The sequence below is a fragment of the Pituophis catenifer genome, unplaced genomic scaffold (assembly GCF_029215685.1).
Source record: "Pituophis catenifer annectens isolate HBS135680 unplaced genomic scaffold, rPitCat1.0.hap2 SCAF_2, whole genome shotgun sequence".
Classification (NCBI taxonomy): domain Eukaryota; kingdom Metazoa; phylum Chordata; class Lepidosauria; order Squamata; family Colubridae; genus Pituophis; species Pituophis catenifer.
The window spans coordinates 231,392,402-231,464,490 of NW_027256882.1; positions in this window are offsets into that span (position 1 = coordinate 231,392,402).

Consider the following 72,089-nt stretch of genomic DNA (forward strand, 5'->3'; position numbering starts at 1 on the left):
GGACAACACACTATTTCTTTTTCCACAGTCGCTCAACTTCAATTTGCAAGTCCTGGTACTTTGTGATTTTTTCTTTCTGCTTATCTTCAATCCGTGCATCATCAGGTATTGCAACGTCAATGAACCATACTTTTTTCTTTTCAACTATTGTTATGTCAGGTGTGTTGTGGACCAAGTGCCTGTCAGTCCTAAAGTCCCACAAGATCTTGAGTTTCTCATTCTCTAAAACTTTCTCAACCTGATGTTCCCAGTGGTTTGTTGTACTCAAATCCAAACCTCTGGCACAATTTCCAGTGAATGATCTTAGCAACCCGGTCATGGGGTTGTAGGTAGTCAGTTTGTGAAATTTTGCTGCACCCACTGATCAGGTGGTCGACTGTCTCATCTTTCTCATTACAGAAGCGGCATTTGCTGTTGGTGGTAACATGTTGAATTTTTGCCTTCATGCAGTTTGTGGCTAGGGCTTGTTCTTGAGCTGCCAAAATAAAACTTTCTGTTTCTTTTTTCAGTACTCCTGATCTTAACCAGTTCCAAATTAGTTTCTGGTCAGCTTTGCCTTCAATACTTTTCAAGTATTGGCCATGCAGAGCTTTGCTTTTCCAATTTTCCGCTCGCTGCTCAATTACTTCTTTCTTATACTCTGCTTTTGTTTTAGTTGTCTTTAAAAGGCCTCCTTTATTTACTTCCTTAATCATTGGTTCTTCACTTTTCTGGATGTAATCATTCAAGCTGCATTTTTCTTCTTTCACAGTCTGCTTTACTTGTAGGAGTCCTCGACCACCCTCTGCTCTTGGTAAATATAATCGGTCAATATCACTTTTAGGGTGGTTATTATTATTATTATTATTATTATTATTATTATTATTATTATTTAATCTTTAGTGAGATTCACAGCCTTTGAGGCTGGTTAATAGCTCAGCAGCTCGAGTCCTAACCAAGGACCTAGGAACTGTTAAGGTATTGTCGGAGGATGTAAGCTGTTCCGAGTAAGGTGGTTTTTTGTAGAGTCAAAATGTTCAAGTCTGGCAAATTTAGAATTCTTAAATAGCGGGGTAGCCCATTATTATTATTATTATTATTATTATTATTATTATTATTATTATTATTATTATTATTATTATTATTATACTGTGGGTTGGATAGCTCTATAGTAAGGTCCTGTATAACTGGTTATCTAACTGCCTTCAAAGAAACATTATTAATGTCTCTGTATTGAATTAAAGAGCAGTAGCCAGTGTGGTCCAACAGCAATCTCCCTTGGACCCAGTGTCCCATGACATATCTTGGGACCTGTATTTCTTCAATGAAGGAATGTAGATACAGCTTTGGAACGAATGGAAAGAATGAGTGGATCATTAAGGGAGTGTGGGAGGAAGGTGGACTTTCAGAAAAGATTACTCAATCATGAGAAATAGGAAAGTGTGAGCAAAAATCAAAATAATGACATCTTAATTTGGTTTGTTATAAGATCGGGAATATAGTTAAAAGCTTCACTCCAGTTCCAATTATTGTGATTCCTACAGCTGCAGCACGGAGAGGCATCAGCAGGTAGCTACTCAAGCCTCAATTACCAACTTTTTAAATTGTATGCTTTGATTCTGTAAGCTGCTCAAAGTCTTTTAGAGTTGGTAGCCATAATAAATTTTAAGAATAATAATAATTTCTCAAAACATCTCAAAGTCCTTTTTTTGATTCTGCTTTTAGTTCAGCTTGAATCCGGTCCACTATTTCAGCTCTGAATCTAATAACCAGCATTGCCCAGGTGTTAAATGCCTTGATAGCATTTCTGCCACTGAGTTTGGACTTTGAGATCTTCTTTGCTCTTGTGATGTATTCACTTCTAACCTTGTATTTGACTTCAGTGTGCTTGATGTTATCAGCTTTAAGGATGCCCAGGTATTTGTAGTGATCTTCTTCATCTGAATTCTTGATGTTATTTCAATAAGGTATCTTGATTCCTTCAGTTTTCAGGATTTTTCCCCATTTGATGTGTGTGTGTGTGTCCAAGATATTGCAATGGAGTTTGGACTGGATAAATGTGCCACACTCACCAAATGTGCCTCACCAAATGGGGAAAAATCATGAAAACTGAAAGAATCAAGATGCTGTTATTTCTGATTCTGGATGTTGTTCTTTCCAGAAATCCTCTTCTTATGCTATAGATTTGTGTGGTGGAGTGTAATTTGGATTCTCAGGAGGGAGGGACTGCATGCCAGAGGACCAAGCTTGTCCTTTGTTTAGATAGTTTGGTTGGGACAAAGAGTTAAGATGGCTTCTCCCTAGAAATTTTTAGAGTACATCTTTAATGGTTTAAAGCAAGTAGTTGCTTTAGTTTGACAATATTTCTGTTTATGGGTGAGGAACAGTAAAGGAAACTGCTTTGAAGTAATTCCAAGTGTCATTCTTGATTTCTAGGCTGGGGGCAATTTGTAATCGCAGATCATTGTTCTTTGGTTTTCACTTCAGTCTTCATATATCTGCAATGGATAAACACATTTTCTTCAATAGTCCTGCAGCTGCTTGCCCTGGTTGCTCAGCCAATAGTCCTGAGTTCTATAGCCCATTTTTTCCCCAGATGCAGAGGTGAAATGCTCCCGGTTCAGACCGGCTCGGGCGAGTAGATAGCAATGGCAGCGGGCAGTCTGGAGAACCGGTAGCAAAAACCCCTGCCCCCGCCCCCCATGCCCAGTTGAGCCGCGGAATCATCAGAGGCTTTTTTCTTTTAAATGGCTCTGACGAGCCAAGCTCTGACGATCCAAGCCAGCTCAGTTGCCTGCCAATCAGACAACTCAGCTTGAATCGTCAGAGCCATTTAAAAGAAAAGAAGTTTTTTTCTTTTAAATGGCTCTGACGATCAAGCTCTGATGATCCCAACTGAGTTGCCTGATCGGCAGAGGGTTAAAAACCCTCTGACGATCAGGCAACTCAGCTGGGGTTGTCAGAGTCTTTTGAAAGCATTTTTTTACATGGTTTTACATGCAAAAAATGGTTTTAAAAATAAAAAAAATAATTGGCCACGCCCACCCAGTCACATTACCCCCCACCAAGCCACGCCCACAGAACCAGTAGTAACAAATTTTAGATTTCACCACTGCCCAGATGTCCAGAAAGTTCAACACTAGCATGGTTGTTGTTGAGCTTGTTGAGCTGAGTAATGGCCAATCTGGTCTGGATTTTATTAAATTATATCTCATTATTTTATTTGTGGGAGAGGTATTTTTTAGCTGGTTCCTCTGATGAGACTTGTCCATTATGGTTGAACCTCTGGCATAGCTATCATCCCATTCAGAGCATGCAATCTGCCCAGCACTACAAGATAGTGCTTCACTGGGAAATTGCTATGATTTTTAAAAAATAAAACACTGAAACAGAAATAATAGATGTTAAGGTACATACATACATACATACATACATACATACATACATACATACATACACTATAGAATATACCATATATTATTATAGAATTTGGACTATTTATCAAACACATCTAAACATTGTCCAGCTCTTTCTCCCTTCCATTACCTCCTCCCCAACAATTTTGACAGCTCTCAGCCTAAACCGGTTATTCATGCAAAACAGAAAAACCTTTACAGCATCAATAATAGAGCTTGATTCGCACTATTTTTATCCCCTTTTCATCTCATGTCTTCCAACTTTGCCCAGCTGTTATCAATCACCTGACAAACCAGGCAGACATTTAAAGCATCAAGTGACACACACTTCACTTAGAACTGTGGCTGGGGAGCAGTCCCAATTGTGTCTCAAGGATGTCTGAAAATCTCTTCCATTATTCTCTAAGTTTTATAAACATCTCATCCATTTGAATCAAACATTATATCACACAATGGTGATATGCTGGGTTGGATATCTATAATTAAAATGGTATGAGTATTCCTGTTATGAAGTTTGGTTGTTGTTTTTTTTTACTTTTCTGGAGCTGTAAACTTTTTTTGAGTATGCTTTTTTTGATGTTGTTGCTTCGGCAGTAAATTCTGGGTTGTAGGGGTTTTTGTTTGTTTGTTTTTGTTTTAAAAAGTGGTTTTTCCAATTTTTGAAATAGTGCAAGTGGAACATAAAAGAGTTTGGTCTGCTCTAAGCTTGTTTATGTGCTGCCATAAAACTCAATAATCATTTGTTTATGAAAATGGAATGTAGAGGATAATTAGCCCCTAATGTGTGCATAAAGAACAATATGTTCAAGAATTTGAGATTACAACAGCTGCTGTGAATTTTTAGTAACCTTGGTTGTAGCTAGCTTGAAAGTTATTGTTCAACTGCCTCAGTATAGGGATGCAAATAGATGCTATGGCGCATTGGGTAAACACTACATCATCACCAAGTCACTGCACATAACTCTGAGTACATTCTCATATAAATGTAGTGTGTAATGTCTTACACTGTTTACTGAGTGTAGCTTACATAGAAATATTGTTACAGAGCCATCACTCATCTACACTGGGTCCAGTGAGTTGCCAGGAAGAGCCAAATATGTTGCAATTGTTGAACAGTCTCTAAACAAAATACCATCAGCTTCCGTGCATTTTGTTAATAAGGTGGACATTCAAAATTGAGGGGTTTGAACTCAGAGACATAATGTAGCACTACATTAGAGAGGATTTCCTCTACTTATTTAGTAAAAAAATAAAATAAAAACTAAACAAAAATACCTCCACCCAATTCTGATCTATAATAAAGAATATTTCCAAATCCAGAAAAAGTTCCTAATTCTGCCCAATAGCTGTATTTATGATCCAGAGATTTGTGTCTGCTAGCTGGCCACACAATCCTAAAATGCCTGATGACTAAGCCCTGTGGATTAAGTGTGCGATTTATGATGAAGTGACTCCGCAATGATACACAATTGTGCTTTTGCAGATGCTGGTACTATTAGCTGTAATATGACACAAAGGCAAGGACATCACCTTAGAAATGATGAGCGGCAGGAGGAAATCTCCCAAGACTATTCAACAAAGAGGTGCAATAGGAGTTAAATACCCAAATCAAGAAATTCAGAGGAATTGCTTGTTGTGGGATGCCAAGGTCATATTGGAGTGGAGAGTCAAAAAGGCAGGCATGACTATGCAGTTGAAGCTCTAGCTGTTTTAATCTGCACTACAAGTTGTAGCAGTATTACACTGTAACAGGGAGATTGGTGGTTAATGAGAATTAATGCATTTATCCAAGGACTGCTAATGACCACATGAAATTCTAGTGACTTGTTACTATATGAAGAAACTCTCCTCTGGTGGAGAAAAGGGACTCTATTCAGAAAGACCAACTCAATAAATCCACTTTCCACAGACAAACCCTTCCTGCTGATCCAGTTTCTTTATTTATATTTTCTGACATTGGCTCTTATGAGAAGAAAAGAGGGCTACCTGGAGAGAAAAACAAAGGATGGAATATCTCATGAACAAATAAATGTCTGGACCTATTTTCCACTAAACAATCCTAGCACCTGCTCTCAGAATCATCTTCTTATCCAATAATTCACATACATATATCTACATATGGAACTAGATAGCCTCAGAGAATTGGCTTCTATATGTCCTAGGATTGATATCCATGAGGATCTAAAAATCAGAGAAAACATTTTATGTGATAAAATCAGTGGTGGTATTCAGCCGGTTCTATCTGGTTCAGGCAAACCAGTAGCGGTGGCTGTGGGAGGCTCCGCCCACCCACCCGGATTTCATCATATCATGTTTTTGATGCTCTGCCCGTGCACGGAGGTGGGGTGTCCGAGTGAAGCAAGCGGGCAAGCACGCTCACATTTGCAAACCGGTAGTGAAGGTAAGTGAATACCACCCCTGGATAAAATGCTATAGATGGACTTATTTTATTGGACTAGCAGGCTACTATCAATTTCATTGATTGCTTGTCCAGCATATAACCTCTGGCTAAGTTCCACTGTTTTAATCCACTTGGTGTATTATGTCCAATATCATTTAATTTTTGAGTATATACTGTAAGGTAAGGCATAAATGTTTTATTTGTCTTACACCTCTATTATCCTGCTTTAGGAACTGATTCAGTATTCAAAAGAGATGACACAACACACCTCAGTGATTTTGTGTCTCCACATTCCTCCTTTCAGATTTGGTCCAATTGTTGTCACCCGAGTGGCACATAGCTGCACAATAATACAATTAAAATTTAAAAGTCTTCAAAACATCTGAGTTGATATATCTTACATTTTTCAAGCCCACGTTGGAAAAAAAAATAGTGTGGCAATACTATTAAAAACTAAGAAATCCCCAGAAACTATATATTTTATTAAAAATAACCTAGAGGATAATATGCTATGGTTCAATATGCTCAGAGTTGTAAAGAAGGGGGAAAGGCATGGGAATTTCTTGATGGGAAGAAGAGACTATTAATTTTATAGATTTGGTTTTGGAATTTATGGTGAATATTGTATTCTAAGAACAGTAGAGTCCTGTGGTTGTAGTCATGCAGCCTAAAAGGGATGGATAAGAAAACATTTAAATATACAATGTTAGTGCTCAAAACATTTGAGTCTGCCCATGAACAAACTAAATTTAGCCTGTAGATTATAAAATAATGTTTACTGTTATTCCTGTTCAGGACACATGTATCAGGTGACTCTCCTTCTCAAAGAAATACCAACTCCCATTCTCACATTTTTGAACCAAACACCATTGTTATTAAATCTGTTGAATAAACACTTGTAATGTGAAATTTGTATCTGTCAACAAGCATAATCGTAGGAATCATGTGGTCAATACCAATAAAACAATTGGTGATGGAAAGGTGAGTATCTGATAAGGTATGCTAACAAGTAGAATAGGGATTGTTTAATGCCAAGTGAAATTCAATCTTGTCCAGAGTACATGGACAAATAGCAAGAAAAATTAGCTCTAGAAATGAGGAGAAAATACAAAGAAAATAACTGAGGACCAGGTGACCTTCATGTGATGCAGCTGCAAGGAGAAGAAACACAATTATTGATGTGTAAATTTCAAAATGGCTAGGAGTAACATCATGGTACAAAACTTTGCCAAACCATCCTTTAGAATATCTTGTCCTATTTGTTTCATTCATTTGACATCACAGCCTGCCAGACCCCTGCCACAGCCTGCCAGGGGTCTGCAGACTACAGGTTGGGAACCACTGATGTAAACAATTACCCAGCCTCGTGAACCAGCTTGCATTTGGGAAGAGAAGGGGACATGGGCTTCAATATTCCCCCAATGTCTGCCTATGATGCCAGTGACAATTTTCACAAGCAATAGCACTTAGATTTATATACCAATTCATAGTGCTTTACAGCCCTCTCTAAGTGGTTTACAGAGTCAGCATATTGCCCCGAACAATCTGGGTCCTCATTTTACCACCCTCGGAAGAATGGAAGGCTGAGTCAACCTTGAGCTAATGAGAATCGAACTGTTGGCAGTTGGCAAAATTAGCCTGCAATACTGCATCCTAACTTCTGCACCACCATGGTTCCTTTGCCCTTTGTTTTTCAGGTTGCAATCCTTCGGGAGTAGGGTGGTATACAAATCTAATAAATAATAATAATAATAATAATAATAATAATAATAATAATAATAATAATAATAATAATAATATAGAAAGATTTCTTAATAGGTTTCCTGACCATCATTCTGCCCAAGGCCTGTTAGAGGAGACATCCAATGCCATGCCTGTGCCACTTAGACTGAACAAGTTGGACCCCAAGTACCCCACTTCCTAGGAGATATCGCTAGCTGGCAATAGCCAAAGGTTATCTTCTTACCAAATTCCAAATGAGGTTGTCTGACATTTCTGTTAACTCCTGGATATTGCGTAACAGCCGGAAGCCCATGCTCACACAGCTTATTTTTGAAGTTTGCTGTGATTTTTAAAAAATCTAATTAGATTTTCCTAGTCTCACACTGTTTTTTATCCCCTTCACTGGTCTGATTGATTTCTTCAACATTCTAATTCTCTGGGTCCTGCATCAGTCAACTATATTGTTTAGATGGAACAGTAGGACTCTTCCGCCTTCAGCTTTTTATTGTTGTGGAACTCTTCAATAATTAATTCAAGTACTCTTCTCATTTTATATTTCATTTGGGAGCCAACTGTGCTTTCTGTCTTTAGCACAACAGAAAGACCAAGGCTTTACCGAGGGGTAAGATTTTCACTGGGTATGTTAATTAGTTGTCTGCACAATACTAACAAAACCCCGGCCTATTAGGCTAGCGCCTCACGTATCATCTTTAGGGATTTGAGTTGGGTTTGGTTTAAAGTCTTCCCTGCGTGTTAGCAGAGTTTAATTTCTGCAATGTCACCTAATGCACAAGCCTATCATTGATATTGGGACTGGTAATCTGCAGCCTCCAGGGCCACATGGAGCCCTCTGACTCCTATTTTGCAGCTTCTAGAAACTTCTGAACGGATTGTGGTTGCTAAAACTTGGCAGCATCATTTCCTTTGCCATCGTGAGAAGGAACAATCTTTTTAAAATGTAGCATACACCTCAAATTGTGGGAGTTACGATGGAAGCTACAGTTCCATAGTGTTAGTTTTAGTTTTAGTTTTTATTATATTTGTATACCGCCCTTCTCCCAAAGGAGTGCTTTAAAGGTGGTAACCAACACCTAGGACAGAAAGGGTGGTGATAAAATATCAGCCACTGCATGTGAAAGGTCATTTGTCTGATGTTAGGACTTCTCTTTTCTTTCTTACCCTTCTTTATCCCGTTCCCTCTCTCTCCACTTTTCAGCATCCAACATTGTTTCTCTTTCACTACCCACTGCAGTCACCCACAGTTTTTCTTCCAACCCTTTTAATTTTTCTGTTTCTAAGGGAAGGAAGGAGGAGAAGGCATATGTGCTTAAAGCGTATTTTTCTATGTGAAAGTGGTTGGTAAGAAAAGCGATGGAGGTTTGAATGGTTTATCATGTAATTAAGTTTCCTCTGCAGTTACTCCATCACTATACATTATTTTATCTTTTGATCTTCCCTGGTTTTGAATTCTATAATGTAAATATGTATCCATACACCCATACACATGTATAAGTGTATCACATGCACACATTTAAGATAAATATTCTACTATGAAAGTTAGTTACTCTAATTTAAATCACTGTGGATGTTTGGTTTTATTAAATATCTTAATATCTCTAATTTTTCTATTTCCTTAAGTCAAAACATACATTGTAGCTATTACAGGAATAATTAGTTCCTTTTTAATTAATTGATATCGTAATGTATGGCAAAGCTTGATACCATTATTAAGCTTTACCCAGGGGTGAAATGCTCCTGAATTGGACCGGATCGCCCGATCTGATAGCGATCTTGGCCGGTGGTTTGGCGATCCAGTAATGATGGCGGAGCAAAGCTCCACCCACCCACTCGGGTGTCATTACTTCCTGCTTTTAACCAGGAAGTAATGTGTGTGTGGTGCATGCGCTTCCGAACCGGTAAGGAAGGTAAGTAGATTTCACCCCTGGCTTTGTGAAGTATACTTTCAAGAAAACAAACCCCTGGCATTCTGAGTATACTTCCAAGAAAACAAACAAGCATGCTTCACAAAACAATAGGCGAAGTACAAAGTACAATCGTCCCATATTTCCCAAGTATGGATATGTTCAGTTATGACTGAGGCTATGAATTGGTATTCAGCCATCATAATTTATTAAGGGCAAGGGTTACATGTAAGTTAAAGAACAGATTTCCATGGCAAAACTCCTTTTTCAGCAGCCTCCTTTACTGTCTGAAACATGTGCTCTGAATCAAGCTTAGTTCTATCAGGTCTTCTAAAAAAAAATCTGTAAATCGGCTGTCATTGCTTGGCTAGACAATCAACTAATGGGCTTCCTCTGAGAACTTTACATTTTATAGTGATACAGCTTTTTTTCTAGCCATAGAGGAGGGATCAACTGTAATTATGCAATTTGTTTAACCGAGCATCGTTGTTAGTAAGGCGATGTTCTTAGCTGTTTATGGTAGATATGTTTAAAATGCTGTCAGAGAAGAAAGGGAAGAGGGAGGGAAGGAAGGAAGGAAGGAAGGAAGGAAGGAAGGAAGGAAGGAAGGAAGGAAGGAAGGAAGGAAGGAAGGAAGGAAGGAAAATTAAATAATATTTTTAAAGGCCTCCGAATTTTAAACATCTCACCTAATAGATTATTTTCTTCCAAAATCATCGTCAACACCATCACTTCCCAAAGAGATTATTTTGGTTCTATTTGTTCTATTTTAATGTTTTTTAAAAATATATAAAAAGCAACCAAAAGTGAGTCATACTTCCAAATTTTATTTTATCAGGTTAAAAATCTTTCAGAGGGGAATTAGATGTTTCGTGGAAGAGCTCAAGAAGACATTCTTAAAAATATTGTTTTACATGACAAGCAAGGCAAACCAAATAAAATCCAGGGCTGTCTAAGGCTGGCTTTTTCGAGATAGTATTGTGTGCCTGTATGAATGGGCTATATTCCACTTCATGTCCCGTAAATGTTTTTGGACTCTGTCGCCAAAGTGTCTGCATGAGATTCTTTGTTTTAAAGCCTGAAGATTCACAAAGCCCTCCAGCTCACTGAAGATTTCATCCACTTACCAGCTGAATCACAAGTTCAGTTTTGCAGAAGAAAGGTCGAGGATCAAGACAATCCACATGGGTTTCATTTTGATTTTCCTCTTTTCCTGCTTATTGTGCACATATTGGGATATTTATTTAGGATGAATTTGTTGCTTCAATACACCAACCCAATTTCATTAGGAAATATACTGTATATCTTAGTAGTCAAAATGAAAGAAAATCCAGTTTTAGGGTTGAACCAAAAGTGTTATACAAACCCACTCCTCAATTCATATTTGGAGGCACTTCAGTCATTTCGGATGGGGAGAAAAGTTCAAAAAATAAAGATGTAATATTTTTACATCTGAACTCACCAACTGTTTCCACAAAAACTCTCATTTCTCTCTGTGGTCCTTCAAACATTCTGGAACATGCTGGATTTAAAAATCAAGAGCGTCTCCCAAAAAATAAGGGCTTCCATTCCAAAATGCAGTGTATATTTTTCCCCACTTGGCACTCAAAATCAACGCACTCACCAGGGGAAATGGAAAAAAACCTGAGTTCTGCTGTTGTCTCATGCCACAGCTGGAACATCAGCACTGCTGCTGCTGTGAGAGACTAACTTGTTTTGGGGAGAGGTTAGGAGTTTTATCCCAAGGTCCAGTGGCCAGGATACAACCCCAGAGGTTGCTATTATTGATGGACCAAATCCAGATAAACAATGTGGAAGCCAAGATTTAGAATACAACATTGGTTTATTCTTGCAAACCACCAACATCACATGCAATGTAATACGCACCCACCCACCCTTGTAAAAAGCAGATGCCACGCCAGGCAGATGCTGTTCATCAAAGAAAATAAAGTCTTCCACTTGCCCAATCATTTGCACATGTGTAAAGTCTCGCCAAACTGGGATCAACAAATTCCATCCAGCTGGAAAGCTGCCAGACCCCCAGCAGCCTTTGGTTTTGCATATGGAGAGATCTGGAAGCTTTGGGGAAAAAAAAGAAGAAGAAAATAAAGAAGGAAAGTGCAAATCAATCACTTTCTAGGCTGGGTTGGTTATGTTTATGTTGACTCAGAAAACCCATTCCATTCCTGATCCCCAGGAATCCAGGTTTAAAGAAAAAAAGAAATCCACATAAAACTGTATTACATGTTTTCTTAATTTATTTCCTTGCAAAATACTTGTTTTTAAGCTTTTTCTCTCTAGCTCAACGTTTAAAAGCATATTTCCCTACTCTGTTGAGCCAAGGATTGAATGGAAGTGTTTAGGAAGTCCGAACTTCAGTTTGGCAACTCTAGATTTTGACGACTACAGACTGGAATTTGCAAAGTACAGATTACTCAAGCCATTGAGTGAAATACCCTTATTGGTTATAAATATACACAAGGAAGTAGTGGGTAAATAGTATAATTATAAAGTGGTACCCAAGTTGGCAGTTTCTCCTAGACTTTGGGTTTGGATATCACACTAAGCTATGATTTCCTTTACCATTATTGATTGAATAAATCATAATTGCTGGGTTCATCAAACACACAAAGCCATAAACTGTGATTTACAAACCACAACTTTTGGCATCATACTCCACACTACATAAAAACACATTATAGTATTTTGTGATATGCAAACCTAGGCATTAAGTAAAAATACATCCATTACAGCCCACAGAATGGAAAATAGCACTAAGTAAAACTACTGTACACAGAGAGAATAAATTTTAAAGGAAATCTTAAATGGGAAATTCTAAAGCCCTGAAATTGCCTATCTACCTTAATGTATTTCATTGAAAGAAGGGACTCTTGTGATTCCATAGTTTCTTTTGTCAGGAATTCCCTCCCTTCTGACTGATGCTTTTGAAATCCTTGCCTCCTGTATTTATTTATTTATTTATGGATATATATATGGCCTCTCAGGTCTCATACATAACTCTGGGCAGCTAGCAATATTAAAAATAATGCAAACAAATACAAACAATATAAAAACCGTAGCAGTCAGGGGGAAAAAAATACAAAGTTACAATCACTCTGCATAACCAAGCAATGGGTTCCATCCCACAGCTGGGACCCCAGGTTTAGGCACAGAGCCAGGTCTTCAAGGCCTTATGGAAGGCCAGCAGGGACCGAGTCCATCTAATCTCTAGAAAGAGGAGATTGGCGGGTGCCATGACAGAAAGAAACCCAAATTCTTTGTTGCCACATAGTTTTCAATAGGTTAACTAGTTAACAACTCAATAATCACCATTTACAACCTTTCCAGCCAGCTTCAATAAGCTAAGTCAGTGGGGGAAGCCAGATTTGCTAAACAATCATGTGATTTATTTAACAACTTCAGTTATTCGCTTCATAACTGTGGCAAAAAAGGTCATATAATCTAGCATGACTCATTTAACAACTGCCTTGCTTAGCAATGGAAATTCTGATTCCAACTGTAGTTGTAAGTCAAAGGTCACCTGTATCAGAAGACCATCTGATGATTCCGGAGAGATGAAGTTTATTGATCTAAAAAGAAATGGCTGGCTGGGGAATTTCTGGAAGTTGAAGTCCACCCATCTTAAAGTGGCCAAGATTAAGAAACACTGATCTAAAGAGTACATGTCATTCGTGCCTCTGATTCTGTCTCATTCTATACTTTTCTCTTGTTGTATGAGGAACAATCAGGCGCATCAAGACCAGGGCTGTGGCATGTGTCAAAAAATGTCAAGTTGGTAGTGATGAGTGCATGAGTAAAGCCTCAGCTCTCTTTTAAGGTGCATTATGCCCTGGAAACAAGCAAGAGTTTTGAGAATACAGGAACTACAGGAGTCTCAAGTAAGAACTATTTGTTGCTATTCAAACATCGTCCACTTGTTTTAAATGGAGTGAAGTAGCATGTCATCTCTAAACTCTTTCTGGAGGAAGCCTTTCTGTCCATGTGGTTCTACAGGGTTAACCAAGCAGCAACTTCCCTTTTAACAATAATTCTGGCCTTCATAGTCCAAGTCTTCCCTCTCTGGTTGCTCCCAGAAACAAACAGATGATGGATGCCAAGATCACTGATCCTTGTTGCACACACTGATCAGAGTGCAGTGACTCGGCTCATGCTTTGCAAATCCATTACATAACGTCTTCAATGTCCTTTAAATCTTCACAGAATGAGAATGACTTGAAAAGGTTCAGTGTCAGCTCCAGCCCACTCTTTTTCTGCCTCCTTGACAAGCTTTTTTAGACTTGAGGCATGCAGGGAACACAGCTGGTGGTGCTCAGAACAGCCAGGCCTTTTCTAGCAGGAAGAATAATCTCTGTATAAAAAAGCATAGAAAGGAAATTTGATCCAGATCCAAGAAGTTGGGCTGACTGGATTTTTCCCACCGCTCACATTGGATAATAAAAGACCCAACTTAGATTTTTCCACCTCCCAATATTAATTCTTCATTGCAAGAAAGGGCTAAGGGAGAAAAGCAAACCATCCGATGAAGAGATCTGTCTCCATTGTATCCATAAAAATCGACTTTGGTGAGCACAAGTTCATTTTGTATCCAACTATAAGTCAACAGAAGAGCCCACAGAAGTTTCTAAACTCATGAAAAAGGAAGGGCCGTGTATTAAGAGAATGCATAAATCTGGAATAATGGGCCTTTACAAATAGCTAAGGATTGTTTTGTGAAAGAAACAGTCACCGTAGCATCTTTAAATGACAAAATATGCTTTGGGCAAATTCCATATTTTATGGCTGTGTTTCTAAAATTTCTATATGCCATCATCTACTATGAATAGAAAATCCACTTCAGGATTAGCAAAATAATATAAAGCTACTTTGAGTACAGAAAACAAAAATGCATCCCTAACACACAAACGAAATAATACCTGCCTTTGAGATGTAGAGTTTTCTGTCAATCAAAGTCTACTCCTGGTTTTTTCACAGAAATGTCCATGTAGCTTTCTTGGCAGATGGCCATGTTGCTTTCTTTCTACCTTGGCAGCAGTCAGTCTGATCCCTCATGGCTTTTCTTGATCAGCCAAGGTCAGTCAGATACCTCATTGTACGAAGAGAGGATGGATGGAAAAGAAAAGAAGGAATGCAAAGAAGACATTGGGGGGTGGGGGGGTTGAGGATAACTTTTGGTCTGGCTGCACTAAAAAGTTATAACAGGAACAAACTATTTTAATAGCCAAGGACTGTATCTTTTTGTATAGTAATTTTTTATTAAGTTTCATTAAAACATAAAAATATAGATGACACATAAATTAGAAAAAGAGAAAAATGCAACAAGTAATGACTTTCTTTGGTACAATAGCTTACAAAAATACTTTACATTTCACAACATTTTGAGCTATTTCTATAATTACAAAAAGGAGGGAAGGAGAGGGAGAGGGTTTAACCAGACAAACAAAGCCAATTCATTCCTTCAAGATGGTTCAGACAACCTAGAAACTCAGGAGAGAATGTCCATGCCTACCACTATCCAATGAATGAAGGAGAGGTGTTGTTTCCGGAAAGATACAGCAAAGCTTCTTTGCCCTGTTGGCTTTGGGTGGGTAGGGGGTTGTTGTGCATCCCTGCTCTTGAAAAATTATTGGTGGGACATGCTGGCATTGGGGCAAGTGGGAAGTGTGGATCTGCCTTGTGTGAACTCATGATGTTGTCTGATTTTAGCAAGTGAGATGATCAATTTCGAGATCCAGTATAGTGCCTCTGAAACCACACCAAAATGAACTTTCCATCTGAAAGTTTCCCATAGGTAAAAACTCTTGTTCTCTGATTCCTAGTCACATGATCATTCCCTCCCTTCTTTATAGAAGTTAAACTGACAAAACAATCAGGCTAAGATGCTATCATTTCACTAGAATAATGGCTATTGAGCTTGGGCAGCTATGCAGCTCTTTCTTATGGCAACCACTCTTAGTTTTTGCAAATCCCCAGACAAATGCACCCAACATGAAATAAAAATGAAGATGAAGAACAAGGCACTGATTGAACACCATTCTTTTCACCCTCCTATTAACCCACTGAATGGAACAGTGATTGGTTCCTGCAGGTTCACTGTGTTTTGAAACTCCAGAAGAACTAGCTTCAACTTATTTCTTGGGGATTTCTTGGGTAGTATGGAAGTTGCTTCTCTCTTCTTTTTTTTTTCTTATTATGAAACCTGATGAACTTTAAACTTTATTTGTAACACTTCTTTCTCTTAAAGGAGTTTGTGATGGGTCATGGAAGGTTTTTTTTTTTTTTTTTTTTTAATGCAAGATCAAATCCTTCTGGTAACTGCAACTTGCTCTATGATTCTTGGGATTAGAGCAAAGATATGAAATTAACATTGTGGGCAAGTTACATAGGCAATGATACAATAGAGGGCAGAATCTCCTGAAGAAAAGCTAAGAAATTCTATTTTTCTCTTTCAGCTTTGTGGCCACCATGATGCCCAAACTGTTATTTGAAATATGAAGCTGAAAATGACAACAGCAAAGTACCAGAGAGAAGCATTGAAGGGCAGTGTAATATTTTGCCATTTGCTGATCCAAAGGAAGTGCATGGGACCTATTACAGTTTGGCAGCAATCTAATTTTTCCCTTCTGGAGCTTCAAAACTGTCTTATATACTGAGATGGTTTTCATCTGGTTAAAGGGGTGGGGAGTGGGGGGAAGAGCCTTATTAGCTTCCTTCAAAGCACAGAGACTTAAGAAGAAGAAAAGAAAGACATGGGAGGATGGAGGAGACCCACAACGTAGCAAAATGATGTCGGGGTGGGAGTGGGCCAGTCATTTTGCCCAGATAATGTTGTCATATTTGGTAAAGCCTTTAATGCTGGAATTTATTTATTAATGATGCATGGGTTATTACCCACCATCTGTCTTGTGTTAGCAGTGAGCTGTTTCAGATTATGATAATGCGTTTTTGATTTGAGTTGCGTTGAAAGCCAGAACAAGGCATCTCATGTGCAGACCACTTTGAGGCCTGCTGTTTTCAATTCCTCTTTATAGAATGGGCTTTTATTTGATTTGTTATGGAGATTTTTTTTCTTCTGTTGCCAAAACAGCTGCAAGCCTGGAAGGGAAGGAGACACAGGCCCACATCAAACTTGTTAGCTCGTAAAAGAAACAGAATGTTCCAGGAACAAAAAAAGAAAGGGAGAGAGAGAGAGAGAGAGAGAGGGAAAGGGAGAAGAGAGAGACTGAAAAGGAAATAAAAGAAGGGAAGCCATAAAAGAAGAAAGACTAAAAGGCTTAAGCTTTCTCCAACAAGTGGGTTGGGCTATTCATTTGGTTCTTATACCATGGTGATGTTAAAAAAAAAACCTGTGCAATTATAAGCAGCATATGACAAATTATCGTGTTTATAATTTTAATTTAATGGCCCAGTTAACACAAAGGATTTTACAAAGTTGTATTCCTTGAACAAAATACATAAAACATTTTCTAAAATAAGCTATAGGAGGGAGGGAGAGAGGAAGGAACTATGTAATTTTAAACATGCAAGTGTAATTATGTTCCGTGGAGCAAAATATGCTGAAACTTGTATAAATAAACAAACTTCACTGTATAAAGATGGGAAAACTAAAGAAAGCTTTATTCTGTTGCCTGTGAATGTGCAAGCTGGATCTCAGGCTCATGCTTGCTTTGTTCTCCCTCACTCCATGCTTGAAAAATCTGTACAGAAAAGTGGTGAGATTATCTATTGGAGGACTGTACTTTGCAATTTTCTCAGAAGGCAAAGCATCAGAAAGTGGGATGTGTGGATTGAGGTTGGGCAGTTGTATTGTGCTTTAAGTATATTAATAGCTGACAAGCAGTGAGTCTAGAGGTCTGGGCCTAGGAATGTTGAACTAATTGATCCATGTATAAAAAATGTAAAGCAAATTAAAAATTAAGCCCATTTTATTGCTTTGGTGTGCATGAAGAAGGGGATCTGGGATTATATTTAGCATCTAGACTATATGTTTGGTGAATATAAGGCTACCATATATCTGAACAGCCAAAGGAGAACATGGACAATTGGAAAGGAGGTCAAATTGGTGGACAGGGGGAAAAAGAGCACACTATTTAGTTTTCTTGGATCCACAACAAAAATGTTAATAAACAAACTGCAAAAGAAATATACTTGGGCCTACATGTATATGAAATTACCTTTTCAACATCAGAAAGATTGTTTTTTTCAATCGCTGTATTTTTTCAGCAAATCTTTATTTTCAAGAACATGCTCGATAGTATAGAATTGACAACGTGCTCTTCAAATTTCACTGTAAAAATATGATGAGTCATGGGATCTACAGGGGTATCAAACTCAATTTCATTGAGGGCTGCATCAGGCTGTGGTTGACCTCAGGAGGCCGGGTGGGTGTGGCCAACTGGGTGGCTGTGCCAACTGGGTGGGCATGGCCATCTTGACACCACTCACTGGGTGTGGCTGACTGGATGGGCATGGATGACTGGATGGGTGTGGCCAGCTTGACACCACTCTCCAAACTGCTGGCATGTTTCCTCTTCACATTGGGTAGACCGGGCCAAAGCCACACTGGCCCAATGTTTCCTCTTCGCAATGGGTAGACTGGGCCAAAGCCATGTGGGCCAACCCCTTACATCTTCCAGGACAGCCCCATGGGCCATATCCGACCTTGTGTTTGACACCCCTGGACTGGAGTGATCATAGAGTTCAGGATGCTGGACTGAAACTGATTGCTGGAATCAGGCGATAATCGTGGAAACCTGGGTTGAGGGGGAGGAGAAATCCACAGATGAAACCAATTTATAAAGTCATAATACATGAACATTTGAATGATTACAATTGTGAAAACAAGAAAAAAAACCTAAAAAAAAAACCCCTTAAGTCTATGCCTGCCAGATGGAAGACATGAAGACCAAAAACAGGACATGTTTTCTTTTTGTCAAATGTCTGGTAATCCTAGGTGTGTGTAAACTTTGTGTTGTTCCATTTGTATCCTAGGTTATATTCCAGAAGTAAAAGTTATCTTTAGACCAAATCTAATTCAGAATAAATCTAAATCAGTCTCAACTGCATGTAGCCAAGAATATTAACAAAATTAATAGTCTATGAGTAATTCAAAATACCAGGCCAATGTTTGCAAATTTTCTAAAAACTCATTCTCCCATATCTCATCCAGAGAAATGACCTACCGGTACTTCATAAAATTATTACCCAAACAAAATTCAAATCAAAACAAAAATTCCATGCATGCAATTACAATAAATCTATTTATCTGGGAGTAAGAGCCACTGAATTCAGTTTACTCACATATAAGTAAACATGAATTACATTCATTGAAACCCTCCTAATTGGGCAAGCATTCAAATGTGCTGTTAAGCAATTTCTCATTTAAAAAAACTGGCTCTACAATCTTGATGATTTCACATGTTCTTTCATCCTATTTCTATTCATCTGGTGAAGAACAATGAAATATATTCTCCCTGTTAATTTATAAGGATCTGAACGCTTTGAAGGCGTGGGAGAGAATCCAATTTTTAGTGACAAAACAAATTGATATATCTTTGAGGAACTGAATAAGATTAGAGAAGCCCTCACAATTTATACTAAATGACCGCTTTATCTATGCTTCATTAAACTTAATCTCTTACCTGCTATTAATTTTTCTTTGGGTTTCAAGGGACATTGTTTTTGCAAAAGGAGAAAGCACCCATTTGAAGTTGTTTACACAGTGCAAATGAGGGCACAAACTGAAGAGCATTTGCATATTAATTAGATATGGAAATGAGGTACAACACTGCATTCCAGATTTGGACCCGAGTCTCCATCCATTTAAGAACATGGGATGTGTTTTTTGCTTGATCCAACTCCTAATTCTACTGTGTAAAATCAGTGGGGCATCACACCATTCTGGAAGCAGATCTTGTTGTAAACTATGAATATCTCACTGCCTTTGCTTGATAAACAAAGCCTTCAACAAATTAGGGATCTACCTCAGATTGAAAGAATTAATTAAATGTTGTCTAGTGGACTTTATTGCATGTTTTCCCCGTTGTTAATGGGATTCTTCAAAGAATTCTAACAAAGAGACCTGGTCTTAGGATTCTCATATCATTCCCCTAAAAAGAAAGGTCAGCACAGGTGACCCACGGTTTTCCAGGGTTCCAGCCTGACATTGGCCTTAATTTTCAAAGCCTTGAACAGTTTGAAGTTGGGACCACTAATCTCTTTTGGAATTTGCTGGGAGCTGTGCCTTGCCTTTAACAAATTAATATTATAATTCAAGAAATAACCAAGCAAAATACTAGCCTCTGCCTTTACTGTTATTTTAAAAAGTGTTCAGTGGCCTAAATGGGGCCCAAGGGCATTCTTTAAAAAAGGAAACAGGAAGTGGTTTTGATCTGGAAATGAATGCACCTGCCCAGGCAAAAAAATATAAATAAGGTGGGGAGGGGGAGGGGAGGGGGAGGAAAATCTCTCTTTAGACCTGTGTTTTGCAGACTTGGGAATTTAAGATGTGTAGACTTCAATTCCCAGAATTGCCAGGGAGCATGCTGGTTGGGGAATTCTGGGAATTGAAGTCCATAAATCTCAAAGTTGCCAAGTTTGATAAGCAATTTCTTTAGAGCTTTGAGGGGACACTTGGATTTCGTGCAGTTTCAATCACTTCTTCCAAACCAGTGGTCCAGATTAACTCAGATCTTCTTTTTGATGGCAGCTAAGAGCAAGATGCCTGACTCATTTGAAATCGCTTGTTCTAATACTTCAAATTAAGGTGTCAGAGTAGAAGGATTGATTTTCCAAGTTGAGTAGCCACCTTGAATCAGATTGAGGCCTGGATAAAGGCAAAATGTTGAGGTAGAGCAATAATCCTTTGCACCCTGTAGAACAGATTTGTACAACATGTGGACCATCCTTCAACCTTGTGCAGCTCACTGGCATTTTTTTTTTAATCATTAAATTCATGGCTGCTGCCAGGAAGGATCCACTTCCACTCTGAAAAATGTGCTGCCAAGCACCTTGAATGCCTTGCGACCTCAGCAGCTCCGATGTTGCCTCTGCTCCACTAGTTACCCAACAGTTCTTCTTGATTCGTAAGTAAGGCAAGACCAGCCTGTTGGGCATTAAAATGATTATATTTCATTTATAAGGCAGAAGAATGACTTCATGTCCATTGATACATGAGGTTGTAGTGAAAAATAATACATGAATACATAGTAGTTTATCATAGGAGTAACCAATGCTTGTACAATATAGTTCAAAGGAACAACGGAACTGCCAATTAACTAAATATCAATTTTGGAACAATGAATAGAGCACAGAGATCAAACTTGCAGTGTCACATTGTCGTCACGTATCATGATGTTTCTTTTCCTTCGCAGAGCTGGGGTGGGCGTGGCCTGTGTGTGACACATCCAGCCCGTGGACTGAGAGGTTTGACACCCATGGGATAGAGGATAACACCAAATAATCTTGGGCTTCAAACTTTACACTTATGTAAATTACTAACAGGTTAGTAAGTTAACATGTAGTATCATAATTTTCAATTCATCCTTGATAGAAAACAACACTACGATATAATTATATCTCAGTCAGCTTCTAGCATAGGAGTGGCCTGTGGACTTCAGTTCCCAGAATTCCTAAGCCAGTGATTCTGGGAGTTTAAGTTCACAGGTCATAAGGTGGCCATAGATGTCCATCCCTGTTCTAGCAGAATATGGAGCTGAAAATTTAGTTAGATCTTTAAGCAATATTTGTTTTCCACATTGTTCAATCCACACTACATTCTATAGTCTCAAATGTTGAAAGATGAGGATTTTTTTTTGGATTTTTTTTTTATTTTTAAACAAAACTTAAAACATAAAACAATTGTCATCCATTACAATTACAGAAAGTGTATTGATCGGTTACGAATCTTTGTGCTTAATCCTCTATCCCACATTTTCTTATTTAACAGTTTATTACATTATTATTCTCCTTTACCAATTATTTAACAGTAAATTATCCTCTATAAGGGGAAGAAAAAAAAACCCTTTATATATTTTATTATCTTATCCATTTCATTTCATATTTCATTTCCATTCTTTCTTGTCTAACCATTGATAAAATAAATCCCATATCAAATAATATTGTTTATCTTCTTGTTTCCTAATTTCAAATGTCAATTTACTCATTTCAGCACACTCCAAAATTTTCTTGATAACATCATCATCCGTGGGTATCTTCTCACCTTTCCAGTTTCTAGCAAATACAATTCTAGCTGCCATTAAAACATTCACAATTAAATATCTTGTTTCTCTATTGTATATTTCTGGTAAAATCCCCAATAAAAATATCTCTGGTTTAAAGTCAATATGTTTCTTTGTCATTTTTTCCAACCATTTGTGGATTTTAGTCCAATATCTTTTAGCGTCTGCACATGTCCACCACATATGGTAATATGAGCCCGGGGTCTGATGACACTTCCAACATTTCTCCGATTTGTTCTTGTACATTCTAGCTATTCTCGCCGGGGGTAGATGCCACGAAAGATGAGGATTAATAAGAGCTATTGCAGGCTAATATGGACTCCAAAGCTGCTAATGGGTGTAAAGTGAAAACCCAGCATAACTGTAGAATGCTTGATTGGCAAAGCTGATGAGTGATCCCCAATTTAACTTTCATACAGATGAAAACAAACATTCTCATCTATTTAAATTAGGTCAAACCAATGTCTAAATATGACCTCTGCGGTACAAAAGAGAATTCAATTACATACTGAAATGATATTTCCCCACTTGTTTTGTATTAAATGTGGTATGCCATGAGTTTCTGCTCTATAGTCTGAGCAATTGTATGCTGAACTATGTACTTGCCATGGTGGCTTTTGATGTGGGGAACATAGTGAATAGTGTCATATGATTTTACAGACTCACATGCTATTTGCAAGTTCTTCCCACAACACACTGGAACAGCAGTTCTGCTATGATAGCTATAACTACTGTACATGTGAAAAAATATTCCTTTAACCTCCTGCAGTTGCCATGTAATGTAACCACAACTATTCATGCTTCCTGGACAGCAAACGTTCTTTGCAAAAGCCAGCCAGAAGAACTCTTACTTTACTGTGATATGCTCATAAAAAGTGAAAAACAGAAATCTGATTTGGATCAGAATTTGCTCAGTACTGCGTGTGAAAATTCCTTATTAGATGTTGTTGGCTAATCTCAGCCACAAATCTTAATCCATTGGTTGATTTTGGATGCAAGCTCTTGCAATTTGCATTTCTTACCTTCAGACTTTGAGTAGATCAAAAGTCTTTTAGGTACATTATATTGCACAAATAGAAGTTGTGCTAGTTGACAATGGCCTCCAAATATTTTGAAGACCTTTCAGTGCATTTATATCAGATTGCAAAGTGAGGCTGTGAACCTGTTGGTCCCCAGTAAAGTTTATCCATCAGGACAACCAAGACAGTTTTATCCTGTAATCTGCCTGAAGCTGCCTAGAATTACGTAAAAGTGATATGGGTGGCTATATAAATCAAATGAAATAAATAAAATAATCTAATTTGCTTCCAACAGGACTTTAGGTAGTTGAGAACCCACCTCAATCTGGAGCCAATAGTTGCCCATATCAAAGGATCCAAGCCAGATGGATGGAAAAGCTAACTTGATAGCAATTGACTTGAGTCCAGCTTCTTCTAGCCCCATATACTGTTGCAGAAAGGTTGGGGCATGCAGCTATGATTCATAAGATCACCTGCTTCCACTGATGGAAACTGTTTCAACTGATAGAGCTGATTTGGAGTTGTTGGAGAATCTAGGCCATGGTGTCACCAGGCAGTAGTCAAAACAGGGGAATTGGCAGGTGCAGATTATGATCAAAACTCCATCACTTTTTACCCATGAGTTGATGTTTCATACATGTAAAAGAGGGGTGGGGTTTAAATTTTACTGTTTTGACTGCCGTTTTGCTTCTTTTGACCTCTTTAGGAATGCCACTTTATGGTGGAATTGGTGGAATTCAATATCTGTTTTAGGACTGGTTTGTCTGGAACAGTTCAAGAGTTTATAGAAACCTTGAAAACTATGGGGCCATCTCTCTTGGTCACAGAGCCAATGTATGATAGTCACATGCTTGATTTGATATTTTGTTCACATCAGAGAGGTGTTCCATGGAATAGAGATGCCTCAGGTTCCTCTTCTCTCTCTGCTCCCTCACTACAGCTTAAAGGCTCACATAGTTCCAGTAGGCTTCTGGATAACATTTAAGGTGCTGACTATTTCTGTCCTTTCACAAAATCCCACAAGACATTCTCTGGGTCTCCTCTATAAAACAATAGTGCATGATGGAACTCAAGTGGCCTTCATGGTCGTGACACCTGGGCTATGGAGCAGCCTTCCTCTTTCAATCCTGTTGTCCTTCCACAAGACTTTGAAAATGTCTCTTTTCTATTAGCAGTGAGTGAAGATGTTAGATGAGCCTGATATATTGTCCGCCATTTTTTTTAATAAGGGCACCAATGGAAGCCAGACTGTATTTTTAAACAAGTTTACTTATGATATAGTTAAATGGTGGAGCCATTTTCTTTTTCTTTTTTTTTTCCCAAGTTCATTGACGGAACAGTGAGACAATGAAATATGTGTATTTTTTAACCAGGTGAAATTGACAAATGTTCTGTCATTTTCTCCTTTTAGCCCAAGGGATAGGACAATGGTAACATTGTGGCATTTTGTTTTTGCTTTTTCCCAGTCCAAAAGGAGTAAAGAAGCAGAAAAAATGAGGTAAATGTGACCTGATTAAATGTTTTACAGAATATCTCTTTCCAGCAGCAGTGGGGGAGGGGAGGGGGGGAAGAAGAATGTATGAGGTAACAATGCAATCAAATGCCTACCCTTTTTGTACATGGTTTTCACACACACACCAGTGGTGGGATTCAAATTTTTTTACTATCGGTTCTGTGGACGTGGCTTGGTGGGTATGGCATGGCTTGTTGGGCGTGGCTTGGGCATGGCAGGGGAAGGATACTATAAAATCTCTATTCCTTCTCCACTCCAGGGGAAGGTTACTGCAAAATCCCCATTTCCTCCCGATCAGCTGGGACTCGGGAGGCAGAGAATAGATGGGGGCGGGGCCAGTCAGAGATGGTATTTACCGGTTCTCTGAACTACTCAAAATTTCCGCTACCAGTTCTTCAGAACTGGTCAGAACCTGCTGAATACCACCTCTGACACACACATACACAATGCAGTAGGACTTTACTTGGACTGCTACTAGGGCTGCTTTTTTTAAGCATTCCTTCAGATGCACATAAAAAAATTGGTGGAACTTCAGTCACAACATCACAGCCACTGTCTTTGTTTTTATTTTACCCCTGATAATAGGGAATACTTCTTTTATTTCAGATGCATCAGGCGGGCGTAATTTAACCATGCTGGAAAATATGGTCTCATTGCTTAAGAGTTATACATAAGGCCTAAGATGGCGTAAAATAGCATAACTCTTGTAAGTAGATCAAAGATATTTTTCCTATTATTTTTAATAAGATAACTTTGATGCACAGTCTTGGTTATGGTTTTTTTCTTCTTCTAATGATAAGAAAATACTGAGTAGTTGTTGCACTGGTGTGTCTATTGTACACTTGCAGTGTATTAGTTACACTCCTTTCTTAAAAATAGCAAAAGTAGTGGCATAGCAGTGTGCTTCCTGAAGAACTGAATGTTAGAGAAGGAAGCTATTAACCAGGGGTGAAATCCAGCAGTTTCTGACAGGTTCTGGAGAACCGGTAGCAGAAATTTTGAGCAGTTCGGAGAACTGGTAGCGGAAATTTTGAATAGTTCGGAGAACCGGCAAATACCACCTCTGGCTGGCCCCAGAGCGGGTTGGGAATGGAGATTTCACCACTTGCAACCAATATTGCTGCATTTCAATGACTCTTAAGAAGTAAGGCTACACCACCAATAAATAAGGCTCCTTTTACAATTTTAAAATAGAGCAGAATATTTTACATTTGTGTGGTTAGAGGACTTTGCAGCTGGCAGCCTGTGTCTTCATGGGATCACCAGATTCTTTTTTCCAGTCCCCTGCAGACCCCATATGACCACATCATAGAATTATAGCAGCCATGTCCAGTTGTGGGTTGCTCCTGGTTTGGTCCGGTTCTATAGAACCGGTAGTAAAACCGGTGGGAGGCTCCACCCACCCGCCACAACATCATCATGGGTGATCTGTGCATGCGCAGAAGCGCTTGCACTCCCATTGCGAACCAGTAGTAAAGGTAAGTAGAGCCCACCCCTGGCCATGTCCTACCATTTTGAGATCTGAAACTTAAACAACAATTGTGTACAACAGATTTAATGCAAAGACATCCTACCCACAAAGTCGCTAGATGAACATATGTCACTATTTGCTTTACATCATTGCTCTGTCTGCTTCAACATTTCCCATAAAAAAAAAATTGCATGCAGTCACCAAAAGCTTATAAAGAGAGGGTTTTTGCTCCAGCCAGATTGAGAAGAAACCCTCCTAACAGAACAACACAGCACTCTTTGAACAGGAGTAAGAGAGAAATGCTTTCTTCCAGTCTTACTTACAGTAATGGCCAAAAATGTGGAAACCTTTTGGTAAAAGTATATTTTCTAAAACTAGCTAATAACACCACATTTTTTGGAGTAGTACCATAAAATTATATAACAATGGAAAGATAATTTAATCAAGAATGTAATGCAATAACTTTGATGAAGGATTTTCTATTAGAATAGCAGTTACAGTATAAAGAAAAAAAGTGAAGTATGTAGAAAAAATGAGATATACAAAAATTATCATGTCAGTTAATACTTAGTTGGGTAACCTTTAGCCTTACAACGTGAGTGAACCATAGAGTGAACCAAGTCTTTTAGTTCTGCAGCTGTTGTAATGTGAAACCAAGATTGAATGATTGCTTCTATTAACTGGGTTTTATTGCTGGGTTGCTTCTAACTAACAAGCTTCTTTAATCGGCTCCAGGGGTGAAATCCAGCAGGTTCTGACAAGTTCTGAAGAACCAATAGCGGAAATTTTGAGTAGTTCAGAGAACCAGCAAATACCACCTCTGGCTGAGTGGGGAGGGAATGGGGATTTTGCAATATCCTTCCCCTGGAGTGGGGTGGGAATTGAGATTTTGCAGTATCCTTCCCCTGCTACGCCACGAAACCACGCCCACCAAGCCAAGCCAAGCCACGCCCACCAAGCCATGCCCACAGAACCGGTAGTAAAAAAATTTTGATTTCACCACTGTCAGCTCCATAGATTTTCAATTGGGTCAAGGTCTGGACTATTCCCAGGCCATTCCAGCAATGGAATATGATTATTTTGAAACTCCCCCCCCAAAAAAGTTATTAGCCATCAAATCTTAAAAATACATTTTTCCCAAAAGGTTTCCAGAATTTTGGCCACTACTGTATAAGCATGCTTTCTCTCTTTCTCTCTTTTTATGGGGACTGAATTTCAAATTCTTTAATTGCATGCTGTGCATCAGACTGCGAGCTTTGTGTTGGGATTTCTATAACAACTGCCACAAATCAATAACTAGGGGTCAGTTACCTGTTTTGTATGCATTGGGAATTATTTTGCTTGCTTACCTGGGGATGCTGGGCGACTTATTGCTAAGTAGCTTGTGCTGGAGGTAAGAAACATGGCATCTGGAAGAAACATAAATCAAGCCAATATCAGAATTTATCTAATTCCGTTATCCATTGGTCCTGAGTTATGTTCACAGCAGCCAGATTAGGAAAAAAATGGAAACTGATTCATTTAACTTGTCATCTTTGGAGAGAGAGTGATGCTCCTTCTCTCCAGCAGGGAGGAACAGATAAGTGGTCATTAAGGGAAGCGGGACAGCTGCAAATACAGCAGTGAGGTCATTTGCACAGACCCTGCAACCCCATTTAAGATAATGTGGTTGTTTTATTTGCCCCAGGGGCCCTTGTCATCACAAAATTGCAATTCTGCTTAAAAAAAAGAAAAAGAAAGAAAGAAAGAAATCTGTCTAATCATTTTGCTCTGCTCTGCTGCAGAGGTTTCCCATTTGACGATAACATTAATGAGATCCTTTATCCCAAGCAGTGTCACATCAAGTTAAAGAGAAGAAAAGGGAAAAGGAAAGAAAAACATGATTGATACATAACAATTTATCAAACGTAATAAAGCTAATTAATGTGTTCATCTCGGTAAATCAACAAATGAAGGAAGAGTAAGATAAATGGAGACATCCACCCAGTTTGCTAAGGAGAAAGCCATGATAGTGGTGGTGGTGTTTTTTGTTGTTGTTTTGTTTTGTTTTGTTTTTTGGTGGGGAGAGGGAAAAGTTTGGAAGGAAGCAAGAAGTACTAAAAGAAAATGAGGGCAATAATATTACTATGTCACCATCTAATTAGCAGGAAAAAAAAATAGATCTAAAAAGAAACCCGCCCCCATAGATAGCTTTTCTGCTGTAATTAATATAGCATGAGCTTATAAAGTAGAATTAATATTTTTCCTTTACTTGGAAGATACAAATATCTGCTCATTAAACTTTCAGAATAAGTAATGTTATAGAAGATGCGCAAAGAAGGTGTAAGACAAATTAAGGGAAGAAAAGCAAAAGAAGTATAGGTAAATACAGCTGAATCACTATATCTATTCATAGTCTTCTATCCCCTTACGCACTGCACTTCTATGGATAAGAAGTGTATAAGATCATATACAGCTTCATACATTCCCCCTTTTTCCCTTTAAACACTTCAATTAACTCTATTAACTTTTCTCTATAGATACATTATGCAATATCTTTCTGTCTTCCTCTCATATACATTTATTCTAATAGAAGTCCTCTAATATGCATTTTTTTCATCCCCAGCCTCTATTATTACCTCATTCTATCAACCATCCTTTTGCATACCTCCAATTAACATAACTCCACACATTTTACTGGCACTCTATTAGCATTTTTTTGTTTTTCATTTTTGTTTCAAGCAGCTTTCGCATCCTCTTTCCTTAAACCTCTTCCCGTTCATTCTGTTGGGAGAATAGCCTATTTTTAATACATTTTCATAGAGAAGTTGTATTATCACTTCTCATGGTCATTCACATTCTTCCTTTTCTTCCATTAATTATATCAAACTGCTAATAAATTATGTTTAACATTGCTGCTTTTGTAATTTTCTTTAAAAGTTTATTCACCAAAATCTCAGACTGTTTTGCAGTACTGAGGACATTGTATATTATTTGCCAATGCCTGCAGTTCCAGGATACTAATTAGTTAGTTTGGGGACTTCTGGGGAAGAAATAGTAAACCAAAGAAAGCTCTGCTAAAAGCAGAGCCAATAACCACAACAGAATGAAGAGCCATCGAGTGGATTGGCTCTTCACAATTCCTCTCTGGACAAGGAGAGGATTTGAGATTGCCCACAAGTGCTCCAGATAGTTGGTCCTCAGGAGGAGACTGCAAGATAATCTTCAGACAAACTATGGTCAGCACCTTTATGGACACAGGGTTCACATACTTCCTTATCTAATCATTTTCTGAAATTGCTTGTTAACTGCTTTTTAGCTATTAGGAACTTTTAGATCAACAGGCATGAAAACACTGGATAAAATTTCTTCTTGTGTATGAAGTGAAAAAAAGGTTTTAAATACAATTTTAAGGATAATTTAGCTTCTCCTGCTTTGTTACCCTGAAATTTAAATCCCTTTAGGGATGTGGGAAGCAAGATGATTTTCTTGCCCAATTTCAGTTTAGGATTCATAGTGACCTTAAGAGTGAGGTTTAAGGACCCATTGGGAGTTGAACCCATCTGTCCTTGAATCAACAGAAGATAATATGAGCTTGGCATTTCCTTTTTCCTCTGCTGATCTCTAGCCGGCTCCTACTTTTTCTGTTTCAAGACATGCAGGATCCTAACTTCCCATTTAACTTGTGGATAACTATCTTTTAAAGATTTTACACATTTTGAGGCTGAGCAGCGACTTGCTGCTCAGTTCTGGTAAGGATTATTTAAAACTGCCTCATTCATGGACTGAGAATGACATGAAAGCAACATTAATAGCATGAAAGAAAACATATTTTGTCAAAGCACATTTGTTTTAATATTGAGTAGGGTAAAGCCCTCCATCAAGAAAAGGAAACTTCCTCTAATTTTAGATTATAATAGGGTTTTTTTTACAATCAGTGGCCTCAAAAGAAAAGGGTACTGAAAGATTTATTTCTCATATTTTTCAGTATTTGTTCCTAAGAATGTCTTCCCACACAGTTTGTGGAATTATGTTTCAACAGTCTGCCTTAGGCATGAAAGCTGTTTGGGTGACTTTGAGCCAGTCACTCTCTCTCTCAGTCCAACCCACCTTGTGGAATTGCTGTTCTGGGGAAAATAGGAGGAGGGAGAAGTATTGTGCGTTTCCACCACCTTCGGTTATTTATAAAAATAGTAAAGATGGGAAAAGAAAGAGAGAGAGAGAGAGAGAGAGAGAGAAGGAAGGAAGGAAGGAAGGAAGGAAAGAAGGAAGGAAGGAAGGAAGGAAAGAAAGAAAGAAAGAAAGAAAGAAAGAAAGAAAGAAAGAAAGAAAGAAAGAAAGAAAGAAAGAAAGAAAGGAGAATAAGAGTGTCAGGTCTGTAGGAAGACCCACCTACACAAAGGATTGGCCTTTGCTTCCTAGGACAGGACAATGGGAGGATACAGCAGGAGGAGAATTATCCAATGGGAAGACATGATGACCCACAATCCATACTGAATATCTTGCAAACTGTTGCTAAACTATCTCAATCTGCACCATATTTTCTTAAAGTAGCTTAGAAAGCTGGCATGAGCACAGCTATCAAAATGTCATACAAAGATTTAGAACTGTATTTGACAACCTGGCAGAAGAACAATTGTGAATCGCAAGATCTGAATGCTAGGACTAGGAATATGCCAAGTTTATGAACACATCATTGACTTCCAGGTGTATTCTAAAGATGTGCATTGGAATGATTTTGCCCAGATCAATCAATTTGGGGAAGAATTTTCTGATGAATTGATAAAACAGAATTTGGCAGAGTTATTTTAACACTGGGTAGTAATTGATAGCAGACTGAAGGAGCTGAAACATGGAGGAAATAAGTTCAGCTCTCTTTTATTATTCTTCCTCCTCCCCACGTCTTCAGACTTGAACCAAGCTGGGCCTTTCCTGCAAATGAAACAATGAAGGCAAGTTGTCAGATAGGGTGTCTACCACCGTAGCAGATTAATGCACACAGAAGTGGTTTGCATCACTAAGCTTCCTTCCTCAGAGTTACCTGAAGAGTTTTGTACCTGTATGAAAGTGGGTCACCTCACAAACAAATGGCTAAAATTTTGATATCAGAAAACTTTAGAAGCTCTTCTTTCAATAGTGTTGTCATCAGACAATTAAATGGTTCTCCTATATCTGAAATGTGCTGGCCATTTCCCTGTCACAAATCAAATCAACACAGTAGCCTTCCATTTGAAATTGCCCGTCTCCTTTCAAAAAATTCAATGGTGAGAAAAGTAAGGTTTTACACTTACACAAGAAAAATCAAATGCATAGGTACAGAATAGGTAGTACCTGGCTCAATAGTAATAACTATGAGAGGGATCTAGGAGTCTAGTGGACAACCACTTAAATATGAGCCAGAAGTGTGGTGCTGCAAAAAAACCAATGCAATCCTGGACTGTATTAACAGAGGGATAGCAATAGCAATAGCATTTAGACTTATATACTGCTTCACAGAGCTTTATAGCCCTCTCTAAGCAGTTTACAGAGTCAGCATATTGCCCCCAACAAACTGGGTCCTCATTTTACCTACCTTGGGAGGATGGAAGGCTGAGTCAACTTTGAGGCTGGTGAGATTCAAACTGCCAAATTGCAGGCAGCCAGCAGTCAGCAGAAGTGGCCTGCAGTACTGCATTCTAACCACTGCCCCACCATGGGATAGGATCAAGATCATGCGAAGTGTTAGTATCACTTTAAAATGCCTTGGTAAAACCACACTAGGAATATTGCATCCAATTTTGGTAGCCACAATATAAAAAGAAGTTGAGAAAGAGTGGAGAGAAATGAAGATGATTAGGAGACTGGGGGCTAAAACATATGAAGAAGGATTGCAGGAATTAGGTATATTTAGTCTAATGACAAGAAGGCCCGAGAGGTAACATGGTAGAAGTGTTCCAATATTTGAGGAAGAGGCGGTCAATCTATTTTCCAAACCATTTGAAGGCAAGACAAGAAGAAATAGATGGAAACTAATCAAGGAGAGAATCAACCTAGAACTAAGGGAAAAAAATTCTGACACTTAGAACAATTAATCAGTGGAACAACTTGCCTCTAGGAGTTGTGGGTGCTCCAACTCTAGAAGTTTTTAAGAGGCGATAACCATTTGTCTGAAATGGTACAGGGTTCCCTGCCCAAGCAGGGGGTTGGACTAAAAGACCTCCAAGGTCCCTTCCAACTGTGTTATTCTAATTCTTCTCATCCATGACTTATCTGGCTTATGTGCTTGTGGCTGACATTGGAAAGCATTTGTATAAGAACAGGGCTTTCCCTGGACTGATATGATCATTTTTTCCCCATCACTGTTGCTAACTGCAGTTGCCTAAAGGCATCAGCATATTTGTGTGAAGCACATTCAGATGGGTCTACAACAATTCGTCATGGCCAACTGACCATGGCCAATTTACCACAGAACAACTCACTATGGACAAGAGTTAGACCAATATTAGTGGAAATAGTGTAAAAGAATCATTAAAGAAAGGATGGAAAAGGAGGGACAGAATGAAATGTGAATGACAAAAATTAAAATAATTTTTCATTTATTTGAAATAATTTGAAATAATTAAATTGAATTGTTCAGTTGTCTTGCGGCAAGTTGTACCGTGGCAAGTTGACTGCAGCGAGTTGGCTGCGACAAGTTGTCCCATTCAGATATATATGGGAAATAATTCTGAAATCATTGTAAATTTACATTTAGTATATTCTAAAGAGAAACATGGGTATTTTGATAGTTATAAATTATAAATAAAGTTGAATGTACACAGCTCACATTAACTCAATGAGTAGTGGAACCCTGTATTTGAAATAGTTCCAATTTTTCTCATAACTATCACCATCTTGAAATGACTTCATTAAAAAAGGGTGATTTTTTATATTCTGCATAAGGAAGGCACCTGGAAATTGTTCTTGGAGAAAATTATAACCCACCTCCCTTTTTTTCTCCTGATCATAAAAAGCCACACACTCTTTAGGTAATAAATTAAAGTAATAAAAATGGGGGGAAACAAAATGGATGGAGAGACTTGAAAGCAAACTATTTCTTGTTATCTCTAGGGAAATCTTTCCTTCTAGGGCATCACAATGAGATCCAGATCTCAACAATGGAAAACAGCCTTGGCTCTGCAAAGTATTCTCTAACTGGGTGGTGGGGAAGATCTTAATCTAATTTAAGTAGTTGCTATGTTAGCTACCCCACCAAAAGAAAATGGCAATGTTTGCCTGTAGAGTGAAACCACATTTTGGTCTCCTAGCAAAACTTCACTTTGTTTATCAACTAATATTTCTGAGTGTGGCTCTGATCAGTACTCTTTTGACTGTGAAGATTAGGATGGACACGTGTACAAGACGGTAGTCTAAATAATATAATCAGCCCTTGCCCTACTCAGTCAATAGAGGAATATATTGTAATATCCATGCAGGGTTCTTACAAAGCTAAAGCAATGGTTTTTTTAATTTACTTATTTTATTGCTTTTAAAATAATAACAGAAAAAGAAGTAAAATGAATATGGAAGTAGGCATTATAAAAAGCATACTGTAGGTGCTTAAAAATGAAATAATACAACATAAAAATTAAATATAGAATATGCTATTACAACAATTACAATTTTACATATAATTGTCTAATACAAACATTGTGTATGTGTACATGCTCATGTATGTATATGTGTGTGTGTGTATATATATATATATATATATATATATATATATATATATATATATATATATATGTATACACACACACATATATACTAATACATTCTAATATATTTATATAACTATCATTTTTTTTAACCTACTGTATTTTGTATAAATATGTCCCATATTTCATTATACTTATCCAAGTAAAATCTATGTGTAAAGGCAATTTGCTCATAAGTAGCAAGTGTAATCAACTCCTCAATTCATTGAGTAAATGGGGCCATACATTTATCTTTCCAATGTTGCAATATCAGTCTTTTAGTAATAGGACAGATAGTCCTTGACTTACAACTAGGATTGGGCCCTGGAATTTTGCTCATTAATCATTGCGGTCATTAAGCTGGACACCATGTGACCAGACTCGATTTTACAACAATTTTTACAATGAGTCGTTGTGGAAAACATTAAAAAAAGTCATAAATTATAGTCATATGACTGTGGGATGCTGCAACTGGTTGTAAATGCGACCTAGCTGCCAAACACCTAAAATGTGATCATGTGATGGGGGGGTTGTTCTTTAGCAGTCATAATTTACAACAGATGGGTTGTAATTAGCTTTTTTGAAGTCCGTTGTAACTTTGAATGGTAATCAAATGACTGGTCGCAAGTGAAAGACTACCTGTAAGGCCATGGAAAATCCATTTATATTATCCAGTTGTCAAATTCCATATACTAGGTATGTAATTCAAGAGAATATGTTGGTTCCATTCTTTCAATTTCATACGAAAGCACGCCTTTTCACAAATAGCATCTGCTATTGTGAAGCGCATGTCCTTGTGTGGATGCATCGTCATAAAGATACTTCAGTTGCAATAATAAATACACAATTGTGGCATTCATGTGGCTGATGAGGACATGACCTGTCCCACTATTGGGACTTTACAATTATTTGTGCATGGAGGTCTATAGCAGGGTATTGACAACGTCAAGATGGCAGCCACCAACCCAATGGCTGGCGCTTATACATGCATCAGGTTAAAAACGGGTGCAACTTTGATTATATGTTTATAGCTGTCATTTTTTTTTACTTCCTACATTAATGGTGCCACAAGGTGATATAGGTCAAAAGGGAAAAAAAAATATTGCATGCACTATGATGTCATTAGGTATTTGTAATGTGTTTGAACTTGCTTCAGACTTCAGGATGAAAGTATGTAAGGGATGTTTGCATTATGACCTCATTGCACACAGGGTATTTTTTTTTATTATTTGATTTATATGCCACCCTTCTCCGGAGACTCAGGGTAGCTTACAATGTATTAAGCAATAGCCTTCATACTTTTGTATATTTATACAAAGTCAGCTTATTGCCCCCACAAACTGGGTCCTCATTTTACCTACCTTAGAAAGGATGGAAGGCTGAGTCAACCTTGAGCCTGGTGAGATTCGAACTTACAGTAATTGCAGACAGCTGGTGTTAATCACAATGCTTTCAGTCTGCTGAGCCACCTATTACTTCTGCATCGTCCTGGTTTACTCCTAATGCCATCGCCTCCTTCTGGAAAAAAAACCAAAGACTCCAATCCACATTTCCATTACAGCAGTCAAGGTGAGGAAAAAGTTGACCCATTGCTATTGATTGAAAAGTCACATCTATCCAAAGAGAAAGGGGGGGGGAAAGAAACATACTGTGAACAGATGTGAGGGAGGCTTAACACAGAATTACCACAGCGGGGATCTAAGCAAATAATTAAAACATGTGGTATTGCTAGGTTCCCTGCATTGCTTTCTGGAACTTTTTTCCATGTCTCTAATGTCCTGCTCAGTCTTCCAACAGCTTGATTTTACTTCACTCCAAATTCTTTAGTAGTTTCATCACCTGACTGAGTTCTGTGGCAGTTCTTGTTTCATCTTCTCCTCTCAGTGTCATGGAGGTCTGCTCAACAGATGAATATATTATTCATTACACAGCTCATTCCTATGCTCAGCAAAAAGGGTTAAATAACATTTGTTCCAGATCTCCAGACAACTGAATCTAAGACAGAACCTGTGTTGCCCCTTGCAGAAGTTCTATTCCATTAAGAATTCCATGGAGAATCTTTTGAAGTACTGTAGGTAGTTATTAAGGGGATGTGGTGGCTCAGTGGCTAAGACGCTGAGCTTGTCAGTCAAAACGTCGGCAGTTCAGCGGTTCGAATCCCTAGTGCTGCGTAATGGGGTGAGCTCCCATTACTTGTCCCAGCTTCTGCCAACCTAGCAGTTCGAAAGCACGTAAAAAATGCAAGTAGAAAAATAGGGACCACCTTTGATGGGAAAGTAACAGTGTTCCATGTGCTTTTGGCGTTTAGTCATGCCAGCTACATGACCACGGAGATGTCTTTGGACAGTGCTGGCTCTTCGGCTTTGAAACGGAGATGAGCACCGCCCCCTAGCGTCGGGAATGACTAGCACATATGTGCGAGGGGAACCTTTACCTTTTACCTTTAGGTAGTTATTAGAATTTTTATCACCAATAGTGTAATTTGGTCTTTGAGGTTAGTTAAGATACTCTATCTGAAGCTGTTCTCCACTCCCACTATGGAAAAAATGGGACGCTAATTCCCCCAAAAAGAAGGTGCATACAGGTAGTCCTTGACTTACAACCATTTATTTAGTGACTGTTCAAAATTATGACAACACTGAAAAAAGTGACTTATGAACCAATCCAGAAATAAGGAGAAATTTCTTCACAGTTAGAAAAGTTAATGAGTGAAACGGCTTGTCTTCAGGAGTTGTGGATGCTCCATCATTGGAGGTTTTGAAGAAGAGATTGGGCACCATTTGTCTGAAATGGTATTAGGTTTCCTGTTTCAGCAGGGGTTGAACTAAAAGATCTTCAAGGTTCCTTCCAGCTTGGTTATTCTGTTAAGGTTACATGTTTTCACACTTACCACCATTGTAGCATCCTCATGGTCACATGATCAAATTAGGGCGCTTGGCAATCAGCATGTATTTATGATAATTGCACTGTCCTGGGGTTATGTGATCACCATTTGTGCCTTACCCAGCTTTCAGCAATCAGAGTCCATGGGAAAAACCCGATTTGCTTAATGACCACATGATTCACTTAACAACAGTGGCAAAAAAGTGGTAAAATGGGGCAAAACTCACTTAACAACTGCCTCGCTTAGCAACACAAATTGTTGGCTCAATTGTGGTCGTACGTTGAGGGCTACCCGTAATCATTCTCTAAATTATATTCCTTTCTTCCCCTTAACTCTGTTTTAGTTGGAGCTAAAATCAGTTGCACATTTCTTTCTTGTGCCCTCCCTTTTTATTTTTCACCTCAAAGAAGCAAAACAAAACCAAAGCCCCTCCAAAGAACAAAACGCTATTAAGCTCATCCAAAGAGCTGGCCAGCTTTAAAAAGCTGCTCATGTAAATCTCTTGTAGCCTGTCTTGCTTCTGTGTGTTTTTTAGAGTTGGCACAGGTTTCTCATTAGCACTTTCACACTTGATTGATTAAAACAAGGCCTCCGCCAGACGCCTTAATCGCTTCAGAGTTCTTTCCCCTAGGCATTTCGGGCCCCCTTCTTGTTATCCAGTTTTTATTATTTATGACATAAACTATTCTATGGATTTGGGACAGGGAGAAGTGCAAAATAGGACCCTTGATCCCTGCACTTGACTCCACCCAAGTCCAACTTTTAAAACATCTGGAGAGTCTTGATGGTTTAAAAAAAAAATGTTCTGCAGCTTTCACAATCTGGGTTTTTTTTTTATTTTTTTTGGTGGCTCTTATTCTGAACCCTCAGCATTGTTGACAGACGGCCCGGCCTCTGAAAGGATTAAGTGGAGCAGAGAATTAGCAGACTGGTGGTTACTGCTGTTAAGAAAATGTTTAAATAATTAAGCACTTGGGAAGATGAGAAAAAATGAGGGATGGGGATAGAGACAGAAATGGAAAATGAACTCCAGTCGATTAACAAGAAAATAGGGGGACAGATTCCATGAATGGAGATTAAAAATAAAATGGGTAGGGAAACAGAAGAGAGGAAGGGAAATTATTCCAAATTGAGAAGAATGAAATGCTTGCGTTTATTTAATGCTTTTTCAAAATTTTGGAGTCTCCCTGTTCTTGCTTATCAGACTACCCTGCCAGAATTCAGTACTGAACACACCAACCTAATTTTCTGCCTTAAAAAAAAAAGGCAATTACAAGCCTTGATAAATTTAGCACATTGATTTACTTAAATTCCCAATCCTTAGAACAGCTTTACCAAAAAATAAAAAGTTAAAGAAAATGATTAAATGGAGCCACTACTGCCACATTCTTTCCAGCCCATTGTGGGTAAACAAACTGGAGGGAAAAAAATATGGTTGCAAAAAGAGTCTCCCACCCAACCTACCCATTTTTACCCTAAAGGATCATTTAAAATGTTTACTGGGTGTAAAGCAGTAAACTTGGCAACTTTAAAACTGTCTGAGGAATTCTGGGAATTGAAGTCCACAAGTCTTAAAGTTGCCAAGTATGGAGATCCCTGGTTTAATGGACTCGGGGAGTGATCTCTTGCTGAGGGGAAGCTGTGGGGAAAGTTGGATGAAAAAGTTAAAATGGCAGCCACCATCTTGAATTTTTTTACTCTCCCCACCCTCCAGCTACCCATGCTCTTGAGCCAAGTAATTATGACAGAAAACACCCATCTAAACAAAGTAATAATTGAGATGGAGCACTTTGGCAATGGATAATTGAGTCTTTGCAAAGCAGAGATCATTCACAACGATCATTTACAAGGAGAAAGCCATATTTTGTGGCACCCTTGCAGTGCGTACAACATCTGTCATCTCATAAAGAAGAAAAAGAAGGAGCTGATAATTTTAAATGGCTCCTAACGATCTAAGCTACCCTGCTTTTTTTCCCCACTCTACATAATAATCAAAAATTAAAACCAAGATCATGCATTATAAAACAACCCAATACAGTGGGAGTCAAGCATTCCAAAAACACAATTAAAAGTAATTACTCATCCAGAGGGAGAGTCATAACAGCCCTGCCTCTAAGGCTTGACTAAATAGCCAAGTCTTCACAAACTGTTTGAGGAGGGAGAAGAGCCATTCAATCTAGAGGGATATTAATGCAGAGGAAGGGGATAGCAACTAGGAAGGAATGCTTCCATGGTTCCTATAGGACCCTGACTGAGGGGGACACATGCAAGATATTATATCTTACCAGGCAGACAAATTGACAGATTTTACTAGAACCTAAACCACTAATGGCTTTAAAGGTGACTCGAAGCATCTTGAATCCATCCAACAACCAGTGCTATTCTCAAGGTTGTGTGTGACATGGTCTCATCTCCCATAACTACTCGCACCAGCTATTGCCCTAAATATTCAGTACATTTCAGACATCCAATTAAGAGATGACCAAAGCATGAATGACAGCGAGTGAAGCCTCCCTTTTTCAGAAAAGTAGCAACTGGTGCACAAGATGATGCTCTATAAAGGCGCTTTTGGAAGTAGCTGCAACTTGGTCCTCAAGCAGGACTTATAAGTCCAAGAGAATCCCCAAATTATGGACCAGTTCTGTTTAGTTAAGAGCAAAAGATGGACCTTATGGAATCAGCACATCATTCAAACTCAAAACTGCTCTATCTTGCTAGGGTCATGTCTTAATCTGCACCTGGACAGCACTTTAACAGGATTCAAAATTTAACTTTGGTAAATCTGTCCCCATATTAATAAATGGTATGTTATTTATTATTTTTTAACCTATCAGTTTTATAGGTCTGCTTGAGTCCACATTAATTCTAGATATTAAGTTATTCTTATATAGCCTTGGGGCACAGCAGATTAAAGTGCTGTTAAATAACACCAGCTGCCTGCAATTACTGCAAGTTCAAATCTCACCAGGCTCAAGGTTGACTCAGCCTTCCATCCTTTCGAGATAGGTAAAATGAGGACCCGGTTTGTGGGGGCAATAAGCTGACTTTGTATAAAAAAGAACACTGCTTAGGGGGGCCCGAAAGCCCTACTAAGCAGGTATATACAAAAGTATGAAGGCTATTGCTTAACACGTTGTAAGCCACCCTGAGTCTCCAGAGAAGGGTGGCATATAAATCGAACCAATAAATAAATATAGGCCCTTTCATTAAGGAGTACTTCTGCACCAATAAGTTGTATATTCTCAAAAACCTTAAAACTGAACTTTGCCATTTAAATCCCCTTCTGTTTGTTTTGGGATTTAGGGATCACTTCAAAGAAACATTTCATTCCTGTTGTTTCAAATCTTGGTAATAAGAAGCTGAGTTTTACAGTGGTACCACTGGTATTTATTAATGAACCTTTAAATTGGCTATTACTATTAGAGCCTGTTTATGCAAGCTGTTGTGCTTCATCTCTCCTATTATAAAATGCCCAACAATTAATTTTATTTAGAAGCATGACAGATTTGAGTAACATCTACTAACAGTTTATTACACATACAGAATGCGTATTTCATTCTGAGGTGAACACAGAGATATGTAATTTAATCATATCATTGGGAAAGGAAGGACCAATATCACTAATAAATTGCTGTTACCTATTATTTTAAATTATTTTAATTTTCATATTATATGTATTTTAATCCTGGCTGTTCACTGCCCTGAGTCCCTCTGGGAGAAGGGCAGTATAAAAATTTAATAAATTCAATTCAATTATGTGAATGATAGATTTGATTGACTAGATTAGATTTATATACCGCTTCATTCTAAACCACTTTAACTGGTGTACATTTTGGATCTACAGTAACAAATTACCATTGCAAATCAGTAAAAACAGTACATTAAATATATAATATACTGATTCCTATAAGTACTAAATGTAGGCTATTTAATATGAATGGTTACAATATACAAATAATTCATATTAAACGACCCACATTCAGTACTTACAGGATTCAATCTCTAAAATATCTTCTAAAACAGCCAAGTCTTTAAAAGTCATCATGAGTGCTGCACTTGCTAGGGGTTGGGAGGGAGGGAGGGGGGGTGCAAGCTATTCCAAATCTGGGGGACGTCTGCAAGGAATGCCACTTCCATGACTCCTTTAGTCAGCCCTAACAAAAACTGTCCATCTTTAACATGCACAGTCTGTTCCTTTGGATGGGGCAGGCAAAATCTATCTGGAAAGCTGATTCTACAGATTCCCAGTCCTGAAAACTGGCATTATGGGTAATGATCAGTACCTTAAGAGATGTTTTATATAATAATAAATTTTGTTGACTATGAAAATAAGTGGGTGATGATGATGATGATTATCATTAATCAATCAAATTACTCAATGTCTACATCTTGATCAAACTATTAGTTTGTGTGTCACATCATTACATAATCATCATCATCACTACCACCATCACTACTATCACTGTTTGGATTGTTTTAACTCAGGGGTGAGAAAGCACTGAACAAAGGACCTAATCCAGACTGCAAACTGACCCATCCACTCTATAGAAATAAACTAAACTTCTCCTCCCCTTCCACAGAGACCAACACTAAGCTACAAATGACAGCCATTTTGGGATGTGACTTATCTGGGACATTTACTAGAACAGGCATTTCTTACCATCCAGAACTTCTTTCCTATATCGGTGCGATGCCAGAAATCTGAGGTGGAATTACCCTACCTTTTATTAAATGGGGGGAAGCACAGGGTAACTAAATCCATTCCTTGCAGGTGAAATAGAGAGACTAAATGTCCCAAAAGTGTTTTTTTCAAAAGGCACCTGAACTTTGTTTTTTCTTGAATAGCCAAGAACTGAAGAAGTTTCTTGGATGAGAAATGGAACTCCTTCAAGAAAAAAGCAAAGTCCATTTGCCTTTTGAAAAAGCACCTTTGGGACAACCATGACCTGGATGACTGAGAATCTCCACAGACTAAATGCCCTCCACACACTAAATGCCCTCTTTTGCCTAAGCTGCTTTTATCCACACTGTGTTGTAACCTAGGCCCTGTTAGGAAATGGCTATTGTCTAACTAGTTGGCCAGGCAATATATAAACTATCAATACATGTTTGTTAAAAGGTATTATATTGCTTTAAGACTGTATTGCATCATCCTGTATCCTGATTGGCTAAGATCTGTAGCCAATATACTTAAGGGGAAGCCTGAATCATGGCTTGTGGACACTACACCATTTTATCTGCTTATTTGCTGTTACTCTCTACCTGTTCTCTCTGTATGATCACTGTTTGATCATTGCTCTCTACATGGGGCTCCCCTTGAGGAGCACCCGGAGGCTCCAGCTGGTCCAGAACGCAGCAGCGCGGGTAGTGACGGGAGCAGCATGGCGCTCCCATGTAACACCGCTCCTGCGCGAGCTGCACTGGCTCCCAGTTGTCTTCCGGGTGCACTTCAAGGTGTTGGTTATCACCTTTAAAGCGCTCCATGGCATAGGGCCTAGCTATCTTCGAGACCGCCTGCTGCTACCAACGACCTCCCATCGACCCGTGCGCTCCCACAGAGAGGGCCTCCTCGGGGTGCCATCAGCCAGACAGTGTAGGCTGGTGACCCCCAGGGGGAGAGCCTTCTCTGTGGGGGCACCTACCCTCTGGAATCAGCTCCCCCCAGAGATAAGGAGAATCCAAGACCTCAGTGCCTTCCGTCGCGCCCTTAAAACCCATTTATTTAAACAAGCCGGGCTGGCTTAAGATGAAATTTTTAACTGTTTTTTAAATGTTTTAAACGTTTTTAATTGGTAAATGAGTTTTAATTGGGCCAAATTTATATATCTTTTAATTGTTTTTAATATTTGTTCTGCATGTTTTTTAATCTGGCTGTACACCGCCCTGAGTCCTCAGGGAGAAGGGCGGTATAGAAATCCAATATAAAATAAAAATAAATAAATAAATTGCTACTTGTTGCTTTCTACTATTTATTGAATGTTTTAATACTGAACTTGTTCCTGTTTGAAACTCAAGAAGAACTATTTTATTGTGTAATGACAACAACTGGTAAGAAGACTTTGTACTTGGAATATCCCTGAATTGATATTTTAACTATTGCCTTATCTGTGTATGACTTGGATTGTTATTGGACTTTGCTTTACTTTTTTCTAAAAAGTAAAAGACTACCACAACTCAGTGTCTCAGTATATGAACTGTGATTATTCACTCTCAGCCGCTTTCATGTGCATACTCAAGGGGTACTCTGCTCAATAACTCATAACATCGGTTATGAGCCAAGAATATCCTTAACAGGCCTAAGTAGTTATTACCAGACACAATCAGTCCTAAACAAACATATTTTATTAGAACAGCTGAGAATTACTTCATTCTCATCTTAGTTCAAATTAAACAGTCCTTCGGCCTTATCACAAACCTTTGTCTTTTTTTTGGCACCCTGCCAAAGGCTTTTCTTGGCAAACCCCCACAAAGTTCAGAAGCAAGATACGCCAACAAGAAACAAATGTGGCAACGTTGCTTTCCTACAAAGCACCCAAGAGCCGTTGCTGCTCTTTTAAGCCTTATGGGAGGAGCCAATCATCTCCTGGCCTTACACCCAAGTCGTCCTTTTCGCTTTAGCTGCTCTTGCCTTCTGGCAGCTCTTCGCATGCATGCATTAGGAACAGGTTCCTCCTGTTCCTCTGCCTCTCTGCTATCCGCCTCTAGAGTCTCCGGAGTCTGTGCATCGCTCCTAGATGGCCCCATCTCTGCCTCCGACTCAGAGCCCTTGTCCAGGCCTTCCCCTGACTCCAGGACTGGCCCATTGTCCTCCCCAGCCTCCTCACTGTACGTCTCTGCTGCCAGCTTCACAGGCTGCTGGCGGACCACAAGAAACTGTTTGAATTAAAAGGACATTTCTGATTTCATAGGGATTGCTGATCTGTTTTTCATTCTGCACATAGTACTGTTTTTTATTGAAGAGGTGATGGGCAAGGAGTAGTAGGATATCAGTCCAAGGACTTCTCCTGATGGAGAAGTTATCTCATGAAGTTCTTCAACTCATTCTTTTGATGAAAAAAGAAATTAATGACTTCATGGTTACATCCATGTGAGTTTTCTTATTTTCTCAACAATACAGAAATTGGTGGGGTTTGTTTTTTTGGTTTTGGTTTTCTTCTATCCATTTTTTCACTTTAACTATGCTCTCAGAATTTCCCAATGCCTCATCTACCAAAAAGTTTCAAGTCTGCTTAATTTTTGAGACCATCATTGCTTTATACAAAAGCCTCCCAATCATTATCCAATTTGATTTTTCTCTCCAAATTGGCCCAACCTAAATATTTGGAAAGGGAAAGCTAGCAATACACAGTATAATTTCCACAAATGTTCAATACCAAAAGAGAGAGAGAGAGAGAGAGAGAGAGAGAGAGAAAGAGAGAGAGAGAGAGAGGGAGAGGGAGAGAGACGGGGAGGGGAAATGCAAAGTTGATAGTGGTGGATCTAAGTGATACAAATTTGAACATTTTGTCATAAAATCAGCCAATTATATGTACCTACATGTAATTACATGAGTTGTATTTATTCCTGTGGTACACAGCTCCCCTTGGTTTGATAGAGAAATGACAGCACAGCATGTCTTAATGTTACCACCTGCAGTGCAAAAATTCATAGCAATGAGTAATTATGCTCTTCATGTTGAGAAGCAATGAGAAATGTATATAAACAAATGCTTCATTGCCTCTGCCAGGGGCTATACTTGTATCAGGACATAGCTGCATACTGATGAATTTCCATATCTATGCAAGCATTCTTAAATTTGTCTTCCATACCTAAAACAAAACAAAAAAAAAAAAATCATTTTCTTCCAAAACTAGTGTTTTCTGAGACAGGTCCTATTCATATATATATTCAAAAATAAGATCCACTAATTTTACTGACACTTTTTTTCGTGAATAAGTGTGTCCTTATTTATTTTACTTGTTTGTTTATTAAATTTACATGCTACCTGTCTCACTATCTCGAGTGACTCTGGGCAGCTTACAATAGTATGAAAACATAAATATAAAAACACTAACAGCATTTCAATTAAGATTAATAACATTTGAATAAATAAAAAGTGAAAATCAAAAGCATGGATGTTATGGGGTTAGACTTTTGTCTCTCACTCAATCATCTCCAGCATAGTCTGTGCCCCCATTGGGGCTCCAGGCCAACTGGCAAAGCTGGCAAAGGCTTTTCTGGAAGGCCAGAAGGATGAAGGCAAATCTCACCTCAGGAGGCAAGATGTTCCAGAGTGTTGGGGCCACTGCCGAGAAGGCTATTCTTTTTTACCCCGCAAGATGAAATACCTTAGCTGATTTGATCTGGAGAAGATCTTTTCTTCTGGCATGAGTGGGATGGGTCTTAGTGGACAGATGCTCCAAATAGTGCATTGGATAGGTGATGGATGATGTCTAATGTTTCCTCCATTTGATTTATATATTATCTGTTCACAAATACTTGTCAAAAACAAACTCCATAATTAATATAGCCATAAACCCTAAAACCCTAAAACCCATAAACGAGGAGTAAAATATTACATTTACAAAATTCTACAATATGGGATATTTTCTGGAGATACAAAATATTAAATCTAATATAGTGCCAATTTGTAATAGATTTTCCATGAAAATATGTAAAGTTGAGATTTGTTCATTTTTTAGAAACTTCTAATACTTGGGAACAATATTTCGAAGAAAAAGAACTCAGATTAATTGCAATATTAAGACAGTTTAGCTTATCTATGAGTTTATCGGGAAAGATAAGTGTTGTAAAAATGATTTTTTTTCTTTCAAATTTAACAGAAATTATGTAATTGTAGTGTAACATTTTGGACATACTGATAAGGTATTTTTGAAATGTTTATGATTCAGTTTTATAAGTGCAACTCCAATGTGAAAAGGGAGGTGGGTTTTTAATTTTCCTGATTTTCCACTGTAGTATTGAACATATATATTAAATTGAATGAAAATTATTTTAAATATGAAAATATTTATACCAAGTATCACCAGAGCTAACCCCGCTTACCTTTAGGAAATCAAACAAAGTTAGCTAAGTGATTCCACCTAGCTTGACTCCAAGATAGGATAAATCCCCAGTTCAGTAAATCAGATTTAACAGTGCTTTGCAGGAAGCTATGTTAATAATAAAATAAGCTAACAGTATTATGCTTGGAAATTATCTTAGATTGAACAAGATTCTGAGCTGGGCTCTGGTTCCTCTCTTAAAATCCTTGTGTGATTGGTGCAATCACTTTTTGGATTTCTGGACTGTGAGGAAGCTGTCAGTTTCCACTTGGATTCTGGATTTTAAAGTAAAAAGACACTAGACACTAAGAGTTAACTCCAAGGGTTAGGTGAAATGCATCATTATTGTCAAGTCATTTTGTCATGCACTGTAGGAAAAGAACAGGCAGAATCTGAAGGTGGTGTCAAGAAAGGAATCAGCGTGAAGTTGTTACGTTTCCACAAATGGTCTAAGTGCAACCCTTCTTGAATTCCACTGACTCTTACATAGTGCCAATTTAGTGTTGGACGTTAGCACATAGAATAATAGGATTGGAAGAGAGACCTTGGAGTTCTTCTATTCCAACTTCTTGGTTGACTGGATTCTTGTGTATAGGCATGAGCAATAAATGAACTTAACTGAAGCTTAATGTGTGGTCCTTATTCTTCGCACCTGATATACACACAGCTACACAGACATGCATACACATATACTTGCATATATGTATAAAATGGAAAGGGATAAAAGAAAGCAATCCTGCCTTTACATTACATGCCTTACACAACTTCAGTGTCCTGGAACATTTTCAGCCACCCGGTCTCAGGAGTCAAAGAGAACAACTAATGGGTGGCTTATGAAACAGGTGGCAGTGTCACCCTGAAAACCCTGTTGTTGACATATCTTCATGTTTAGGATTACTCGTCTCCTGTTCCAGTTTCGTTTTTCTGTTTTAGCAACAACAGCATTGCCAATTCTTGAAGATTGTGCTGTCGGGCAAAGTTTCCAGGGCTACATCTGTTTCTAATGTACAGTTCATAATTTAATGGCAAGACACTTGAGTGGTCTACCAGCCACAAATCTCAGTTGTTAAAACTGTCTGGAGCAAAATGCTTTTAAATAGTTAGCTCTCTCTCTCTCTCTCCCTCTCCCTCTCTCTCCCCCCCCTCTCCCTCCCTCCCTTTCCCCCCCCTCTCTCTGCAGGTTAAATTTCTCACATTTAGACACAGAACATGAAGCAGTACTGTCACTTTGAGTAAAACTATTTACTTTGAATTCTTTTCTGCAGCTTACTGCCATGATGTAACTAGTAGTCTAAATGTGTCCCAAATCCGGCCTCCTCTCCTCCGAAGCACACATATTGCCTCCAGCTGAAGGTTGTGACAATATATCAGAAGTCACTCTGGAGTTCTTGCTAATTTCAGGACATGTTTTCTGGTTTCCTTGTCTGTTCCTAAAACTGGGAATGTATCCAAAGTCTAAAACAAGGATATCCAACCTTGGCAACTATAGGACTTGTGGACTTTAACTCCCAGAATTCCCCAGTCATGCTTACTGTGGAATTCTGGGAGTTGAAGTCCACAGGTCTTCAAGTCTTCAAGGTTGGACACACACACACACACACACACACACACAAACACACACATCATTCCTTGTTCAATCCAATTAGTGAAAACTCTAGTCAAAAGACTTTTTAAAAGCTTGTCAGATATACTTAATATGCTTCTCCTCAGCTTTTTTTTTATTTAAAAGGGGGGAAAAAAACCTTTCTCAAGCTGTTCTAAAACAACCATTCACCAGGCTGACATTCAATCATCCACCACAAGTATTTTTAGTGTTGAAACCAAATATTTTTTTAAAAAAAACACCACATAAAACCCTGAACCACCAGAAAACTGTGGGATATCATATTTAAATAGTCTCTTCCCTTTTTAAAATTTGCATGAGGAAGGAAAACCAGGGAACTAAATCTCACCACAAGGCCTCCGCTGGTTAAAAAAAAAAAAAAACACAAAACCACCATATCCTCACATGTAACTCATCTTGGCTTGGATTATGTTTATTGGCTAACCAGCGTACATGGGGAATGTTCAATTACATTAGGAAAAAACACGGCTAGTCCATCGGTTAGCATAGCTGACAATTTGAAAGCACAGGCAAACCATAAATTATAATTCCTTACTTCTAAAAGAAAATGTGGAATGGAAGGCTTTTTTAAAAGAGAAAGAGAGAGAGAGAGCTAGTGCATATATTTACTATATTATGGAAATGAATGCTTTCATCTTTGCATGCTATTTCTAATGGGATGGTTTAGGCCTAGGAATACTTTTTTTCTCTTCTGTTTCTCTCCCGTTCCTTTGCCTTGTCCTTAGAGTCATTTTGATTATGAATAATGTGTTTTTCAAGTGACATTCTAACCTTGTTTTTTTTTTCCCCTTCCACAGTGCGTTCTGAACCTTGGAAAAAATAAAACAGAAAACAAAAGGCAGCCTGAAAGCTTTTGAGGAAACAAAGCAGCTGTAATAGTAGCCATATGAAGGGTGAGGGCAGGGGGACTCAAACAAACAACAGAGTGACATTGGATTCAATCATTCGAAGGTTCTCTTTGCACCCTGGAAGTGAATATGAAAATACCATTATTGTGGAAGGTCTATTAGGAAATCATAAAGTGCTTATTATACTACTGCTAAAGCCAAGTCAGTGGATTCCAAAGTGCTTCATGCTGAGGAAGATCTAAAGCAGGGGTCTCCAACTTTGGCAACTTTGGTGGTGGACTTTGCTGGCTGGGGAATTCTGGGAGTTGAAGTACGCCAGGCTTAAAGTTGTCAAGGTTGGAGATTCCTGATCTAAAGGATATCTTTATACCTAGAAGAAGAAGAAGAAAAAAAAGAATGTCCTCAGGAAGTTTTAGATGAAATCAAGGGGTACCTTTTCTTTTCTTAATTATTGTTATTGAATAAAAACAGAAAGCTGTGAAAGGAAGAAAGCTATGGATGGAAATCGGGTCTCTGACTTCAAAAGCAGCAAGCTATCTGTATAAAGAAGTACAACTCAACTCAAATGGAAGTGACCTAGTTCTAACTGAAGTCCAGTTGTTTTAAAGTCGATTTGGAGCCTAATCTGGTGATTTGGAAAAGAACCCAATTCAGTCCAAGCCTTTATAAAAGATGGCATATGCAAATCTGAGACATAGGTTAAATTAATTGATTGATTGATTCTAGAAAATTCAATCCAGTTTTCTGGGGTGTCCTTAGTGCTCTCGAAGCTTCATCATTTTCTGAGAGCAAACTCCATTCCCTTCTAGCTCTGATGATGTTGCCTAGTTGGGTAATGAAACCCCACAGTTCAGCCCTGACTACAAATATTGTCTTCTATTGGTACTTCTGTTATCATCCAACTCAAAAGGGATAATGAGGGAGGGGAGAAAGAGGTGGAACAATCAATTGATTCTGAAATCTTGTGGGCAGAATGGGGCTCCAGACTGATGAAGTGCTTAACTCTTCCCTCAAGTTCAGCCTGGTCATCTCCTAGTAAGTTGTTGGCTTACTAAAACTTCATTTTTCACACCAATCGAAAACCCTAGAAATGTCACAATTTCTTAAATCCAAAATCCACAATTAAGAAAAATAAGTCATAACCCAAGCAGTAATAATCACACAACAAAAATCCAGTCTGAAAGACAGCAAACTCAATGTCGTCCCAACCCGCCAAAGACTCAGCAGGACAGTCTAATGACTTCTAAAAGATTAAAAGAGAGATGCCTCACCTGGACTTGAGGGAGAGGAGAACCTGTTCCATTGGGCTAGGACACACATAAAGAGAATCATTTCATATCCTCATGGTAAACACAGAAAGAGGCAATCTTTGCTAAGCTTTTTCAGCTCATCTATACTGGAAGGTCAGACTGCACCTATGGACTGCACAGGTTACATTGGTAATAAGGACTGAAGGTATGACAAGTTGAATTTGAATAAGAAGCAAGTTACAGGTAGTTCTCAACTTAGGATCACAACTGAGCCCCAAATTTCTGTAGCTAAGGAAAACAGTTGTTTTCCCCATTTTATGACTTAAGTAATACGGGTGTTAAGTGAACCTGGCTTTCCTATTGAATTTGCTTGTCAGAAGGGGATCACATGACCCCGGGACCATCATAAATATGAACCAGTTGCCAAGCATCCAAATTTGATCAAATGTCCATGGGAATACTTTATTGGATATAAGTATGAAAAATGGTCATAAGTCATTTTTTTCAATGCCACTGGAACTTCGAACAGTCACTAAATGAGTGGTTGTAATTTAAGTACCACTGTAGCAGGCAAAGAAGTTCCCACAGGATAGATACTAGCTTGCTATAATGGCTCTGACCCACTAGCAGTAGTTTCTGAGTCATCATCAAGAACAAAACCAAAAAGACGTCCCAAAGGTGCTTTTTCAGGAGGCAACTGGACTGTGTTTTTTCTTTTGAAGATGTTTCGCTACTCATCCAAGAAGCTTCTTCAGCTCTGACCAGACAGTGGAGAACGGAAGGATTTATATTCTTTGCAGACAGCTGGTAATCTGTCTGCAAGGTAATCTGTCTGCAAGGAATATAAATCCTTCCATTCCCCACTGTCCTGCCAGAGTTGAAGAAGCTTCTTGGATGAGAAGCAAAACCAGTGGTGGGTTGCTACCAGTCGCCCCAGATCAGGCGAACCGGTAGCGGCAGTGGCAAGAGGCTTCGCCCACCTGCCCGGATGTCTCTGTGTATGCACAGGAGCTTCTGTGTATGCACAGAAACATTGTGCATGAACACATATGCGCCCATGAGTGAACCAGTAGCGGCCGAAATTGAAACCCACTACTGAGCGAAACGTCTTCAAAAGAAAAAAACAAAGTTCAGTTGCCTCCTGAAAAAGCACCTTTGGGACAACCACGACCTGGATGACTGAGAATCTCTAGAAAACCATAAAGAATAAATTATGGTAGCCACAATATGTGATAAGGACACTGTTGCCAAAATCTCCTCTTGTTTTGGTATAACACCTTAAATAATGTTATCACTGCAGATTTTTTTTTTCAGTTTTGTGTTTCTAGATCCATCATAACATTAAAAAGCTGTACTACATCCAGCTAATGACTCATCCAGGCTGCAGTTTTGTCTTATACAGTGGCCAGCTGTTGTGACCTAGGCTTCCTGAGTCATTAAAACACACGAGTAGTCCCAAAAACCTCTTTTATTGCAACAGCTGTGAATTACGTTTATTCACAGCTGAGTCCCAATTAGTTGCAAAAAATCCTTCGGGAGAACTCCTTCCTAATCACCAACCTTTATCTTCCTTGACACTCTGCCAAAGACCTACTTGGCAAAGCCACATGGATTCCAGAATCAAACAGAGATACCGACTGGGAACAGAATTAACAACGTTGCGCTTTCTTGCATAGTGCCCATGTGCCTTTGCTCCTTTTTTAAGCCGTATGGGAGGAGCCAATCATCTCCAGGCCTTACTTCCAAGTCCGTCCCTTTTGTTTTAACTGTTTGTGCCTTCTGGCAGTTCTGTGCATGCGCGCACTAGGAACAGGCTCTTCCTGTTTCTCTGCCTCTCTGCTGTCCGACTCTGGAGGCTCCGGAGTCTGCGCATCACTCCCAGATGGCCCTGGCCCCATCTCTGCCTCCAACGCAGAGCCCTCGTCTCGGCCTTCCCCAGACTCCAGGACTGGCCCATGTTCCCCCCCGCTTCCTCACTGTCTGACTCCGCTGCCAGCTCTGCAGGCTGCTGGCGGACCACAACACCAGCTAGTTGCATTTAGAAAGTTTATCTTCCTGAAGAAGACAAAAGCTCTCTTCCACTTTCTTTCTTCAGCAAGTTATGCTGCCATCAAGGCAGTAGAAATCAGCATCAAGATAGTAGTCCTGGCTAGTTTGATGCTCCAGGAAATTATTCAGTACTATTTTGGTTTGTAAAATTCCTGTTTTGTTTTTGTTTTATTTGTTTAACCTTGTAAAGTTGCCCAGAACTGGGCAGTTTTGAGCCAGGAAAACTTACATCAGTATATTGCCCAGAACTGTTTGCAGTTGGGTGGCCTAGAAGTATATTTTAAAAAATAATAATTAACTAATGCTAATATAAACTAGGTATTGCATAAAAATTAGCTCTTATCAATTTTAATAACATGAATTTAGTTTCAATCATTGAGCCACTGAATGAACATTTTGAGCCTCAGCTCTGAGGTACCTCTACGAAATTACTATGTAATTGGAATTAAAAGGAGAAGCGGTGAAGCAGTTAAGTCACCAATATAAACATATTTTAGCTATGATTTTTTTAAGCATCCTATTCATATGGGGAAGCAGTAGATAAAAATATTAACAGTGGTCACTTGTACAGATTACTGAGAGAATCCGTATAAAACAATCCAAGCATATGAAAAAAAGAAGTTTATGATGGAGCTAAAAAGAAAAAAAAACAAGATTCTTCTTTTAGTATAATCAGAGAAATAAAATAACTAAATAAGTTGCATCTCTCCATGTTGCCTTAACTGCACTTCCATTAATAAAATTTCTAAATATTGGGAGCATATTTTCATTGCCTTTATTTACACACACCCACACACACACCTCCAAGACAGTTTGTGGACAATCTGTGACATCTTTGCATCTGTTGATCTGAAATGCTGGAAACAAGTAGCAAAAATAACCACTGCCCTCGCCCTAACTACTTCAAATCCCACAACAAGCAAAATTCATTGCACAAGAAATGAGTGGTGGGTGGGGGAGCAAAGGAGAATTCCATGATCCTAGCCTTAGTGCTCTGCTTTGTTCCCATCTGGAGAAAGGGGGGAAACTGACAGAATATGGAGATTCTCAGTCATCCAGCTCATGGTTATTCTAAAGGTGCTTTTTCAAGAGGCAACTAGACTTTGTTTTTCCTTGAAGCCATTTCGGTTCTCATCCAAGAAGCTCTGACTGAATGGTGGAGAATGGAAGGATTTATATTCCTTGCAGTCATTTGGCTCTTAGCATTCTTTCTAAGAGTCGTTGAGGCCACTTGGAGGTTTATCTGTGCCGTCAGGATCACCTGAATAGTGCAACCTTACTACGCAGTCCTTTCATCAGTTCCAAAAAAATTCTACTGTCATTTGCACTATTCAGGTGGCCTCAATGACTCTCAGAAAGAGTGCTAATGACCAGATGACTGCAAGGAATATAAAACCATTCATTCCTCAGCATTCAGTCAGAACTGAAGAAGCTTCTTGGATGAGAAGACATTTTGCTTTGTTTTTGTTTTGAAAACAAAGCAAACAAGGCTTTTGAAAGCCCAGTTGCCTCTTGAAAAAGCACCTTTGGGACACAATATTTGCTTCTGCTCATTTTGTCTGAGCTGCTAAGAGAGTCCTACAAGGCCATGGAGCTACCATTTCTCTTAAAGGACCTGAAGCTCAGAGAGTTTGTGGGAGAGCTGAGGCAAAAATTCCTTTCAATAGAGAAGCTGAATCACAATGTCTCACAAAAAAAGGGGGGAGTGGTGGTTAAGTGTGAATTATTTTTGTGGTTGTTTCATTTACAGTGCCAATGAGGCACATATAAATAATCCCAGCCCTCCAACCCATCATGGGAATGCAGAGGCCCTGAGCTGTTTTCAGCTGGAGCAGAACTGCTGTGCAATTTCCTGCATACCATCAGATAAATGTTGCATTGCCTGAATTTATGATAGGATTAGAAATAGTTTAAGGGCTTAATAAAAGACAATAGTCTAACTATTCTACCCAAGATGTTTGCAGCACTAACCAATGAAAAACATGTCAGCATGCCTCATTGATATCAACAGAATTTAAATATTCATTTGAGCATTATCTTATCTATATTGTTGCGGATCATGTGTCTCTTAGTTTACAATGCTATTTTTGCTTCATCGGTGGTAAGAATGAACATTTCAATGGTTTCAGAAAGATTAAAAACAAACTATCCTCATCTGATTAATTATTACTTCCTATCTACCATCAGATATAAACAAAATTAATTTCCCCATAAGGAATAGGATGTTATTTTATCTTATCATTTCTTCCAGGCCAAATTACAGTGAAATTTCCTTCATAGAAGAACAGACAGTTCTTCTATAAAGTTTTATCCATCAAAAAAAAAAAAAAAAGGAAAATGGAGCAGATTTATTACAGCTGTTGGATGTCAAAGTGTTTCTTTAAAGCAAAGACCAGTACCAGCAATTTTGAAAAACAAGCTATTTATATTAGAGTTAATATAGAACTATTTAGAAACTCAGCCAAGGATCTTTCCCAGACCTTCTAATATTAGTGCCAACTATCTTGCCAATTTAATGGTAAACATTATACGATTTCATGGACTGAATTGACTTGACTTGGAATTCATTCAATTACTTTGTACCTTTCTGGATGGTGCACAGTTTGTCTGAGTAAAGGCATTCTGTTCTCCAATTCCCTGTTTGCTATTAGTCAAGCTTACAAATAACATAGAGTTGGAGTTTTTTGAGGTGTTTTTTTTTTTTTAAATGATGCCTTTTTCCTGTGACCAGGCAAAATCTAGGTTTTGATTAATTTCGTTTGAGGTCATGTTGTCTAAACATATTTTATTCAGGCATACTTGATTTGGATTGGAACCCGCAACTCAACTTTTTATTGTTGAGTACCCAGACAAAGGAGTGGTGTTTGATCTTCAGAATCAGCTAGACACTAAACATGGTCATGAACAAACTTAAGGAGCAGAATGATCAAAATCCTCCCTCTAGCTTGGCATTCATCAAGGCACCTGAAAAGAAATTATTCAGATACAAAGGAATCACCATATGAATGGTGCTTCCGCACAGTTTCTGCATATACTGCCTTGCATTTTTATTGAGATGCGTGAGAAAGCAGGTGCTGTTTCTCTCTATCTTTTCAGCAATAGACTTTCCCAGCAGTTAGCTGGGTACACTAATAGCTAGAGAACAGAAACGTTTTGACTTGGATCCAAATTCCTAACCCAGAAAGTGGTTTGGTATCACTGGCGTTTGTTTCTCAGATGTGCCAGGCTTTAGACCCAGATTACATTGTCTGACACGTCATTGAAATACAAGGGAGAAAGAAGACATAAAATGTCCATGTCTTCAAGAAAAACACAGCAGGGAAGGATTATTTTGAGAACTGCATCCCCTGAGCCAGAACTGTTCATTATTAGCCCCAGACTCTGAGGCTGAGACTCAAAATGTCCCACTGAGTTCTGCTTCTAGTCAATACAGCCATGAATGCCACCCTAGTGAAAACTGATGGGTATATCATTCTTCACCACCACCACCATCATTGTCGTCATCATCATCATCATCAATATCATCAATATCATCATCATCACAGGTGGGCTTCATATACTGCAGCAACTGGTTCGCCCAGCACCGGAAATGTGAGCGTGCATGCATGTATACTCACATGTGGACCGTCCACGCATGTGTGCGGCATCACAAAACATGGCAATTCGCTCACATGCACCATCCATGCATGTGTGCGGCATCACAGAACACAGCATGCATCATCAAAAACACAGTAATATAGGATGGGATTGCACCTGGGTGGGTGGGCACAGACCCACCTGCAGGTCGCCACTACCGGTTCGCCTGAACTGGTTTGAACTGGCTGAATATCACCTCTGATTATCATCATCAATATCAGCAGTAGCAGCAGCAGGCCAGCAATCAATATGAACTCTCACTTTTCTTAGACTTTATGATGAATGCAAAAGAAATGGATTTTAAAACTGCGTGACCCACCAAAATATATTCTTCCATGGCTCAGTCAGAGAGAATGGTGAATATCTGCAGATTTCTCTTATTTTCAGAATAAAAGGTTAATAAAAGTTGGGGAAAGGTTATATACAAAGTTAGACATAAATGTGGATACGTTTGAATACTCTTATTCAGGAAATGAAGGAATGCCAGCAAACACAGGTTTCCTGATTGCATTTAATAATGTTACTAATAGTACCTTGGATGTGCCTTGGATGTAATTCCTAACAACTGGAGCAACACTTGAAGGCAACCAACATTGAGAAAATCACCATCAATCAATTGCAAAAGGCAGCTTTAGCTGGAACATCTTTCATTTTGGGATGATACCTTTAACATCATCAAACAATGATGTTACTACCTACTGCAATTACTACCTGCTTATTCCAGATCCCTGGGAGGGATTTGATAAGTGGATAAAAATGCCAAATCCAATTAAACATCTGAATGACCATACAGCCAGCCATAACAATGCTTGAATGTTGTTTGAAGATATGAAGATAGCTTAAGAGGCTGCTGGGAATGCAGACAGGGGAAAAAAAAAGTATTTCATGTTTTGCAAATGAGGCTAACAACATGATAATAAATTATTATATCCAATAATGCATACATATCCAATAATTATCTCTAAAGTAATACTTGAAGCCCTGTATTTTATTAAATCAAGCCAAATATTGGAAGGCCTTTTGAAGAAAACATAGATCTATATATCTGAACCTGATAATTCATGGAATCTAAGAAACAGAAGCATTTGATTAAATAATACTCTAACATTTTTTTTTATTTTCTAATTGCCTAAACCAACTTATATCACTAAATTTGAAATGTGAGCATTTGTACAGGTTCACAGCTGTAAAAATGGTAACTGCCTTAGGTGATTTGATCTTTAAAAATTTTTTTTTTAAAATTGACATTAGAGCAAATTGCTGATATGAACAGAATTTGCAGCTATGAAAATGCTAAATAAGTGATGTGATTTTATCTTAATGATTGAAATTATCAGGAAAGTCCTTGTATCTGTTCATGTCTCTTTGACATTCTCTAATCCAAACAAAGCAAGATTGTTACTGTTTTCATTCACTATTTTTCAAACATGGCAACTTTAAGATGTGGGTAGACTTCAACTCCCAGAATTCCCTAAGCAAAGCTAAAGTTTCATTTTCTGAATTTTGTATATATGAAATCTTTAAGGTTGTTTTTGGACAACACAATTTTTGTCTCCACATTCAAGGCAAGGTGAACAATTTTTATCCTGAATGAGTTTGGTATAGGTAATCCTCGACTTACAACCACAATTGAGTCCAACATTTTGATTGCTAAGTGAGAAATTGGTTAAGTGAGTTTTGCCCCATTTTACATTTTTTCTTGTCACATTTATTAACTGAATCATTGCAGTTATTAAATTAAGTGAATCTGGTTTCACCGTTGACTTTGCTTGTCAGAAGATTGCAAAAGGTGATCACATGACCCTGGGGCACCGCAACCATCCTTTCACCTCACCAATCAATTGTCAAGCATCCAAATATAAATCATGTGACCATGGGAATGCTGCATTATCATAAGTGTGAAAAATGGTCATAAATAACTTTTTTCAGTGCCATTGTAACTTGGAACAGTCACTAAATAAACTGTTATAAGTTGAGAATTACCTGTATAGTGGTGAAGGTGCTGGACAAGAAATAGGGGTGGGCTTCAAAAATGTTAGCAAGGGGTTCCCTGCCCAGTTGGTTGGGTGTGGCCCTGGTGGGCATGACCTAGTCGGCCTCCTGCACCATGGGGGGGCATTTTTGCCCTCCCCAGGTTCCAGAAGCTTTCCTCGAGCCTCCGGGAGGGCAAAAACGGCCTCTCCAGGCTCCGGAGGCCCTCTGGAGGCCAGAAATGGGCATGTTTCTGGCCTTCCCAAACTTCTAGTAGGCCCATTTTTCACCCTCCCCAAGCTCCCGTGCATGCCCTGCACTTACCTGCATCCAAAACAGGCCTTGTGGGGACTCCTGGAAGGGGCGGGGTGGGCAGGGTGAGGTCAACCAGGAGTGGGATTTGGGGGTTCTCCGAATTGCACAGAATCTTAGCTAGAGGTTCTTCCAAAACCCTGCAAACCCCCAGCAGCCCACCGCTGACTAGAAACCAAGTGACTGTGAGGGACACAGTCACAAGTAAGCTACCTGGGTGATTTTGGGCCAGTCACTGTCTCTCAACTCAATCCTTGTGTAGAAGTATTATGTAAGTTTGCTGCCTTGGTTTACTTACAAAAATAAGCAGGCAGATAAAATCTAATAAATAAAATAGATAAAGGCAATTGCTACTATGTATTCAATAAATTTCCCTCTATCATATTCATTAGCTAATAACATTGGTTGATCTCCAGGAATCCTTCAGGGGACAGTTATGGGTAGTTTTGTGTAAGAACATTAACAACGTGATCCTATCCATGTCAAATTGGATGTAAGTTCACTTCAGTTCAGAAATGAACACAAGGTAGAAAGATCTTGTCTTGCAGAATCTGGAGCACTTCAGATATTTTTCCCTAAGGCCCCCATCTCTTCTCCATGTAGCAAGAAAAATGTCCAGAACTGTCAATAAAGAGTACACATGCAATCATTTTTGAGAATGTTTAATAAAGTAGAACACACAAGGATGTGCAAAAGTCAGATACCTGAATGCATTTGTTACAATATATAACCCTAGATTCTTGTGATTTCTCTTACTCTTTTTAAAACTATTTCCATGTTATGTGAAAAAGCTTAATCTGTCCTTCGATGGAATGTGATCAAAACATCTATCAGTTTTAAAGTCAGCCCTGCCCTTCTTAAAAATAGAAAGCTACATAGATTTGACTTTAGCAATGAAAGCATTTCTTTTTTCCTTCAGTAATCCATTCGTTTTAGAGTTTAACGTGTCTCTTTTTTTAATGCAAAGCATAAAATAGGGTGGTGGAATGTAAATTAATGAATATATTTAGGACTGGATCTTTGAACACTGCTTATAAGCTTGCTGTCAGAATTAGTAATGCTGAAACCATATCATATCATGTGTGGCAGAACTGCTGTTTTGCTCTGTGTAAGCACACAGACCTAATCAGGCTAAGCCTATGGAAATGTTTTTCACATCTAGCAACTTGAATTTTAAAATCTTATTCTTTGCCCCGCAGAAATTTAACAGTAATTAAGATTGCAAACCAGGCACTGAAGCTATGTGAGCCTGTATTTATTTGAGAACAACTTTCCAACATCTGGATCCTTCTGAAACATACACATTTAACCTGCCGGACAGAGGTTATGGGTGCTTGCCAATGGCAATGAACTTCTAGCAATCTGAAGATGAATTTCTTCTTTGCAACTACCTAACCTAAATAAGTTGAAAGAGAAAATTGAAACTTCAGTCCACTCTCTAACTAAGGACTCATCTGCTGCTATTACTTATTTAATTTATTAAACTTATATGATGCCCATCTCACCTGGGCAGTGTCTCTGGATGGCTTACAATCAGTAAAAACAGCTATATAAAACATTAAAACAGTAACACAAAATTTGATTTAACATTGACAAAGTCGGGGAGGAAGTGAACAAATGCACACAGGGAGGAGGTGGGGGTCTCTTATGTTAGTACATTAATCACCTCCAGAGTGACATTTTTAATGCTAGGGTGGGCAAAGTGATGTGTCTGCAAACCCTCTTGGAAAGAATGCAGAATTGGTGGTATATTTAAAACATATGCAATGCTTAATGCCATTACTGATTGCTTATAAAGCTCCCTTAACCAAACACCTGCTCAGATTATGTCCTTGCAAGAGATGGCATCCAAGTGTATCTGCCTTCTGGTAGAATAAATAGCTCTGAGGGATTCACCTTCTCTCTCTCTATTTCTGCCTGACTTCCCAATGCTCCAGTGGTTCAGAAGATTATATAGAGCAGATCTGGTAGGTATGGGTTGAGGAGATTGAAAGGAGTTCCTCTTATGTAAAAGCTGCATTGCATGATATTGAATATGGCCCAACTAGTAAAAATATAAAAATAGGGACCACCTTTGGTGGGAAGGTAACAGCGTTCCATGCACCATTGACATTTAGTCATGCTGGCCACATGACCACAGAGATGTCTTTGGATAGTGCTGGCTCTTTGGCTTTGAAACAGAGATGAGCACCGCCCCCTAGAGTCGGGAACGACTAGCACATATGTACGAGGCCTTTACCTTTTTTTAGGCACAGGTAAACATGCTTTCATTTCTGTCTTTATTTCTTTGAATGGACCTGAAAAATGACCACAGGTAGTTCTCAATGTATGACCACAATTGAGTTCAAAATTTCTGTTGCTAAGCAAGAGTTTGTCCCATTTTATATACCTTTCTTGCCACAATTGTTAAGTGAATTGCTGTAACTGTAGACGTTAAGTTAGTAACATAGTTGTTAAGTAAATCTGGCTTCCCTATTGACTTTGTTGGTCAGAAGATCACAAAAGGTGACCCTGGGACATTGCAACCATCGTAAATATATGCAGTTGCCAATATCCAAATTCTGATCACATGACAACAGGGATGCTGCTACAGTTATAAGTGTGAAAAATGCCCATGAGTCACTTTTTCCAGTGTATTGTAACTTTGAACTATGACTAAATGAATATAGTAAGTCAAGTAGTACCTGTAATATTAAACTTAAAAATATCAAATATGTTCGGATTCTCAGTTAATGCATCTAACACTCAAGAATTACTAAATTGTATGTGCTGCTGTAGCATAAATAAACAGGAGGTAGAAAAATGTAGAGAGATGGGTTTTCAGTGACTTTAGAAGTGTTTAAAGAAGAGAAACCTTATTTTATGTCTGGAGCACAGCCTCAGTGGGTATACGTGAGATTAAATAGACTTCAGTAACAGTAAGAGAGTAGGAAGGGACCTTGGAGGTTATCTAGTCCAACCCCCTGCTCACGCAGAAGACCTATACTAGGGATTCGAACTGCCGAACTGCCAACCTTTCTGATCGACAAGCTCAGCATCTTAGCCACTGAGCCACCTAGCCAGGTGGATTTAGAAAGCAAGTTTCACAAACATTGGTGAGAATTAAGTGTACAGTAGTATTCCAAATATTAGAATTAACGGTGTGAAACAGAAAAAGGCCACACAAATGTAGCTGACCGATTTCGGTAAGACACAATATTAATCTAATATTCAGCTGTGTCTCTAGTCACTGGTGGTATGCTTTGAGAAATAGGTTTGTTTGTGGTTTGCCTTCAAAGAACAGAAAAGAATTAAATATGGTCTTTATAGTTAAGAAATGACTGGCAAACTTTAAAGGGTCATATATATTTTAATTAAACACTGCGAGAATGCACTTATTGTTCAACTGTGGTTACAAAAAAGCCACAACCCCTTCCTACTAATGCGAACTAGAATGTTAATGGATTTTATTTTATTTTTTTATTTTATTTTGCTTTTCAGAAATTAGTCCTGTTAACTAAGACAGTTCTTTCTTCTTCTCAAATATTTTTCTTTCCAGTTCTGGAATACAGCAAAGCAACCTTGACACACCCACCCAAACTGTCCCTTTCAAAAAAAAAAAAATGGGGAGGGGGAGAATCACCAACCTCGCACCAGATTCGACCAAGTTGTCCTTCCCTTTTGAACAGATTCATTTTGTATGGTTTAGATTTCAAAGCTTTGAAACGGGTGTTTTAGATTTCAAAGGTGACACCCTAATTCCAAAGCCAATCAAGTGCCCTTCAGAGCTAATTAGGGTTGTATTTCAAAGCTGGCATTGAGAGTTCAAAGCCATCCCCATTTCATAGCCCCATTTCAAAACAAAGTTCAGTAAGCTATATTTGCCAGTAAAGCGCCTTTTGTCATTCACCTACACCCATTGTTTGCAAAGACTTTCTTCTCCAGAGGAAAAGAAAGTGCTGGTGGCAATAATACATTTGGTTGGATATGGACTTGTGAAGATATTAACTATCTGAACGTAGACTAGGATAGAGATTAAATGTTTTATACCAGATCACTTCTTATTCAGAATGCTGAAATATTTGTATGCATTAATATGCAAATGTAAATTAAGGAGCTAATTAAATTGACAAAAGCTCCTTTAGTTATTTATTTCCAGGCAACAATCCACTGCATATCCCCTGGACAAAGGTGATCTATGGGAGTGGATGTGAAAGTCTGAATAAGATGCGCAATCCTACTGAGAACCAAAGTGGAAATTCTGCTGCACAATTTGGCTTGGTATTTTTCTTCAAAGAGAACAGTTCCGCTGGGCCAATCTTGCAAACATCATTTGCAATAGAAAACAATTAAGAAAATCTAGTCAATTGTTTAATCGAGTATCAGATGTGCTGCTTTGATTAAACTTTGATATTTCATATTTTTCTTTCAGTTGTATCCATAATTAATAGGTAACATTCAGTAGTGGGATTCAGCAGGTTCTGTCCGGTTTGGGCAAACTGGTAGTGTTGACTGTGGAAGGCTTCGCCCACTCGTCCTGACAGGCCGTGCGCATGCGCAGATGAGACATGCACGCTCACATTTCTGAACCGGAAGGGAAGGGAAGTGAATCCCACCTCTAGTAACATTAGTTTGGTCTCTCTGTTAATGTAGGAGAAGAGTGGAAGAACCTGGGAGTGGAGTTAAAAGGGGGATCAGTCTAGAATCTGTACATAGCCACAAGCAAGCTAAGTCCAACCTTCCTTGAAGTCCATGGACCCTTAGCTAACTCCAAGCAGGTGCTAACTGCTATTTGAAAATATACATAAATCAGTTTAATTGGACTTTCATGTGTTTGACCTGATCTTTTGTGAGTTACAGTTACTGTGCTTCCATAAATAATACCATTTGAATATCATAGAAAGGTGTCTTGGTATGGGCTGATCATTACTTACTGGCTGGCTGAGGAATTCTGGGAGTTGAAGTCTACACATCTTAAAGTTGCCAAGTTTGGAGACCCATATCGTAAGGTTATATTAACAGAGTTTTGCAAGTCTGAGAACACATCTTTTCCTCCTCGCCTTTACAGCCCAAGAAATTAGGGAGAGTCACTTTTGAGGCATTTGCCAATAAATCCATTGTGGGCATGGGATTTTCTGTTTAGTGATCACAGTGAAGGAGTGATGGAGTTGCAGGTCCCAATTTGGATTGCTAAGCAGGGACTATCCTTTTGGCTACCACAATTATGAGCTTCGTAAGTATTCAGTAGTTCTAACTTCTAGAATTACATTTGATTTTAAGAAAGATTTCAGCACTTACCTTTGTGTGCTCTTGATCTTGTTTCATTCCAGTGGGGTTTTATAACATGAATGTCCTCCTCCAGCAATAGACAATTTTGGAACAGTGGAAGCAAACAGTATGAGAGCCAAACTTCTGTCTTGTGTTCCAATCTATTACAAAGCAAAAGTCCATCTCCCTTTCCAAATCTAATTGTGCATACCAAATAGCCTTGACTTAATTCTTTCTCTGATACAGAGACCATTGTCATAGAAACGCCTTTGTGTTTAATATTTAGTGTACAATGAATCCTAGGATAGATATGTAGAGGACAGGAAGTTTGGGACATCTATACATGGATAAGTGAAGGTATGTTCCTTTTCCCCATCACTTTCTTTTCCCTACACTCTGCCAATAGGTTGGCCACATATTATACTTCTTACAATAAATATGTTCTTTAAAGAAGATGTTGGATAACCATTTGTCTGAAGTGGTGTAGGGTTTCCTGCCTGGGCAGGGGGTTGGACTAGAAGACCTCCAAGGTCCCTTCCAACTCTGTTATTCTATTCTAAAATTCAATGGTGTACCATATGAAACATGAATCCTGTCCAGCATTTTGGATTCATTCAATTCTAAAAGGAGCATTAGAGGATGGAAAAGTGTGAATGTACCCTCCATCTGCACATCTTTGAAGCAGTTGCATATTTTTCCTGGAATTGCTGCATGTTGCTGCTTTAAGAAGCCATAGACAGGTGCTTTATTTGCATTCCTGCACATTCCCTAGCTCTAAAACTTTGGAACGAAATCTGAAGTGCTGAACTTGTGTTTTGAACCAGGATCTGCAGATGTAACAAAATAATGTAGAATCTTTAGGGAGAACAAAATGCAGTAGAATCCATGAGAGGAAAAGTGGACGGTACCACATGATGTGTCCCAAAGTCTGGACATAACTCTAATCAATCTCTAGTAAATATAAAACAACAAAATAGATGGACACCGGAAATATTATCTGCATACAATTCTAGTATTGATGTAGTTACAGCGGTCTCTAAAACTTGACAACTTTATGACTTGTGGACTTCAACTCCCACAATTCCCCAGCCAGCATTCTGGAAGTTGAAATCCACATGTCTTAAAGTTGTCAAGTTTGGAGACCCCAAACTTGATGTAGTATATGGATAAAGAAATGTTTTTTAATTGATGTGACAGAAGGAGCAGTAATCTATTGGGACAGATTTCAGCTACAGTTAATAACTACCAGTGAAAAATAGATTCAGCTCACATAAACAGTGAGCCCAGAATGGTTTGCAAATCACGGTTTCTTGCTATTGGTGTCATAATTATGCAGATTCAGTATGAAAACTATTCTTGATTTTGTACGTTCGGTCTTCATAATGTAACAGGAATGAGTGGAAAAGCAAATTTGCAAGGATTCAAAATGGATCCATAACGAACGCTGTTCAAAACAGAGTGACTTCAGGGGACTCCTAGATGCCTGTAGTGAGGAGGGGAAATGTATTCTAGTATGTGTTGTGGTTAGAAGATAGATTTTTTCATTACAACACTGCAGACTTGAGGGGTTTTTTTTTCCCCTCTTGCAAGTAAGGCTTTTGTGGCAGACATATGACATTACGAATCTACACCCTCAGGCACAAGGCCGACAATTGATTCTTTCATTCTGAAAGGCTTTGAAGCTTGAAGATGGAACCTCTGTTGCACTCAAATGTTCTTTATGAGCTAACATAGTTGGGTCAAAATACTCCAGATCTTTTCAGATGGAGTATTCCCAGTCTTTCCTTCCTTATAAAGTCTAGAGTCTGGAGATAGTATTCAGAGGCAAGGAGAAGGGATTGAAGGAACACAGCCTCCCCGCTCCTCCACTGCCCCCTTCCTGGTTTTAAATGTATCTTTCATGAAAAGAAAAGATGAAGGAAAAGGTGATAAGAAGAGCACGACTCCTTTTACAAAGATAAAGCAAAAGTCTCTCACTGTGCCTTAGAAGTTTTTTCTATCGCCTTTCCGCTGTGCAGAAGAGTTTGTTTAAAAGATGTGCGGCTGAGAGTATGATTTCCTCACCTTTAAGTGGAATTCACGCCTGCGGCCACAATGAGGAAAACCTACTTCTACCAGGCTCAGCCAAACCTAGCCATGGGAATTGCACTGACAGAAATATTAATTACCCCCTAAAAATGAAAAAGAAGCATCTTTAAGTAGCAGAAACTACTGTTGTGTCTTTCTGTGCACAACATACAAAGAATATTTCATCAATGGGATGGAATAATCATGGAATTCTGGACCGCATTATATCTGCAACATCTTTGGGTCATTTTATAAATTAAGGATTAGATTTTTGTTTTTTTGGTCATTGTGTTTTTGCAGCTTCTGGGCAAAAGCTGCAAAAATAGTCATCAGTGTTAATAGCATATTTTTGTCATTGCAGTTTGGTGTTCACTTGCACATATGAAGCAACAGAGTTCACTCTCATACACTGAAGTCACTGTAATGATATTATTTGACAGTGGTCTTATATACATTGCAGTGGTGAGATACAAAATTTTTTACTACTGGTTCTGTGGACGTGGCTTGGTGGGCGTGGCAGGGGAAGGATACTCTAAAATCTCCATTCCCTCCCCATACCAGGGGAAGGTTACTGCAAAATCCCCATTTCCTCCCAATCAGCTGGGACTCAGAAGGCAGGGGGCAGGACCAGTCAGAGGTGGCATTTACCGGATCTCCGAACTACTCAAAATTTCCACTACCAGTTCTCCAGAACTGGTAAGAACCTGCTGAATACCACCTCTGATACATTGGTGGACAGAAGCAGGATACAAATTTCACTTGTATTACAAAAGGAAAAACCCCTATGAAAAACAGATATTATAGTACATAATCATTAAGTATCAGAAACACATAAGATTAGTGCCGATAATGAAATTCTACAGAGAAACATGAGAAAAAGGAAGTGGTCAAAGGTAAGGAAAGGACATTGAATGCATGTAGCACAGGTAGTCCTCAACTTATGACCAGAATTGGGACCAAAATTTCTGTTGTTAAACAAAGCTTTTGTTAGGTGAGACGTGCCCAATTTTTTTTTATTAAAGAGTTTTACAAAAAGAGAAAAAAAAATTTTTTACAAGTATTTCCCCATGCCCCTACTCCCTTCCTTACCCCCCCACCCCCGCCCGAACTTCCCAGAACAAAATACAGGATATAACAATTAACAATCATATGCTAAATTAAGCTAATTAACTAAGGATTCCTATCCCCCCCTTCACACTTTAACTCCCCTTTTACTTAACTAAATATAAATACTCGTAATTTTTCTATTCATTCATAAACTATTTGATACTTTTTAGTCTGATATTTGTTTTGAATATAATCAATCCATCTTCTCCATTCCAATATATATATCTTTCTTGTGAGTGATCTTTCAAATATGCTGAAATCTTCGCCATTTCTGCCAGATTCGCTACTTTTAATGTCCATTCTTCCAGGTAAATCTTCCTTCTTCCAATATTGCGCCACCAAAAGTCTAGCTGCAGTTATTAAGTTTAAAATCACTTTAGTCTCTATAACCGTACAATCTGTAATTATACCCAGCAAAAACAATTGTGGAGTAAACTTTATCTTCTTTTTAAGAATATTTTGGATAATCCACCATATTTTAATCCAAAATGCTTTAACTTTTTTACAAGTCCACCATATATGATAGTAAGTGGCATCATCACAATCACATCTCCAACACTTAGATTGCAAATTTGGATACATACAAGCCAACTTTTTAGGATCTAAATGCCATCTATAGAACATTTTATAAAAAGTTTCTCTTAAATTTTGTGCTTGCGTAAATTTTACATTTCTAACCCATATTTTTTCCCAAATTTCCATCATTATTGGTTCCTGAATGTTTTGTGCCCATTTTATCATACAATCCTTAACTAATTCCGTTTCTGAATCTATCTATCTATCTATATGCATTTGACCTTGGTCTCTAATTTGTTTTACCAAATTTTCCTTGTTCTGCATGATACCAATTCTCTGATCTTCTTTCCATCTAGCTTGCAACTGACCATACTGAAACCAAGTTTGAATTATTCTTTCTTCTTTTAATGCATTTAAAGATTTTAACTGCAATACACCCCCTTCCATTTTAAGAAGCTCTTTATAAGTAATCACCTCTTGCTTTTGTTCTACACTTATATTTTCTATCGCATGTCTGGGTATTGCCCATATAGGTATCTTATAATTTAACTTATATTGATATTTTTTCCAAACTCGTAACAAGGCATTCCTTAATATATGGCTTTTAAAGATCTTATCCACCTTTTTATCATATAATAAGTAAGCATGCCAGCCATATAACAAATCATATCCTTCAATGTTCAATATTCTTTCTTCTGTTGAGTTAATCCAATCACTAATTATTGTTAGGACAGCTGCTTCATAGTATAATCTTAGATTAGGCATTTTAAGACCTCCTCTTTCACGTATATCTTGCATTATTTTTAACTTTATTCTCAGTCTTTTCCCTGCCCAAACAAAATTATTAATACCCTTCTGCCATTCCCTCAAATTTTCATCTTTCTTGAGTATTGGTATCATTTGGAACAAAAATAGAAACCTAGGTAGAACATTCATTTTTATTGCTGCTATTCTTCCTAACAGAGATAATTGTAGTTTTCCCCAATTCTCCATCTCTTTCTGTATTTTTTGCCATAACAATTCATAATTGTTTTTATATAATTTTACATTTGAGGCTGTGATATATACCCCTAGATATTTAACCTTTTTTACTATTTCAAATCCTGTTAGACTTTCTAGTTCTTCTTTTTGCTTTACCGTCATGTTTTTAGTTATTATCTTTGTTTTTTGTTTATTTATTTTAAATCCAGACATTTGTCCATATTGGCTAATTATATCCATTAAACCTGTAACTGATTGTACTGGTTGAGTTAAAGTAACAACCAAGTCATCTGCAAATGCTCTTAATCTATAATCATGATGTCTAATTTTAATTCCCTTTATTTTATTTGACCCTCGTATTTTATTCAATAAAGGTTCCAAAGTTAAAATAAACAATAATGGTGATAGAGGGCATCCCTGTCTTGTTCCTTTTTCAATTTTAAAAGTTTCTGTTAAACCATTAATTATTATTTGTGCTGTTTGTCTCTGATATATTGCTCTAATAGATTGTGTAAAGTATTCTCCAAACTGCATCTTTTCTATTATTTTCAATAAAAATTGCCAATTCAATCGATCAAATGCCTTCTCCTCATCCAAAAAGATAAGTGCTGCAGGGACTTGGTTGTTCCTTTCCAAATATTCTAATAAGTTTACAATTTGTCTTACATTACATTTCATTTGTCTCCCACTTATAAATCCAGATTGGTCATTATGAATCTTTTGTTGCATGATTACCATTAATCTATTTGCTAATATTTTAGCAAAAATCTTATAATCAGTATTTAAAAGCAATATTGGCCTATAATTCTTGGGTTGACTACGGTCTTGATCCTCCTTTGGAATCAATGAAATAAAAGCTGTTCTCCAGGAAGGGGGTACATCTCCTCAAGCGGTTCTACCATTTCTAACTGCAAATTTTTATAATAAACAGCTGTCAGTCCATCTGTGCCTGGAGCTTTACCCCCCTTTAACTGTTTAATTGCTAAAATAATTTCTTCCAAAGTTATTGGTTGGTTCAGTCCTTCCCTTTGCTCTGGTGTAATTACAGGGATATTCTCCTCCTGTAAATATCTATCTATATCTTTGCCTTGAATTGTATCACTAGCATATAACTTTGTATAGAATTCTAAAAAAGCTTTTTTAATCATATTTTGTTGATATACCTCTTTACTTTTGTATTCTATTTTTTCTATAGTACGTAGCTTTTGTTTTTTCCTTAACAAGTAGGCTAACCATCTACCTGGTTTATTTGCATTACAAAAAGTGTTATGTTTAGCATATTGTAAGTTAGTTGCCACTTGGTCTGCCATCAACATATTAAACTGCCCTCGCAACAAATTTATTATTTCCTTTATTTTCTTATCTGTTGGATTTAATATAAGTGCCTGCTCTTTCTTTTTTATTTCCTCTTCTAAATCCCTCCGTTTCTTTTCTTGTCTACATCTATATTTATTATTCAAATATATTAAGGTTCCTCTCATATATGCTTTACTTGCATCCCAAACCATTTCCATAGGCGTACCCTTGTGCATATTCATAGCAAAAAAATTCTTTCATTTGTTTTTTACATTCTTTCACATTTTCCTCATATCTAAACAAATTTTCATTTAGCTTCCAAGAACTTCTGGCTCCCTTTTCCTGCTAAAATTCCATCCACACCGGACTATGATCAGATAAAATTCTTGAACATATCTTCGTCTTCTTTACCCTAGAAAAGAAATCATTAGTAATTAATATAAAATCAATCCTAGAAAAGGATTGATGTCTATCAGAAAAAAAAGTAAAATCCTTTTCTTCAACATTTCGTTCCTGCCAGATATCTCTCAACTCCATATCATCCATTATATCAAAAAAAGATTTAGGCAATCTTGCACGATTTTGGGTATTTTGAAGTAATCCTTTTTTTGTCCTTTTGGGTATCCAATACTCCATTCCAGTCACCCATTAATATACATGATTTATAATCCCATTGTATTATTTTGGTATGCAAAAGCTTATAAAATTTTTCTTGCTGTTGGTTAGGAGCATATACTTCAATTAAAAGTGTTTTCTTCCCTTCTATTAGAAATTCAATTACAATATATCTTCCTTGAGCATCTGCCTCAATTAATTTGGCTGTTAAATCTGTCCTTAGGTATATAACTATACCATTTTTCTTCTCTGGAGCGGATGCAACAAAATGTGTCCCCAATCTTGAATTTATCAAGTATTTTTGATCTGTCACTCTAATATGTGTTTCTTGTAGGCAAATTACATCGTTTTTAAACTGTTTCAAATAATGAAATATTTTCTTTCTCTTTTGTGGTGAATTCAAACCATTGACATTCCAGGTCAAAAATTTAGTTACCATTCTTGGCACCTTGAAGCTTTAAGAGCGCCAGCTGAAGATCCTCCTTCACCTTTCTCTTCGGCCTTGCTCCTCCCACTGCTTCTGTTTTTGTAGCTTCTTGAGATTTCATTTGGGTTTGCTGTAACTTTAAATCTTGTTCTTTTCGCTTTGCTGCAGCGTGAGTCTGCCTTTGATCTTTTGGTTCTTCTCTTTTTTCTACTACTTCTAAAGGTTGATCAGTACCAAATAATTGTAATAAAACTTCTTCAATAAGTGAGGTCTCTCCTGCAGCTTGTGGCTGTTTACTTTCCTTCTGTCCCTGTATCGCCAGCTCTTCTTTTCTTCTCCTCATTTCCTGAGATGGTGGGCATCTGGCCTTTAATACATTAGTATAAAAATCTCTTGCCTTCCAAATTGTGTTAAGACGATACCTTTTTCCCATATAATTCACCACCAGTCCAGTTGGAACATCCCATCTAAACTGAATCTGTCGATTTCTAAGTTCATCCACCAAGAAAGCAAACTCCTTTCTGCTTCTCAACATTTTGGGGGGAATTTCTTTCAGCACTAAAACCTCTTGTCCTGCAATTTGAAGTTTATTTTTATAGAAAGCTTGTAAAATTTCATTTAAATCACAATGTCTCTTGGCAATTGATTCTGTCTAGCAAACCAGGAATTAACACAATATATTTTGTCAATTTGCAATGAGAGATCTGCTTGTTGCTCCCCAGTTATCTTTGCAAAAGCCTCTGCAAAGATCTCTCTCAAGTTCTCTCGATTGTGTTCTCTCAGACCTCTTACTCTCAGGGCAAATTCCATCACTCTATACTGTAACATCACCACTTCATCGTCTGCCCTATCCACCTTGGTCTGAACTTCATCCATTTTATTTTCCAAATTCAGATTAAACTGATTAATTTCTTCTACTCTTTCATCCAACAATTCAATGTGTTTTGCCAGACCCTGAAATGCCATTACTATATCTTTTCTTATTTCCTTATTCCGAATTTGTATGACTTCTTTGATTTCAGCCATCTCTTCAGACACTCCCTTAATTTTCCCCTCTAAAAAAGAAGTTTGTTGCTTCAAAGCTTCCTGCAGAGATTCCTGTAGAACTTCCAAAGTCAATATTTGTGGGTTTGAAGTAGACAAAGATTGTAGTTTTGATGGTTGTGCTGGTGATCTTCCAGCACTTTTAAAGCCAGATTTTATTTGCTTAGAAGCCATTTTTAGCTTTCAATTTATACTTCCTACAGCAACCAAATCAATAAATTCAAATGTTTTAAAATCTTTTTTAAGTATTATAGTTTATTTAAAGTCCAAACTGTAATCTTTCCACTTTAAATCTTTCTTTCTTTGTTGTAGAACCCAGTAATCTTAAACAGCCTTAGAAGCGCTAATGATGTTAACTATCACTTTCACTATAACTTTCACTTTCATGCCCTGTTACAGTTCAGGCACCATTTTTGCTTTCGTTTTAAAAGTCTTAGAAGGAAGAAGTATAGACACAGAGTTAAAGTTCAGTACTTGCAGTTGCTAGGACTCCTGTTTTTGTTCTGCCTGCTTTAAGCTTATTTTGAATCTGAATGTTGATTGCAGGGGTGGTCATGGCGTCTTGTTCTGCTTGAAGCAGAAAAGCCTCGGATTCGGAGCTCAGTCAAACTACCAGGGAGCTCTCACCCTCCAAGCCCCAGAATTGCTCCTAGGGCTTTTGGGGAGCTCTACCTTTGTCCGGCTGCTCGCCTTCCTCTCTTCTCCCGAGGGGAAGGTTTCCAAGCCGCCAGACAGCTGATTTGCGCTGTCTTGGCGGTTTTAATGAAATCGCGGGGCTGACGATCCAAAAGGAGCATCTGTCAGCGCCTATGGTGCCACCGGAAGTCGAGACGTGCCCAATTTTATGACCTTTTTTAGCCACAGTTGTTAAGTGAATCACACAGTCATTAAAAAAAATCTGGCTTCCTTCGTTGGCTTTGCATGTTAGAAGCCAGATGGGAAGGTTACAAATGGTGACTGCATGATCCTAGGACATTGCAGCTATCATAAATTCATGTCAAGCACCCAAATTCTGATCACAGGAAGGCAGGGAGTCTATTATGATTGTAAGTGTGAGGATTGGTTGTAAGCCTATTTTTTTTTCAGTGCCATTGTAACCAGGGGTGGGTTCTAATTTTTTTTACTATCGGTTCTGTGAGCGTGGCTTATTTTGTGGGCGTGGCTTGATGGTCATGTGACAATTCTTTAGGATTTAGCAGAGATACTGGTCTACCAGGCTTTTAACTGCTTGCAGAGCTGTACAGGTCTACTCATTTGTTTTTGGAGGCACCGGTCTACTCATTTGTTCTTGGAGGCACCGGTCTACTCATTTGTTTTTGCAGGCACCAGTCTACTCATTTGTTTTTAGAGGCACTGGTCTACGCATTTATTTTTGCAGGCACCAGTCTACTCATTTGTTTTTGGAGGCACTGGTCTACCAGCACACTGCCTTTTAATACTGATCAGCTGGAGGGTGGCCCTTTGAAGCCCCGCGACAAGAGTTTAAATAGTTTTTTTCCTTCTAGCCGATCAGCTGGGACTCAGGAGGCAGCAATAGATTGGGGGTGGGGCCAAATAAAAGGTAAGAATAACGCGGGGGGGCAGGGGGTCAGAACCAGTTTGGTGATGTCATATCATTACTGCTACTGGCTCGGCAGAACCGGGCGGAACCGGGAGGAACCCACCACTGATTGTAACATCAAATAGTACCTAAATGGGTGATTGTAAGTTGTGGAATCCTTATATTATAGCCCCCCTAATCTTTCCTTGCCCTTAAATATAAAATATTGGTCACCTA